The 72,089-nt window shown below is 45.9% G+C and overlaps 1 protein-coding gene across 1 annotated transcript; it reads right to left on the reverse strand.

The window, feature by feature from the left end:
• Positions 1-3,845: 3,845 nt before the first annotated feature.
• Positions 3,846-58,700, reverse strand: LOC134410801 (transmembrane protein 132D-like). The gene is made up of 3 exons (XM_063144327.1): positions 57,937-58,700; positions 8,131-8,277; positions 3,846-3,957 (listed from the first exon to the last, which is right to left on the reverse strand). Exons 1-3 carry the CDS (start codon positions 58,698-58,700, stop codon positions 3,846-3,848), a joined length of 1,023 nt encoding a protein of 340 aa, XP_063000397.1.
• Positions 58,701-72,089: the final 13,389 nt, after the last annotated feature.

Consider the following 72,089-nt stretch of genomic DNA (forward strand, 5'->3'; position numbering starts at 1 on the left):
TGGATGCTAAATAATTTAAAGGCAATGGTCGGAAATGAGAAATACACACTGCTAACGAAGCCAGCGATAAAAATAAATGATGCTAAGGGTAAATCAAAGCAACGCCAAGCGGTACATTTCCTCGGGGTCAAACTCCTCGCTGAGACTCAGAGCCCGGATTTCATTGGGGTGTAGAGTAAGCCTCTATAAGCCTCTACAAATGACCAGAGATCTGGACTTGCACGAAATGGCATTCCCATATCGCATTCTCCATCACTGCCACATATATTAACCCTTGCTCCTGTTGTAGGCGTGAATAATAATAATAATAATAATAATAATAATTTTATTTCTTACCCGCCTCTCCATTTTGATCAAGGTGGAGAACAACAGTAAATATAAAACGCATAAAACTGAGTTAAAACATAATATACGTTGTTTAAACATCCTAAAAACATCCTAAAAACATTCTAAAAACATCTTAAAATTCCACTGGATAGGCCTGCCGGAAGAGATCAGTCTTTTATAGCTTTCTTGAATGCTAATAGACTGCTAAGTTGCAAGGAAGACTGGAGCAGGCAGAGACCATCCGGAGCCTACTTCAGTTGGAGACCACCCCCCAAGGATAACATCTTCACCCTGTGGGGAAGAAGAAGGAGCTGTTGATCTGACTCTCCATTGGGAGATGAGAGGGGGGAGCAGGGCCTTCCCACCAGCCTGAACAGTCTCCTGAATTTCTTTTTATTTTCTCCCTCTTCCCTCCCCATCCCCTTTTCCTTGTGTGACATGTCTTTTTTTAGAATGTAAGCCTGAGGGCACAGGCTGTCTTCTTCACTGATCAATTGTAAGCTGCTCAGAGAGCCTTTTTTGTTGACGTGCGGGATAAAAATACACTAAATAAATAAATAAGTTGACGAGTCTCCTCCGGCTTCAGTTCGTTTTAGATCAGGATTTACTCAGTTCGCACCTCCCGAGACTGAACATTTGCAGTTGAGCTTCATCCGTTTCCCAACTTGCAATGTGATTCGCGGATGCCCCAAAATGCATTCAACGCAACGCCTATGTTTGGGGGTTAGGGAATGCACATGAAAAAATGCCTTGAAAAAATGTGCACAAATGGGCCTTAATCAATGGGAGGAGAACACATATGTTACGAAGATGCGCACAACTGAAGCGTGCGTTCGGAAAACCATGAGTGGAAATACACGTCAGGTTTTGCTTAGGGTGACCATATTTTGGAAACCAAAAAGGAGGACAACATGGTCGGCCCCCAAGGGGGCATGTCTAGCACCAAGGGGGCGTGCCCGCCCAAACATAGCCTTGGTCACATGTCTGATTTTACAGCACACATTTAAGACAAATCTGTTCTACAAAATAATTTTAAAACCTCAATTTTAAAAAAATTCCTAAAAAATCAATGGATGAATGGATCCATTTCAAATTTGGTATGGCTAAAGCTCTACCTAAAACCTATCATGGTGCAAAGTTTCATCTCTTTATCTTTAAAAATGACAATTTTAAAAATAATAATTTTAAAACCTCAATTATTAAAAAATTCCTAAAAAATCAATGGATGAACAGATCTGTTTCAAATTTGGTATGGCTAAAGCTCTACCTAAAACCTATCATGGTGCAAAGTTTCATCTCTTTATCTTTAAAAATGATGATTTTAAAAATAATAATTTTAAAACCTCAATTATTAAAAAAAAATCCTAAAAAATCAATGGATGAACAGATCTCTTTCAAATTTGGTATGACTAAAGCTCTTCCTAAGAGCTACCATCGTGCCAAGTTTCATGTCTTTATCTTTAAAAATGACAGAGTTATAAGCATTTTTGTTAATTCCCATTAGAGCGGCTCTTTGGCTGGGGAAGATTGGAAAAATCCGGATTTCCCCCTCCCCCTCCCAGATTTGTCACCAAAAACCCAGACAAATCCAGGCAAATCCAGTCATATGGCCACCCTAGTTTTGCTGATTCACACATCACTACCCTATTGTATCCTATTGTGCACGCAACTCCCTGGACAGTGGTAAAGCCATCATTTACGTAAGGTCAGAGCTGTGAATGGTCCGTTGACGCCTCAAATTTTGTACGAATGGTGGCTTTACAGCATCAAAGATCTTTCCCACAGGAGAGCGAGCTGCCATTTTTATGCAAAAGGGGACAGTTGGCCATGTGGTGCTTGCTGTGTGTTTGGTGGGCTGTTCAATGGCTCATGCAGCACAGCAAGCAGGGGCGTGTGACCGGCAGGGATTTGGCGAGGACATGGCAATGTGGACAGAGGTTAGGGTGACCCTATGAAAAGGAGGACCGGGCTCCTGTATCTTTAACAGTTGCATAGAAAAGGGAATTTCAGCAGGTGTCATTTGTATATATGGAGAACCTGGTGAAATTCCCTCTTCACCACAACCGTTAAAGGTGCAGAAGCTATACTAGAGTGACCAGATTTAAAAGACGGCAGGGCACCTGAAGCTTTAACTGTTGTGATGCAGAGGGAATTTCACCTGATTCCCCATATATACAAATGACACCTGCTGAAATTTCCTTTTCAATACAACTGTTAAAGGTACAGGAGCCCTGACCTTCTTTTCATAGGGTCACCCTATTTAAAAAGCCCACTTAAAATTGCAGCATGGTTCATCAGGAAGGGAGGGGTTTCTCCTAAGACCTCGTCCCATCCATACCCCAGCAATCCCTTTTCCAGTACAGCTCCTTTTCTATGAGCGTAGGTTAATTTCCACCCTTGGAGCCCCCACCAGTGAGACGATGAGAAAAACAAAAACGTTCCTTTAAATCCGGGATGTTGTCCCGAACTGATAACAAGCAGGGCTTTGAAAACTTCAAATGCTACTTGACAGATGGGCTTAATTAGCTATTCCGATACGAAGTCATAATATTTGCAGTTAATATTCACTCTAAAACACCCTGCTGCCTCTGATAATATTTGAATGTTAATCCTGTTACGATAAGGGTTTCGGTCCCAGAACCTCTCCAAATAGAAAGAGTGATACATTTCAACGTTCCGAAAAAAGTGACGCTTCCCCGTCCTGTCTGTTTGTCACCGGCATGAGCATCTCTTTAATCCGTGAAATTACACCTGTCACAGTGAGTTAGCTTTATTAACACTGGCTCCCGGTCCACAGAAAACTATCAGAACACACATAAGCATGGAATCTCCAGTTAATTAACTTTGCCACCTTTGCATTCAAGCGATCACATTTCTTTCTTTTTTTTTTCATTTTTATTTGAAATGGAGCAAGTAATTAAACAATATGCAAAACCGGGGGGGCGGGTTTTCACTTGAAAACAAGTGAAGTGTCATAAAGATTTCAGTTGTAGAGCCACATTTATTTATGGACATTAGGGATGTGTGAGAAACTTGGTTTGGTTTGACCAGGATTTACCCAGTTCGCACCTTCCAGATCAAACACAAACTTGGATGCAATCTGTGGTTGAAGTCTGTACTAGGGCTGTGCTCTGCCTCAGACCAAGGCCCCGAACCTAAACCGAGGCGGGTTGATTTGGCCTGCCTCAGCTCGGTTCTGAGGCAGTTCTGGCGAAGCCCGAAGCCAATTCGGGCCACCTCAGCGCTTCGGAGCCAGCCCTCAGCGGGTCCCTTACCTGCTGCCGTCCACCATTGCTGCCTTCATTCTGGTGTCTTCTGATGCCACCGACGCAAATGACAGGAAGTAGGCCGTGCAATTTTAAAATACGTGGGGCCTCTGAGTGATTAGTACCTCTATGGCCACTGTAGCTTGTGGCCATAGAGGTACTAAACAGTTTAGCACCTCTATGGTTACAAACTACATTTGCCATAGAGGTTCTAATCACTCAGAGGCCCACGATATCTTAAAACCGTGTGGCCTACTTCCGGTCATATGTGTCGGTGGCAGCGGAAGCAAGGATGGTGGCGGCGGATGGTGGTGGCAGCAGGTAAATGGAAAAAGGGAGCCTTTTCTGGGTGCCAGCTGCACAGCTGGCAACCAGAAAAGTCCAAGTCACCTCGAAGGGCTTGAATCTCACTTCAGTGCCGAGGCGGGTCGGGCAACTCCCGAAGCACCCCAGAGCCAAACCGGGGCTGCTTCGGGGGCTCTGAACCAGCCTCCGAGGCAGATCAGGGGGTGGGTGCACAGTCCTAATGCCTATACGAAAAATGTATACTTTTTGAAAAATGCACTTTAATCAAGAAGAAATGAATGCATGTCCCCCCAAAGAGGCATGCAATTGCTGTGCACATTTCTTAGAATCATAGAATAGTAGAGTTGGAAGGGGCCTATAAGGCCATCAAGTCCAACCCCCTGCTTAATGCAGGGAAGATACACATGAAAATATGGACAGATCCCTCTCCATTACCCTGCTATATCTGATAAATAGCATGATATGTGAGTAGGGGTGTTGGAGGAACCCTAAACAACTTGGGACCAGGATACCTGAGACAGCGCTTTCTCCACCACCAACCTGAGCGGTCACTGAGGTCATTGGAGGACATGCTCTTGGTGGTTCTACATGGACATTTGGCCTGATTGGAGTCCACCAGGAGAAAAACCATTTTTTTGTGGTGGCCCCTTCTCTTTGGAACTCCCTGCCCCTGGAGATCAGGCAGGGGCCAACACTAGGCTGCTTCCAGCACCTCCTGAAAACAGCTCTTTTCCAGGAACCATTCCTCAACTGACCAACCCCTGCTTTTTATCGGTCCAGCCTGTTAAACGAACAATTTTAATTTTCTGTTTTTAACCGTTTTTCTTTTTACTGTTTTATTCCTATGTACACCAATCCGGAATCTATTTTAGATATAGACCGGTATATAAATACAGAAAACAAATGCTTATGAATAAATGAGTTCAGATTTTGGTGAATCCGACCCAGAGATGGTTTAATGGACTGGCTTTTTCTGAGCTGCACGGATTCAGAAGACTTTGGATTTTTTGGATTTTTTTTATTTTACTTTCCAGAATTTTACGGCTTTGGACCTCACTAAGAAAACACTCCTGGAGATGTGAATAGAAGCTTAGCAGTTGTGTTGTACCTTGTGTGCCAGGTTCAATTCTGCACATCACCAGCCAGAAGGGTATGTAGGAGCAAGGCTGAGAAAAGCTTAAGAAAGACAGTACTAGTTAGAGAAGGTCATACTGGGTTAACTGGCCCAGTGATCTGACTCAGTAGGGGGCAGGTTCCTAGGATCATCACCTGTCGAGGAGAAAGACTTCCATATCTAGCATGGCTTGTAATACAGAAAGGAAAGCTTCTGTAGATCATATTGACAGCCTGCTCACGTTTCCCCCTTGTTACAAGAGACAACACTGGGCTTAGCTCAGAAGCAACCGTGACATTTGGTCTGTGGGTCCTTTTCTGCAACATCCCAAGATGCTGTTCCTCCTCATCCAATCAAGCTGATGAGGTCAGAGGGGACTCTTTGTGCCTTTCTCGGAAACCACTTGGGCTTCTACCCTAGGGAGAGCCTCCCACACTTCAAGAAAGTGCTCCTGTCCTAGATTCAAAACTGAGGTCTACCCATAATTAGCCTAGGGTATCGCTGAGCAATATTGACAAGCTGTCAAAAGCATTCTGGGGGAATGCAAGTGACAGAACTGACTGGAAATGGGCTTCCATGAACAACAGCAACAACAAAACACATAGAGTATTTATGGCCTTCATTTGGCCACCATGCCAAATGAAGGCCACATGGTATGGATGGTGACCCACCAAGGGCTTGACAACCCTTCTGGTTGTAAATCTATTCTGGATTTCAGCCAGAATGAGCCAGAGCTCTAAAGGAGCTTTCCAGAGTCCTGAACCAATTTAAGGGGCAATGTTTCAGCACTTTGGACAGTTCCTTTGGTTGGTCCTGATGGAAACCCAGAAGGAGACTGAAATTGGAGCTACTAGCCCCAATGATTGCAACTACATGGGATTTCCAAGCATCTTAGGGAAGTATCCAACTCTCCTTCTCTTCCTGATATGTTGCTATGGTCAGGTCCCCGGCTCCCAAAATTAGCATGGATTCCAAGGGCCCTGGGGAAATTACATGTCCCAGGAGCCCTGGGATCCTACCATAGCCTTGTTAATTACAACCATCAATGAGGGTAGGATCTGTTTGGAGAACCTGAGCTTCCCAGCTCTTGATGGTCTGGAGGCTCTTGGCTACCACCCTGTCTCTTTTGTGCATGGGAACAAATTGGAAGTGTACCAGGAAGACAAGCAAGCCCATCTCTGTATGTCCAAGTGTCCGAGGAGCTTGGAGCAAAAGCACTGCAGGACACTCACTGACTCCCTTCTCTGTGTGCTGCTGGGCCCACATGTTGAGGGATAGGGTCAGTGTGATTCAGAAGACTGGCACTGCATCCCAGAATCCTCTTGGGTTTCAGGCACCACATGATCTTGGGAGAACCAATCCCATGGCAATATTTGCAATTAAGCACTATATCTACTGCATTCCCCTAGCGTGGACAGTTCCTCAACCTCCATGAATGAAGCTGAGATGGTATGGTCCCCATACAAGGACTGTCCCAACCCAGCACAAAAGCACAGACAAGACAGGAGTACACCTGCCAAACTAGGAATAAACTTGAGTATTCTCACAAACACTCCATTGTAATGAGAAACCAAAATAAAATCCATTTTAAGAACCTAAGAAGAGCCCTGCTGGATCAGACCAAGGGTCCATCTAGTCCAGCACTCTGTTCACACAGTGGCCAGCCAGCTGTTGACCAGGGACCAACAAGCAGGACAACAGCTCCCTCCCACCCATGTTCCCCAGCAACTGGTGCACACAGGCTTACTGCCTCAAATACTGGAGATAGCACACAACCATCAGGGCTAGTAGCCATGGATTGCCTTCTCCTCCAGGAATTTATCCAACCCCCTTTTAAAGCCATCCAAATTGGTGGCCATCGCTACATCCTGTGGTAGTGAGTTCCATAGTTTAACTATGCGCTGTATGAAGCAGCCCTTCCTTTTATTTGTCCTGGATCTCCCACCCATCAGTTTCATGGGATGACCCTGGGTTCTAGTATTTTGAGAGAGGGAGAAAAATGTCTCCCTATCTTAAAGGCTGATTGTTTTAGGGGTCAGCATCCTACATTAGCAATTACACTGCAGGGAATTTTTTTTTGTTTAAAAAAAGGGGGAAAGTTCTAAGTCTCTGAATGTGAATTAAAAATTCAAAAAAAAGAATGGCAGATCGAAGACTAGAAAGCATTTTTTTTAAAAAAAAAAATTCCCCATGGAAAATTCAGAATACAAACCAAGGATAGTAATTAGCAAGACATTAATCTTTAAGCCTCTCCAGTAATCTAAAGAGATGGGTTGGACAAAATTCAAAGCTTTCCCCCTCTCTTTCTTTCATTTTTCTCTTTACACACATTCTTCTTCCTCTTCCCACTTCCTTTAGGCGACTGAAACAGCGAAGGATAATAATCATAAGAAAACCTCTTTAATTGACAGCACATGGAACACAATAAGCAGAATATTATAACCCAACTCAAAACGATAGCATCAGAACCTCTCCCCACACCACCACTTTTCAACAGGCGCGTTCCGCGGCGTACATTTAGAAAACATAATATAAAAAAAGTTATTAAAGCAAAGGAAAGACCTGCTGTGAATAAAGAGGATAGGAGAGGAAAACCAAATTGTACCTTTGACATATAAAACTCAACACAGTGGATCTCAAACTTCCCAGCTTATCAAACCCCCTAATGTGTCAAGGCAATGCATTTCAGAGGGACATTTATCTTGGCTCACATTGGAGACAGGATTTTCAAAACGGACCACTTCGTTTTCAAACCCTCCCAGTTCCAAATTCCCCAACATTGCTAGTTGAAGACCAAATCCATGACCTTAGTCTTCTCCCTGACCTGGAGGCTTCCAGATGTGATGGACTTCAATTCCCATCTGCACGCTGGGAGTTGTAACCCCAAACAACGGAAGAGTGCTCAACGCTGCATTAGGCCATTAAGCACGTGAGCCATATGGACATCCCAAAATACATCACACACACAGCATTGTAAGGGAAAATCAATCCTGGTTACACAACCTTATTTTCAGAGAAACGTGTCACCATAGCTCACCATCCCAGGAGTAACTCATTGATTCTCTTGGACACAGTTTGGGGAAAAAAGTAATAGAAAGCAACTGCTAATGGACCTACCTTTTTCCCACGGGAGTTGATTTCCTTCGACAAAATATAACAGCCGGGGCATATTTCCCAATATAATCCACACTCTTTTGGACGTCCCATGTGTATGGATTGCTGGATCTTATGCTGAAAACATTCACCCCTTTCTTGACCTTGGCCCTGGGAGAAAGAAGAGGCTGTGTTAACAATTAGACAGAGATGGTCATAGAATCATAGCATCATAGAATAGTGGAGTTGGAAGGGGCCTATAAAGCCATTGAGTCCAATCCCCCGCTCAATGCAGGAATCCACCCTAAAGCATACTTGAGAGATTGTTGTCCAGCTGTGTCTTGAATGCCTCTAGTATGGGAGAGCCCACCATATCCCTAGGTAATTGGTTCCATTGTCGTACTGCTCTAACAGTCAGGAAGTTTTTCCTTATGTCCAGCCGGAATCTGGCTTCCTGAAAATTCAGCCCGTTATTCCATGTCCTGCACTCTGGGATGATTGAGAAGAGATCCTGGCCCTCCTCTCTGTGACAACCTTTTTAGTATTTGAAGAGTGCTCTCATGTCTCCCCTCAATCTTCTCTTCTCCAGGCTCAACATGCCCAGTTGTTTCAGTCTCTCTTCATAGCGCTTTGTTTCCAGACCCCTGATCATCCTGGTTGCCCTCCTCTGAACACGCTCCAGCTTGTCCGCATCCCTCTTGAATTGTGGAGCCCAGAATTAATCAATCATTATTGCGTAACTTGTTACTAGTCCTCCAGTGAGGCTATGGCTTCAAAGAGATAGTCTATGTCATGCAGAAAGGAGGTTATCATGAAAAGATGCACGTTATGAGAAGTTGGCACCCCTTCCACAAAAAAATGAAATCACCACACTAAAATAGCCCGAAGGCCAAATGCTAGAACCTCAGCATTTGGGACTGGCTGGATTTCCACAGCATCCCTGACTTGGCTTCCATTTGTAAGCTGAGCCACCGGTCTCTTCCCAAAATCTGGGAACTTTTTTTGGGAATGTGTGTGTGTGTCACGGTTTATAAGTGTAATTAAGTTATTTGCACCAATTTCAGCCATAATTTGCGCCAATTTTAGCTGAACAAACACTTGTGTAAAACAACTAGGCCTGTCCTCACCGCCCCTGCCCCAGGGATCAGAGGGGGGGGGGGAAGGAGGTGCTTCTCATGCCCCCAGAGACACTGAAGCCCACATGGGGTCTCCTCCTTCGCAAAGAAGGAAAGCCCATGGAGGCTACGGAGCTGGTGGGGCAGGAGTCCCATGCCATTCTCATCAACTGTCAAGCATTCCCCTTTGTGTAAATGTTGGCCATGAAAGCCCCATTTATGCAAATGGAGGAATCATTTAATTTGGAGATTCTGAATAAGGGTGAACAGCTTCTGAGCATTCATCTGGCCTTGTAGGTGCTCCAAGCTCCAGTTGGCGAATGCGCCACGGCGTCCGACTGGGTCTGGAGGGAATAGATGTGGGAGAGTCCGTCAGACCCCCAAACTCAGTCGGGCCCTCTCAACATCCCTCATTTTACTGTTTTTCTTAATCTTTAAATGCCATATTAATTTTATATTATGCTCAGTTCTGTAAACCATCCAGAGAACATATGCTGTTGGGCAGTCTTATTATAAACAGTTTTATATAATTAACCTTTTATTATAAATGTGTTTATTAATTTCCACTGTAAAATTTCAACAAACTGTATTATAACTATAAGTATGGTAAATAAAATAAATAAATATATAAAGGGGGGAAAGTAATTTAAGCTGGGGGAAGATGTGTTTATTCTCAATGCTCTGGATGAAACGGGTGACCTGATGAGGTGAATGGCAGAAGATGTGCTCCTTCTGGTCCAGGAAGATGATCCAGATTTCCAGGAGCAAAGACACAACTCAAATACCACTTCACACCAAGGGACCTTGATACAGGTCATTCTTTCCAATTGCATCCAGTACACAACCTTGTTTGCACTTGCATCCTGAATTAAGGATCATCCTTAATTAATCCAGGTAGGTCTGGATGCTGCAGATCTCAAAAGGGGGAGATCGCCATTCCCCCCCCCCAAATGTCTCCCATGAGTTGAGAGGGTTTTGATGGATTCCTCCTAGAAGGGACCATGCCCATGGTAGAGGATGCCTCTAGGCATTAAGGTTGATTGAGAAGGATGAGCCCCAGGGAACTACCTGTGCACTCGAAGATGGAGTTTGGGGTTCTGAATGGAACATGAGAGAATCGGACCAATGCCATCAATTTCAGACTAGAATAAAGCACCCAAAATAAGAGAGATCATACATTTGTACAATATGTGCAAGTTGCAGAATCCAACTTTTCTGGATGCAGAATTTGGATAGCACCTCTCTCTCTCTCTCTCTCTCTCTCTCTCTCTCTCAAAACAGGATACCAGGGAATTGAGGTGGAAAATGTTCTTGGATTTTTTTTCCTAGTGCTTTATTTTTCCACAGAAACTATTCCATTGTATAAATTCAACAGCCACGAGGAATGAATGTCAGTTACCAAAAAAAATATATTAGGAAAAGTTGACAGTGTCGAGGTTGTAATTAATGTCTTTCAGGTGATTAACCCTAGCAAGCATGTACACATATCTCATTGAAATAAATAAAGGTCTCAGTGTGAAATAGAACAGGTAGTGACAGTTAAACTAACGGTACCCATACAACCACAAGACCAGAGTGTTGAACTCGGTTGAAATAGACGAATGGATGTCAGCATATCATGCACAGTTCTTTGGGTCACTAAATGTAATTAGTTCATAAACAGTTTTTCAGTAGTTTTGGATTTATTTTAAATTTAAACAATGTAAGGGGATTACATGCTATCAACTTTAATTTTTCATAAGTATTCCCATAAAAAAAGTCTGCATAATCTAACATTTAAGGGCTCATCTACACCAAGCAGATATCCCACTATGAAAGTGGTATGAAAGTGGTATATAAAAAGCAGGAGCCACACTACTGCTTTATAGTGGTATTGAAGCGCACTGACAACTGTTGGGGCCACCACTTCCATAGTGCTATATCCTGCTTGGTGTAAATGTGTCCTGGGCCCCAACAGCTGTCAGTGCACTTCAGTACCACTATAAAGCAGTAGTGTAGATCCCGCAGTGCACTTCAATATCACTATACAGCAGTAGTGTGGCTCCTGTCTTTTATATACCGCTTTCATAGTGGAATATCCTGCTTGGTGTAGATGAGCCGTAAGTCACATTAAGTCACATTTACCCCCTCAAATATTTCAAGTCTTATACTTGATGTGTATTGGGACAATAATAATAATAATAATAATAATAATAATAATAATAATAATAATAATAATAATAATGGCTTTTGGGGTTTTTTTTTGCTTTGTTTAGTAAATACATCTAAAACAATCATGCTAAATTAGATCACTTTTTAAGGACATCAGAATTTTTTTCTGCTGCAAATGACCCTATCCAAATTAAAGAGATTTGCATAGGATTTATTTATGTATTTTGGCAAAAATTTTGTCAATTTTAAATTTTCCAGAAAACCCACATCACTGTGAGGGTACACAGAGCCCAGAATAAGTAGGAGGGATTTTGCCAGTGTCAAATCAAGAAACGATGTCATTACTACAAGAAAAGACACACTTGGCAATGATCCCGGAGAGAGTTGTGGACTTAAGTAGCGGGAAGGGAGCCAAAGTAGTGTAACAAAGGATGTAGGATTCCTTTCCCAACTAATTTGGATTATAAGACTTGCATATATTTGGTTCATTTCCCTAGCTGGCCTGTGGTTTGTAGCCTTTAGCGATTGTCAGCAGTTGTCTTGGGAAAAAGAAAGAAAGATGATACATAGAAGGAAAACCAATTTGTCACTGGGATTTTCGATGCCAAGAAGGAGCTTGATGGGTTTTTCAACACGACTTTCTCATTGATTTGAAACATTTTGGCTCCACCTTTCCATAATGCCATCTTCAAAATCAGAATAAAAGGCGTGTTGTCATTAAGCCATTCCAGATATGCATTAACGTGCAAAGCAGACCAAATAATGAATTGTTCTTTGCATTCAAATCAATTCCTGAATACATGAGCTTTACACCATTGCCTCGAGAACAGACAGGAGGTATTGACACCTCTTGAGGAAATCCATTTGACCAGAATTGGCCCTGATCCTTTCTGCAGATGACATCATCCAAATCGCGAATACGGAGAGTAGCCCTTGATAGCAATCACAACAGGTACCCATATTCATATTCTGATGTACTCTTTTTAGAGTTGTTTATCATTTCAAAACTGACCTGGAAACCAACTGGTTTAAGGGAAGTATATAAATGCATTAAATACATGAACTATCTCTCGTGTCACAATGAATATCAATAATGGCCTCATCTACACCAAGCAGGATATTCTACTATGAAGGAAAGGAACAGAACCTCTTGTGCAAGCACTTGAGTCATTGCTGACTCCTAGAGGGACGCCTGCTTTCGCTGACGTTTTCTTGGCAGACTTTGTAGCGGGTGGTTTGCCATTGCCTTCCCCAGTCATGGCTACCTTTCCCCCAGCTAGCTGGGTACTCATTTCACCGACCTCGGAAGGATGGAAGGCTGAGTCGACCAGAGCCGGCTGCCTGAGAACCAGCTTCCGCTGGGATTGAACTCAGGCCGTGGGGAGAGTTTCGGCTGCAGTAACTGCCGCTTACCGCTCTGCGCCACACGAGGCTACTATGAAAGTAGTATATTAAAGGCAGGAGCCACACTACTGCTTTATAGCAGTATTGAGGTGCACTGCAGGATCTACACTACTGCTTTATAGTGGCACTGAAGTGCACTAACAACTGTTGGGGCCCATGTCACATCTACACCAAGCAGGATATAACACTATGAAAGTGGTATATGGTATTATTTATTTATTTATTTATTTATTACATTTCTATACCGCCCAATAGCCGGAGCTCTCTGGGCGGTTCACAATTACATTTATTAATTACAATTATTCACAATTGTTCACAATTGCAATTATTAATTTATTACATTTCTATACCGCCCTATAGCCGAAGCTCTCTGGGTGGTTTACATAGAGTACTTATCAATAGTTGGGCCTTAAGATGAACGATAAGTATCAGGTTCCCATACAATAGAACAAGTTGCAGCCATCTCAGCAGGTAGAACTGGCAGTCCCAGCTATAGCCACAAATTCTAGATACAGCTGAGGCTCCTTCACCATTGCAAGGCTATAGATCTGTGTTTGAGGTATGTGTCATGGGCCCCAACACTTGTCAGTGCACTTAAATACAGCTACAAAGCAGTAGTGTGGCTCCTGCCTTTTATATAATGCTTTCATAGTGGAATATCCTGCTTGGTGTAGATGAGCCCAATGTCATAGAATAAAGGCAGGCCCAAGATATTTTGCTCCCTGAATCAAAGCAAAAGACAAAATGGGCCCCCCACACTCATTCGATGTACACAAGTTAACTGGACTGGCAGTTGAATCTTACTTCAATGCCGATGATGAGATAGCCTCCTCCACCATACCCAAGGCAGTAGACTAGTTTAACAGGCCCATGTGCAACGTATGTAGCACTGTCCTCCTATAGAAGGGCATGAATATCGGGCCCAGGAACAACAGAGGGCTGCCAATGCTGTCCTTCAGCATCTGCCGCCTGAGTCAATCTCCTAACACTGCCTCATGGTAGGGCCGGCCCTGCAAAGAATGTTCTTGGGGGTACATGTGTGTGAGTGGGGTGCAAAAAAAGGAGAAGTGAAATTTGATTCAAAAGGCATTACTTGACTCAAGAAGATTATTTTTATCAAACTGTAACCTGGTGGCTAGACCATTGCCATAGGGTTCCAGTTGTTTACAGTAAAAGCCCATGTGGTAAGAATTTGCCCATTCACGCACCCTCAAGGAGAAAGTTGTGGACACCACACCATGAGAAGATTCTCCTCACCATGTGGGCGGACGCTAGAGATGATCCACTCTCTACATAGTTTGGCTCCAACCCTAGTAAGTCTCCAACTCTGTAATTGGTCATCCCATTCCCCCACTGATATGGACCTTAATACCCATATCTATACGGAGTATAAGTCACACGTTAACGTAGCAATTCTAGCCAAAGGAATTCTGGCTAGATTGGGTTGCATGCAGTACAGATTCAATATTGTCAATTCCTTGCTTTAATGTTGGTTCACTCACGGTGGGAATGTGCCATGAATTTTGTTATTGCTGCATAAAGTCATGCCTGGGCATGCATATTTTGCTTGTAAGAATGCAGAATGGGTTGGAAGGAAGAGTCCAAATATTAGGAGAATGTTAATAGACTGGTGCAAGAAAGCAGATATGTCACAGAGTGGGATGATGGATCTGTCTATTTCTGGAGCATGTGATCAGTTTCTTTGAAAGTATTTTTCACTAAGTACTCAATTCTAAACATATTTTCTCTCAATGTATGTATTTCTAAAGACATTTTATCTCAAGACATCCATTTTGATACATATTTGGGAAGGGCTTTTGAGCCACAAACTAAGAACTTTAGAACAGCCATGCTGTATCAGATCAAGGGTCCATCTAGCCTCCCTGGGAAGGGAGTTCCAGAGCCTTGGAGCAGCCACCGAGAAGGCCCTCTCCCGCGTACCCATCAGCTGTGCCTGCGATGTTGGTGGGACAGAAAGAAAGGCCTCCCCTGAAGATCTCAGAGCTCATATGGCAGAATACGGTCTTTCAAGAAACTTGGACCCAAGCCATAGAGGTGATAACCAGCACCTTGACAGAATCCCACAATGAGTTTGCTTCTTTGAAGTCCTTTATCAATACATATGAGAGGGTGGGGGAGACATAAATGGACCGAAGAAATGGAAACTACAGCAAACAGCACACAACGTGGTGTGAAAAGGAATGTCAGAGGGTTCCTAATTGCCAGCTGTCAGAAGCAAGCCAGGATCTGAGCCCAGAGTTGGAGCCAAGTAATGCACCGAGCCAGACAAGTGCTGGGATGCCAGACTGGCATTCAGGGGGCAGAGCCAGCAATACTGAGCACACCATCAAATGCTCACCCCATCCCTTCCTCCAACTCCCCCAACAACGCCTCCCTGCTACCATCCAGTTCTGGGCTCTACAATTCAAGAAGGATGCAGACAGGCTGGAGCATGTTCAGAGGAGGGCAACCAGGATGATCAAGTGTCTGGAAACAAAGCCCTATGAAGAGAGACTGAAAGAACTGGGCATGTTTAGCCTGGAGTAGAGAAGATTGAGGGAAGACATGATAGCACTCTTCAAATACTTAAAAGGTTGTTGCACAGAGGAGGGCCAGGATCTCTTCTCGATCCTGCCGGAGTGCAGGACATGGAATAACGGGCTGAAGTTACAGGAAGCCAGATTCTGGCTGGACATCAGGAAAGGCTTCCTGACTGTTAGAGCAGTACGACAATGGAACCAGTGACCTAGGGAGGTTGTGGGCTCTCCCACATTAGAGGCCTTCAAGAGGCAGCTGGACAACCATCTGCAAGGTATGCTTTAGGGTGGATTCTTGCATTGAGCAGGGGGTTGGACTCAATGGCCTTATAGTCCCCTTCCAACTCTACTATTCTATGATTCCCCCAGAAAAGAACAACATTATCTCATATATATATGAATATGAGAAATGCTTTGTAAAGGGGAGCTGAGAAACTGAGCATGAGTCTGTGTGGTTGTTGGAAGAGGAAATCGGAGGCATACCAATGGCCTGAAGCATGACATTCCAGTCAGGTACAGATTTTCAGGTCTACCTAGTTCACATTTTCCCCAGGGCTTTTCTACACAATCTCACAAGTCCCTTCCGATTCATCAAGGGGTGGTGGTGGTGGACTTGCTGTGGGCCTGGCAGGAAGAGTGAGATAACCTTGCACGTATGCCAGCGGAGAAGCACCTCCGTGCTCCAGCAGTAAATCAGGCTCACAAAAAAATAGAAGAGAAGGGGGAGAGGTCAGAAATTATATTTGCATCAGCTCCCAGTCCTTGCAAATAGCTAAATCGAGTCACACGGTGGACTTGTGTAATTTGCAACTCCCCCATAAGAGAAACGAATGGAGGGACGGCGTTAAATCAAGGAGCGGTACATACCAGAAAGCAAAGTACAGTCTCTGGTAAATAAGGACCGCTCGGAGCTAACAGGATGAGTCAAAGATAAGCACAGTAAGAAAAAATACTTCTGCATTCCCCACCCACCCCATAGTAATTTTCCAATTTTCTTTTCTTGACCCGCTAAAGAGACGCTTCGGATCATGTATTTAAAGTGCACGTTGCTCCCTTTTAATTTAACCCTGTGTCTGTTTCCACATCTCCCCATGCTTCATTTTTCTCCCCTCTTTTTCTTCTTCTTGTCTTCCTTCCACTCCTTTGTAGTTTACAACCAGTTAGCACTTTCAGTCCCAGCCCCTGTCATTACTGCAGGCTGGTAATGGCTGTGAAATTGTTACTTAAGTGTTGTATAAAGTGGAACATCTGGCCGGCGAAGACGCGACAGCGCCACAACGCCGCGTACCGCTAAGGGCCACTGGGTGATGTCAACGGAGCCGGCACGTCTGGTTACAACCACCACAGGGATGCATTTTCATTTCATTTCATTTTTTATTTTTTTGTAAAAAAATAAAAAGAGCTCTACGGGAGGGAGAGGAAAAAGATCAAAGCTGGCTTTAAAAGGAAGGTGGATATTCTGAGCACAAAGGTTTAGAAAAGTGTAACTGCATTTGTTCAGATTGGCCCCTGGTTCTTTCATTTATTTATGTATGTATTTATTATTGCATTTATATCCCGCGATTTTTCCTGCAAGGAACCCAAGGCGGCATACATAATCCTCCTCCTCTCCACTTTATCCTCACAACAACCACCCTGGGAGATGGGTTGGGCTGAGAGTCTGTGACTGGCCCAAAGTCACCCAGTGGGTTTCCATGGCCGAGTGGGGACTTGAACCCAGATCTCCCGACTCCCAGTCCAACACTTTAGCCACTACACCACACTGGTTCTTCTTGCCTCTTCCCTTCTACCTTCAGAGTCAAACACACAAGCAAGCTGTACCGGTTGGAGTTGGCTACACTGCATGAATAAAGCCTACCTGTTTGATATGGTATCTTGACTCAAACCTTCCATAGCCCTGGCCAGGCACCACACCCAGGCCATTTCTTGAGCCCCTAGTGGATCATCACATGCGGCCGCTGGACTGAATTTGTGGCAACTCACTTGATCTGCGGATTCTCCAGGAATCTTGTGCATTTGTGGAGGTATTCAATTTCTGAGCAATTTATGGTCGAATTTGTGCAAATTTTGGTTGAATTTGCGCAAATATCGGTTGAATTCGCACAAACTGCTCGGAAAGTTGGACAAATTGCAGAACATTCACCCTCCTAAAAATGCACCAAAAACTTCCTGGAGTTCAGGGAACAGCCTTCAGCTTGGCCCACAAAAGCAAAGAGCGTCATACACACCATAGAACTCTGTCCAGTCCCCAAAAGAACCAGATTACCCACCTCTGGACATCCCTAGTGACAGGTCATATGAAAGATGACCCACCTCTACTGAAGATCCTGGATAAAGGATCCCCCCGCACTGAACTGTGCTGTGGTGCAGAAGGAGGCAGCTGAAGGAGAATTGATGACCACGTGCAAGAAGAAACGATATCTTCATCACATGGAGAGCATGTATGGACACTGGCCTCCCTGGGATTCTGTCTCTGAAACATTTCTTGAGGTTACACTAACAAGCTTTCTCAATTGAAAACCTAAACTGAAAACAGCTGAACGTCCCAACGTCCCTCATGGACCCAACATAATTTACAGAGAACGATCTAGCAAAACATACACCGTTTAAAGCTGTATAATATACTCACAAATTCTTATTAAGGTCTGTGTTTTCTTTCCTTTCTTTTTTTCCCTTCCAGCCCTGAGAGACGGAAGTTGGTTATCATTATGCATCACCATGAAAGCAGATTAAAATTAAATCAATCTGTTTATCTATGGGTTTGCAAGGCAGCTTTCTCTCCCCAAACCTAACATGTTCTCTGTCTAATTAACATTTCAGGAGGAAATGAACAGGGGTGGGGTGGAGAATCACCCAGGTACTTGAGCATTTTCACTCAGAGAGAGAGGTTTTTTGTTTTTGTTTTTTTTAAAAGAACACCACGAAGTCCCACAAGGCTTTCTAATTAAATTTAATTAGTAAAAGGGCACAAGCCTAATCCAAACTTCCGAAGATGAACTTTGCATGTCGGAGTTAAATAAAACAGATTTCTTGGGGATATTTGCTCCATGTGTTGGGCAGACACTGATGTATTTGTTTCTACAACAGGACCTCTCTGGGGCTTGAACCAAGAAACATATGGCCCATCAGGGTTACCAGATTTTTCATTTTTATCACCTCCAGACTCATGTTTGGAAGATCATTCTCGGGGCATTGACGCAGCATGAAATTGCAAGGTCACTGTTAGACTGGCACGCCAACACACTTCGTATTTATTTTTGTTTTCCCCATAAATGTCCAGATGTGCTAGACTCGCTGGTGTATGGCTGGCTGTGGTGACTATTTCACATTCAGCATCAAGCATTATAGGAATAAGCACATCAGAACTTAAGAAGAGCCATGCTGGATTGTCCAGTATTCTGTTCACACAGTAGCTGCCCTAAGGGGAAACCCTTAAAGCAGGACGTGAGCACAACAGGATCCTCCTTCATGTGTTCACCAGTAATCCTGCCTCTAGTACTGGAAGGTGCATAGAGCCATCAAGACTGGTAGCCATTGATAGCTGCCTCCTCCATAAACTTGTCTAATCCCTTGAGAAGCCATGCAAAATGGTGGCCATCAAATAACAACAACAACAATAAACCAAATATAGAAAAACTTCCAGATGGCCCAGTTTGCAGCCGACTGAATGCAGACAGCTGGTGGAAGACAGAATGGAGTCATAGAATCATAGAGTAGTAGAGCTGGAAGGGGCCTATAAGGCCATCAAGTCCAACCCGTGCTCAATGCAGGAATCCACCCTAAAGCATACGTGACAGTTGGTTGTCCAGCTGCCTCTTGAATGCCTCTAGTGCTGGAGAGCCCACAACCTCCCTAGGTTATTGGTTCCATTGTTGTACTTTCAGGAAGTTTTTCCTGATGTCCAGCTGGAATCCGGCTTCCTGTAAATTGAGCCCATTATTCCATGGTGTCTTGCACTCTGGGAGGATCGAGAAGAGATCCTGGCCCTCCCCTGTGTGACAACCTTTCAAGTCCTTGAAGAGTGCCATCATGCCTCCCCTTGGTCTTCCCTTCTCAAAGCAAAACATGCCCGGTCCAAGTGGGCAAACCAATAAAAGCTCCAGTCTGCAACTGGATTCCTCTAACAGACCCAATGAAGAGGAATGGCAGGAGTTGGAAGACAAAACATCAGATGGGCCACAGATTCCCCACTCCTGATCTATACTTTAAACAGGTCACCGACGGTTGATCGCTGGCTTGTTGTTGTTGCTTTTAAGTTGACATTGTTCCCAAATTGTGTCAGCCTATTTGCAAATGATTTCCAATAGGAATTTATCTCCGGGTCTGAATGCACCCTACAGCTGTGGCTTGCATGAAATGCTTGATGGGCCCTGCTTCTCATCCATGTTGCAGATCAACAAATAAACACCCCCTCAATAACAGTAGGAAGCTGTTCTACCTCCAGGCATCCCAATCACTCAATCTATTCACTGAGGCATAAGAGGGCACAATTAATATAATAATGAGGGAGGCTAAAATTACACACACACGCACACTGCCTCCCTTGCTCTAAAACTAGGGAATACATACACACACACACACACATGCACACCTTACATCTGCCCTCATTTATCAGGGACAGTCCTGATTTTCTAGTATCTTCCCTTTTACAGAGTACCCTGATCAAAACGTGGTTACCACGCTAACTCTGGGTAGATGGGTGCATCCTGTCTCCAATGTCCATGCCTGAGAAGTAGGGATGTAAAACCGTGCTCTCTCAAATTCTCCACCCCATTTCTGGGCAGAAAAACCACAACGTTGGACGAGACAGACTTTCAGTAAATTTCTCCAGGGGGAGTGGAAATTCTCCAATGGTTTCTTGGAGGGTGGGATGACCTTTAACAGTGGAGGTAGCATCTCTTCTTCCTGCCTCAATCAGAATGGAGAGGCAGGTAAGAAAATTATTATTATTATTATTATTATTATTATTATTATTATTAAGTTGTTGTGTATGTTTTATTTATCCCTCCCCCACATCCCTGGCTACTCATTTGACAACCTACATTATGCCCTGGTTCTAGCATTGTTATGGGGCATAATGAGGGCAAAATAGTAGCCTCCTTCCCTATAACATGCACACAAATGGTGGAGAAGATTCCATGAAAACCCTGCAAAGTGTGTGTGTGTGTGTGTGTGTGATACAGAGAGAGGACAATTATTATTATTATTATTATTATTATTATTAGTAGTAGTAGTAGTATCCTGCCTTTTGCCCAATGTGTTTAAAACATACATTTTTTGGGGGGGGGGAATAAACATTTAAAATACACAACACAATTATAAGACATTAACATAGATGGAGGGCTGGATTATTCTCCAAAGGCCTGCTGGAACAAACAAGTTCTAGCCTGCTTCCGAAAGCCCATCAAGGAGGGAGCCAGCCTAGCTTCCCCGGGAAGAGAGGTCCAGAGCACCGGAGCAGCCACCGAGAAGGCCCTCTCCCATGTTCCCACCAAGCGCGCCTGTGAAGAAGGTGGGACTGAAAGAAGGGCTTCTCCAGGAGATCTTAAAGCACGGGCAGGCTCATAAGGGAGAATACGGTCTTTCAATATCAGATATTTTCTCAGAACAAAAAATGTCTTCTGAAAATTTCTGCTGACTTCTAAATTGGCCCAAATCTCCAGGTGACCGTTCCCAATAGTAAAAAGGTTTCTACTGTTTTTGAAACCCTCTCAGTAATATAAGGTGAATCGTCTCTCAGGCAAAACATCTCTTAGATCCTTGGAAGACCATCCTGGGATAGTTCTGTCTCTTTAATTTAATTGTATTTCTGCCACTCCCTAGTCAAAACGTTTCCCAGAGTGGCTTATATACATTTAATTAAACAAGATGGTCCTGCCCATAGGATTATAATCCAAAAAAAGACATGGCACGCAATGAAAAGGCGATGCGGAGGGAAGAGGAAATGAACCCCAGTAATCTTTCAGCAGGGCTGGCGGAAGAGCCCTGCTCTCCCCTTCTCAGTTCAGCTTGCTGGGATGGCTGCTGGAAGGAGAGAGAGAAATGGGGTGGTATTACTTATTTTGTTTGTTGTTTGTTTGCATTTATGCACGTTGCCTTGGAGGCTTTGGCTAGAGTGACTCATTTGTTGAAGAAACAAATGGATACAATTAAATCCAGATGCCCAAAGCAGCCATCTGTGTTCTCTATCACCATTGGGCGGTCCGGCCCTTGCCCCTCTCCTGCCCGCAATCCTATGCAACACTTAGTTGGGAGTATGTCTCATGGAATGCAGTAAATATGCATTGAATCAAGGCAGTAAATATGCATAGAATGATACCGCCAGAGCAAAAGAATCCTGAAGCTGTTAGAGGAGAGGGCTGTGGAGAGCCAACACAAGCAGCGAGAGCCGTCCGTTTTGAAATTACACCACATCTCAGCAGTTGAGCCTTCCCAAATGAAAGCCATTTTGCAGGCACGGATATAGGTCAGCAGGTAATTCATTCCCGATAGAGCCTCCCAGAGCAAAGATTATTAACAGCAGCTCTTTCTCTCTTTCTCTCTCTCTCTCTCTCTCTCTCTCTCTCATTCACTGACTGCCTTTCCCCCCCTCCTAATCATCTCAAAATTCCAAGTAGCACACCAAAGTTCCCTTGCACCTACGAGTCGCTGAAAAGGAAAGAGCTCCGTGAGTTGTACTGCTCTCGTTCCAGCAGGCAATAGATAAATTCAGGCAATGGCTCAGCCAGGCCTGCTAGCAAGCAGACCACAAGTGCTAAGCCGGGGCTCCGGCCCAAGGCTAATGGCTGCTTCCCAATGGCATGTTAATTAAGGGTATTCCTGGGAGTTCACGGCAGTGGTTGGATTCACGGATGCTTGTCAGAGCGGCGGGGAGCATCCTGCACACCAAAACCCACAGGCTTCATAAAGATGAGTCAACCTCTTCCATCCCATAGGTCAATGTCAAGTCTGGAGAACATCACAGGGCCCGTCTTCTACTGATGCAGAGCAGCCAAAAGGAAAGAGCCAAAAATAACAGGGGATCCCAGGCTCAGGGGAACCGCAGTTTTTACAGAAGTACTAAAAGAAATTAGGGAAGGAAACACAAATGGCCCAGGGAGGACTGAGAGACATCAGTGGCCACGGGATGCTACAGAGGTTTCATTCTCAGGACCAAATTGCATTTCAGAGAAACTCCCACAGGGTGCATTCCAAGGATGGGGAAGCTAAAGGCAAAATACGTAAAGCCAACAATATTCAAATTTTTGGGATGGGGGGGGACTGCATTGCACTTGGTGGTTGATGAAAAAGGGGTCTGGTCATCTGCGATTGTGATCCAGCTACCTTTAACTTCACATCTACTTCTGTCCCCTCCAGCCCTCTGTTGCTGCCTTGAAACTTGACCTATTATTATTATTATTATTATTATTATTATTATTATTATTATTATTATTGTTGCATTTACATCCCACCTTTTTTCCCTCCAATGAACCCAAGGCGGTGTACATCCTCCTCCTCCTCCTCCTCTCCATTTTATCCTCACAACAACAACCCTGTGAGGTAGGTTGGGCTGAGAGTTTGTGACTGGCCCAAAGTCACCCAGTGTCGTATTCTTGCCTGTTCCCTCTGGCATTCACACGTGCTGGCAAGCTTACACGAGACACTCACATCAGTGAGACTTCTTTTATTGAGGAAATCACACGGTAGGCAAGCTGAATGGTTACAGAGTCTCCAAACACACTTAAAGCTGAACAATGGTTAGGAAGCTTTAGGCTCTTTTTTTTCCTGAAATGATCCTTAAGGCAAACACTCAGAGGAGTTTGTGTGAATAGGTTATGCCAATAACAGCTTTGAGCTTCTCCAGATGCCGCATATGCTGGCTCCTCAAAGGGACATGGCCAATCTCCTAAAACAAAGTCCCAGGTAAGGTTGCTCTCAGCTACCAGAGCTGGGCAGAGAGATCCGTCATGCACTTGTCAGTCTCAGCCTACCACTACTGACCTGACCCCGTTACCATGACTTCAGGAAAGGTTAAACCTCAGACCCAGGACTCCCATCCTTCTGCTAACGACTGGGAACTCCTTGCCACCTGAGTCCGGTCACAAACACAGAATCCACAGTGTATGCAAGTCCAAGTCTATGAAAAGCCTCACTACTTTTCATGGCCCAGTTCTTAGATATCCAAAGTCCAAATAGCAAAGCGTCCATGTGCAGAGTGCTTTCAAAGTCCTAAGCAGAGATGGAATCCAAAGCAGGAAGGAGGTCAGGCGTTGCGTCGAGAGATAAAACCTAGCCCAGCTTTTTCAGCTTTGCACCAGCCTTTAAGGCCTATTCAAAGTCACTTGACAGACAGGTCCTCTGGCCTGTAAACCATGCCCACGTGCTAAGAGGGCAGGATGTTACAACCCACTTTGAAGAGTGTCCCCCACCTTTTCCAAAACACTCTGAAGTTCCCAGAGAACCAGCCGCTTCAAGGCCGAAGCAAAGGAGTGAACCTGCTACTCCCATGGGAGCTGCTTACAGAGATAAGCTTGCAGGGAACATCTGACATTCTCATTTCCTAATAAATCTAACCACTAGGTATAAAGCCTATATCTGATACCCAGTGGGTTTCCATGGCCAAGTGGGGACTAGAACCCAGACCTCCTGACTCCCAGTCCAACACCTTAGCCACTACACCACACTGGCTCTTATAGCTGGCTTGGATGCTGTACTTGCCTCTGGCCCTCTGGCCCTCATCGCCCTGGTGTGGTTCCTGACCTCCAGCTCATCTATAGCCCACATCTATTGCACTTCTGATCTGCCTGCTGCAGATGTGCCATCTCAGAGCCGGGCCAAGGTCTGGCAAGGAGAAATTTCTCAATTTGCACAAATTCCCCCCATAGACTGAATCAGCCTCAGTTTAGCCTAGGGAGGAAAGTTGCTCAAATTTGGGGAAATGGGAGCAAGTTTCACATGTGATCGCAACTTGATTTGTGCAGTTTTCCCATTTGTGCAGCGTGAGCGGCGATCCGAAATGCGAGAAGGAATCGGCGCGAGTCCACCTGCAAATCCTAGCGATCTTGAATATCACTTGTTCTCCCATCCGTACTTCCAATTGGCTACGGAGTAACCAGGAACAAACAGGAAGGACACAGAAAATCCAAGCTGGGGGTGCTCAATTGCAAACCCCCCACCCCCAATTGTGGCAGGTCCCCTCTGACTTCACAGGGAAGAGTCCGTCAATAAAACTTACATGATTCCCCGACCGAAGAATGGCTTCAAACTCTCCTTCTTTAGCTCATAAGAACTGCAAGCCTCCGTTTCAGGGTTCCCTGTGCTCCTATTAGACACAGTAAACTTTCTTTTTTACAGCACAGCAGTTGGGCATGGGAAATCCATATGTTTGTAGTAGGAAAGAAATTAATAGCTTACCTAGGGATTAAGCACCTGTTCTTGCGCAGGGGATGCCTGGTGCCTGCTCAATGGGCACAGTTGGTCGTATATCTCATTAATCAATTAACCCTGAGAAGAGGGGTGAGAAGATTGGAAGGGGGTTGGAGCAGGGGGCTTGTTGACCTCCCAATCAGAAGAGCATCATTTGTTTGCTCTTGACACATTCCTGCTCCTGCAGAGTTCTTCTACATCCCATGGCTCAGAGACCCAAAGGAAAACCAGCAGGGCAGAACACCAGCCCCCTGCGGCAAGGTTGGGCTGAAGGTCGGGACCCTTGACCCACTTGCACGTCTAACAGGAGGACCGGCCCTGCGACGATGCATCTCACACATACAAAGAGGGCACTGGGTTTTCCTCATGGGTGTACAGCACATGGGCAACGTGGCTAAGGAAACCGGGGGGGGGGGGGAGTGATGTTGCTGTAAGGTTCAAGGAAGCTCAACCTGGGAAATTGGGGGGGGGGGTTAGTCCTCCTTTTCCAGAGACCCTGAAAGGCAAGGGCAAGCAGAATAGACAAGAATGGGTGAGATGGATAAATACTCCAACATACTCCTGGTTTAAGGCTAGGGTGACCATATAGAAAGGAGGACAGGGCTCCTGCATCTTTAACAATTGTATTGAAAGTGGAATTCCAGCAGGTGTCATTTGTAGGCATGCAGCACCTGGTGAAATCCCCACTTCATCACCACCACCAGGGGAAGAGCCTTCCGCGTGGTGGCTTTCCTCCTGTGGAATTCCCGGCCTCTGGAGGTCAGGCAGGCTCCAACCTTGTGCTCCTTTCAGCACCTCCTGAAAACATCTTTATTCCAAGAAGCCTTTCCTTAATATGCAGCCTTGAATCTCTGATTTTGCTTCTTTTAAATTTTGTTTTAACTGTTTTATTCTGTTTTTATTTTCATTTTATCTTGTACACCGCTCCGAAATTTTTCAATGGGGAGCGGTATATAAATATTGTAAATAAATAAATAACAAATAAATAATAGCACTCAGTAAATTGGTCCAATTTTGCTTGCAAACAAGCTAAATTTGTCCCTTTTAGTCCTCCGTAGCCACTCCAGAGCACCATTTTGTTCCCTTCTTTTTAACAGGGGAAAGAAATCGTTCTGGGGTGTGTTAGGGACAGGATCCTATAGCAAGGAATTTGGAATAGGGATGTGCATCCTGTAAATCCCCATATACTACTACCAGTAAGGAAAGGAAAGGAACCTCTCGTGCAAGCACTGAGTCTTTACTGACTCTTGGAGGGACGCCAGCTTTCGCTGACGTTTTCTTGGCAGGCCTTATAGCGGGGTGGTTTGCCGTTGCCTTCCCCGGTTGTTATTACCTTTCCCCCAGCTAGCTGGGTACTCATTTTACCAACCTCGGGAGGATGGAAGGCTGAGTCGACCCGAGCCGGCTGCCCTAAACCAGCTTCCGCTGGGATCGAACTCAGGCCGTGGGGAGAGTTTCAGCTGCAGAAACTGCTACTTTACCGCTCTGCGCCACACGAGGCTCTACTACTACCAGTACTACACTACTAATAGTACTGTTTATTATTACTGTTAAGTACTGCTGGAAAATATAAATTAGACCCACGTACAGCCTAGCATTTTGCGGCTAGACTGCTTAATCTGTTGTGGATAGAAGAAAACATCAGCTTTTTTTTTTTTTTTTTGCAGGGAGAAGAACTAATCTATCACTTTGCTTCAATGTTAGAATTCCCAGCCATAACGTGTGCCTCGCATTCCGAACATATTGCCGTTTAAAAGCTAGTCCGTATGCTCCTTCTTGGTTGCAAGAGATGTCTGTATTACCAAGAAGGAAATACAGATATTTATTCAAGCCAACGTCCCTCTTGGCTGGAACATTGTTTGCTGATAAGAGCTTGATGTCTAGCAGAGAGGGTGATCTTTCGGACACATTGATTTTCTTGTCTTTTTTTGGTCTTAAACCAAAGCAACCTTCTAAAAATACATGTCGGAACGTAAATATCTTAGAAGTCACCGTTGTGAGATCAGTCAATATTTTCGGATTCCCTAGTTTGCTTACAAGAGGTTTCTGAAGTTCATGGTTGGTTGGTTTTTAAGAGTGAAATTTAGCTGTATTATTCTGCCGTCATTTCTTTCGCTATTTGTATAAAGCCATAATGCATGCTGATTTACATAGAGCAGGGATTCCTGGATTCTTGCATTGAGCAGGGGGTTGGACTCGATGGCCTTATAGGCCCCTTCCAACTCTACTATTCTATGCTTCTGTGACAAAAAGACAGCCTGCTGCCTCAAGGAGCTTACAATCAAACGTGCCTGCTCTGACTTGCATCCGGGTCTCGGACAAAGGTCTTTCCATCAATGGCTACCTGTTCCTTCTCAACGGAAACAGAACCTTGAATCTCTTATATGCAAAGCAGAAAATCAGAAGGGAAAGGAAAGGAACCTCTCGTGCAAGCACTGAGTCATTACTGACTCTTGGAGGGACGCCAGCTTTCGCTGATGTTTTCTTGGCAGGCCTTATAGCGGGGTGGTTTGCTGTTGCCTTCCCCGGCCGTGATTACCTTTCCCCCAGCTAACTGGGTACTCATTTTACCGACCTCGGGAGGATGGAAGGCTGAGTCGACCCGAGCCGGCTGCCTGAAACCAGCTTCCGCTGGGATCAAACTCAGGCCGTGGGGAGAGTTTCGGCTGCAGAAACTGCTGCTTTACCACTCTGCGCCACACGAGGCTCTAGATTAGCATCTGAACTGGGCCCAAATTGTCAACTGCCCAGGAAAATGGAACCAAGAATGGAACCAAGAGTTTCGGCTGCAGAAATTACCATTCTGTGCCACACAAGGCTCTAAATCAGAAGTCAGCAAATAATTCCAGGGAATTAATCCCCTTTCCTGTTGTCTCCCAGATCTCCTCAGCTATCTGTTGGATGTTCTAGAAAGGAATTTGTGCAGTTTGCATCATCGGCAGGGCCATCTTGGATTTGTGCCATGTGCTATGGATGCCCATTGTGCATGTGCAATGTGATCCAAAATGACACACACACCCCATCAAGGGAGGTGCTTCTATTTCAGATCAGCCCAGCTGAAATTCAAGTTGACAAAACCAATACATGCATTGGCAGCTAAGGGCTGTCATGGGCACGCACCTCAGTCTGGGAGCCCGATGGACTCCCCCGTGTCCACCCTCACCCAGATCCAGCTCGCCAGGCCATGGCACATTTGTGGGCCCACTCTTCAAGAACCCGCATGGCCTAATGAGCGCCTGGCAGCCATCTGCCCTCATCTGGAGCTTCCATTGCTGCACACAATGGAGGCTCCGGAAACAGCATGACTTCTAACCAGGGCCAGCACTACCATTAAGGCCAACTAGGCAGTCGCCTAGGACGCAGACATCAGAGGGGCGCAGACTGCCCCCTCTCCCCACTCCTGAGGTCAAAGGTTTTTTGGGGGTGGGGTCTTGGCTTGCGTGCACCCCCGCGTGGCCAGCCTTTCCCTGCAGCTGCAATCAGAGGCCCTAGAGAGGAGCTCCTTGTTTCCACTGTCCGCAGGGGGAGGGGGGTTGCTTGCTGCAAAAGTCTTGGAGACGATGTGGAGGAGACGGAAGTGGAGCAGGCCAGGGGATGGCCAAAGGCTCTGTGGGACAGGGAGGTGGATGAGGAGGATGCAGAGACAGGCAGCCCCCGCAGAGCAGCAGCAGCAGCCCTGGCACACCGCCTTCCCCATTGGGGGCTGCAGCTGCTGGAGACCGAGTGGGGACTGAGCCCAGAGCTCACCTTGCCTAAGGCACAAAATCGTCTGGCACCAGCCCTGCTTCTAACTTGTGTAAATGGCTACCACAAAGGCTGCATTTATGCAAGATGAAAGGCGTGAATTGTTGCATTCACATCTTTAACCTTGCGTAAATGGATCTTTTACGGCCAGAATGCCATGTAGGAAAAACGTAATTTCTGGAGCCTCCATTGTGCACAACAATGGAGGCTCCGGACCTGGGGCAGATGGGTTTGCAGCCTCATCTGGCTCTCAACGAGCTGCCAGGAAGCTCACCAGCACTGTAAGTCAGGGCGGTTGGCAGCTTGGTGAGTGTCCGCCCGAGCTGGATGTGAGTGAGTCCATCGATCCCTATCAGCAACATTTTGGATTGTGCCACATGGGTCACTTGCGAAACATTCTGATCAGCTCAAGGTGTGACAAGGCTTTCACAACCTGGTGTCCATCAGTGGCATACGGCCACATGGAGGTTGACTAGGAATCATGGGAGTTGCAGTCTGATGCATCTGCAGGGTGTTATGCAGGGAAGGCTGCTTTGACACCAGCCATGTCAGGAAGAGGTGTGATCTGGGGAAGAGATTGGCCATTGACCAACACGTCCTCCGCAGCAATGTTCCATAACTAGGCATGTTTAGCCTGGAGAAGAGGAGATTGAGGGGAGACATGATAGCACTCTTCAAATACTTGAAAGGTGGCCACACAGAGGAGGGCCAGGATCTCTTCTCCATCATCCCAGACTGCAGGATATGGAACAATGGGCTCAAGTTACAGGAAGCCAGATTCCGGCTGGACATCAGGAAAAACTTCCTGACTGTTAGAGCAGTACGACAATGGAATCAGTTACCTAGGGAGATTGTGGGCTCTCCCACACTAGAGGCATTCAGAAGGCAACTGGACAACCATCTGTCAGGTATGCTTTAGGGTGGATTCCTGCATTGAGTGGGGGGTTGGATTCGATGGCCTTATAGGCCCCTTCCAACTCTACTATTCTATGATCTATGATTCTAAGAGCAAGTCACAGAAGCTAAGACAGACCTGCTCTGATCTATCAGCGGAAGGAGGCACTCTCAGCTGCGCTCCAATGCAAACCCCTTCTTTTGTCAAAGTCCACCATCTCTCAGGTCACCAGTTCAAGATTCAACTGAGTCCTGGCCATGCCTCCGCTCAGTGGTAAGGCAGAAGACAGAACAATGTATACACATCCTCTTCCTTAAACAAATAAATAAATAAATTAGACATTTTCCATGAGAGGGCACAGTGAAGGTTAATTTGAAGAACTTTCCCTTGAAGAGGTTCACTCTTCCTGACAGACTGATGTGCATACATATTCATGCATCCTCTGGAAAGCCAGAAAGATGGTCGGCTCGTTAAGAACTTCTGTCTGCACCTCGCTCCCAAGGAACAAAGCCAAAGGCAAGAATGTTCCGGAAAGAGATGTGTCGAAGAGCCCCGAGTTCAAAGACGATTCTCTGAGCATCGGAGCTGGTGTGGAATAAGTCTCGAGTTGTGTTGGAAAAAAAAAAGTGACTGAATTATCTAATGTCAGATATTTGTCGGTTCCTTGAGCGGGGTATCAGGTGTGGTGCTGTGCTGAAAATTTCTCCCTCATATTTTTGGGATGTTCTCATTCAGTTTGATGGAAACAGAATTGCTTTCCAAAAGAAATTCAGAGGATAAGAAATCTAGGAGAAATTGTGAGTTGAAGAAATATAGAAGGCACCACACTGAAGAAGCATATTTCATGCTCTCCCTCCCTGAGAGACATAGATGTAAAGGATGTAAGACAATGCTTTAGGTAATGCTTTGGAATTTTGTTTTTGCCTGACCTGGTGGTCAGGCTCCTTGTCCACCTAATCAGGTTTTGTTTATTATGACTGGAAGAAACTTGCACAAATCAAGCAGTGATAGAATGGGAGATTTGCTGAAGTTCCTCACATTTGTGCCAATCTCCTCATTTAGGCAACTTTCCTCCAATGGCTAAATCTGGGCTGATTCAGTGGACATTTGTTCAACTCAAACCAGGAATTGGGAACGAGGCCAACACAAGCATGTGACTATTTATGAAAATTTTGAGCAGGGCGTGCTCATGTGCTTGGCAAGCAAAAACGAAATTCTCATACATCTCTAAGCCCTCCAGGAACTCTAGAGGAGAGGAGTTCTTTCCCATCACTTGTTCCTCCTTAGTCTTTCGAAAAACTGGAGATGCCAGGGACTCAACCTGGAACCATGTCCGTGCAAAGTATGCGCTCCAACACTGAGCTATGATCCTTCTCCTAAGACAGGGATGGAGAATCTGTGGTCCTCCGGATTAAGCATGATGGAAGTTGGCATCCAACATCTGGAGGTCCACATTTTCCACATCCCTGCCTTTTGAGAATTGTTGGGAACCCACAACCTAGGGAGTTGCTTCACACCATCTCTGATAATCCATCCACCATAGTGTTGCCTATTCTGATTGGTGCAGGCTTTCCAGGGACTCTAGTGGGAGCTTTTTCCATCCATCTTCTACCTGATCCTTAGCTTTGGGGGACTGAAACTGCAACTTTCTGCATGTAAAACTGTTGATCTCCCACTGAGGTACAGTCAGGTGATACTTCAATCTGCTTCAAGCAGACTTTCCCAACCTGCTGCCCTCCCGATGTTTTGTACTATACAACCCACATCACCCCAGCCATTGTCCATGCTGGCTGGGGCTGATAGGCATTGCAGTGTGAAGCACTTGGAAAGCATCGAGTGAGGCTTTGGAAAAACAGCGGCAAGTCTTGTACATAGCTGAACTTTCGTAGCTGCCAGTGGCAAACTCCGGCCACATCTCTGACACAACGGAGAAGATGTCAGAAGCCAGCTGCCCTGTTCATTTTGTAAGAATCCAGCTGAGTGACAGAAAGAAATGGAACTGGGGAAGGAGTAGAGAGAAGAGTGTTCCTCTGTTATGAATAAACAGATTCTTTCAAAAACAAATGCTACTTCTGTGGTGGTGTAAAAATATATGCATAGTTATCAGTATGAAAACAGCCTCGTGTGGCACAGAGCGGTAAAGCAGCAGTTTCTGCAGCTGAAACTCTCCCCACGGCCTGAGTTCGATCCCAGCGGAAGCTGGTTTCAGGCAACCGGCTCGGGTCGACTCAGCCTTCCATCCTCCCGAGGTCAGTAAAATGAGTACCCAGTTAGCTGGGGAAAAGGTAATAACGGCCGGGGAAGGCAATGGCAAACCACCCCGCTATAAGGCCTGCCAAGAAAACGTCAGCGAAAGCTGGCGTCCCTCCAAGAGTCAGTAATGACTCAGTTGTTGCACGAGAGGTGCCTTTCCTTCCTCCTATCAATATGAAACATACACATACACACAAGACAATTACTGGTAGCAAACAGGGCCCACAATGCAGTAATCTATGGAATATTTATTTATTTATTTATTTATTTATTACATTTCTATACCGCCCAATAGCCGGAGCTCTCTGGGCGGTTCACAATAGTATATACTATATATATATATATATATATATATATATATATATATATATATATACTCTCTCCCTCTCTCTCTCTCTGTCTCTCTCTCACACACACACACACACACACAAATGGGCCTATTTTTGCATGGCAATTTTGACATGCTGGATAAGAGCTTGGGGGTCATCTCTTTCAAGACTGTTCTGATGATTTAATGGTAGTCACTTTCTTACATCAGTGGGAGGTCCATCCACTGGTTGATTGTTTCACCCCCTCTTGAGAAAAAAGGTGGGCACTTCCATTATTAAATTGATTTGGTTAACTCTCAAATTACTTGTTGCCATACAGATGGCTTTAAAAGAGAGTTGGATAAATTCCTGGAGGAGAAGGCTATCCATGGCTACTAGTCCTGATGGCTATGTGATACTCCCAGTATCAGAGGCAGTAAGCCTATATACACCAGTTGCTGGGGAACATGGGTGGAAGGGTGCTGTTGCACCCATGTCATGCTTGTGGGTTCCTGGTTGAGATCTGGTTAGCCACTGTGTGAACAGAGTGCTGGACTAGATGGACCCTTGGTCTGATTCATCAGGGCTCCTCTGATGTTGTTATGTTCCTGCTGGGCACGTGTATCTAGGACTGATGCCTAGAACCTGAGATTTCCTATATATCAACCTTCCCCATTGGGACGGGGAAGCTTTTGGAGTATAAGCCTCAGTATACCCAGCCGTCATGGCCAATGTTCAGGTATTATGGGAGTTGTAGTTTGCTCAGGGATTGTGGCAGGCTGTTTTAGCTGTTCGACCAGCAGCTTCCAATCCTTCCCCAAACAGTCTGTCCCATGCTGAATTAAATACCAACAAGAATAACAAGTAAACGATTCTGAACATCTATCCAGACATTTCTCTTTTTAAGTGCACTTTGGAAGCATTATCTAATTTAGCCTTTGACAGCCTCCTGATCCTTCAATGGGTGTAAGTGCTCCAAGATGGTCAATACAAGTTGTGCAGTTGCCGCTGTTCAAAAAATAAGGACGTGGAAAGTGGGCAGCACAAAACCTGCCTTTCCATTGTTTGAACACCTCAAATAACAAGCACGTACCGCACTTCTGATTGCCGGGCCGTTCCTCCGAAGCACATACTTGTGCCCGGTGAAAAATGTAAGAGTAATAATAATATTCATTCATCCACGGCTCACATGTCAATGCCACTCTCCTTTAAAACACGCACATTGGCTTGGCAGGGGGAAAAATTAGCTTGCTTTCATAGCCACAAAGGCTTCCTTGGGGAACACAATGGGATCCTCTCAGTCAAGCGCTGGGGATTATCCAGCAGGGACAATGCCTTTAATGACAGTCGTCAAAGAGATTCCCCTCTTCACGGAACCTGCAGTGCCATTTTTCACAGAAGTCCGGGGAGGATTATAAATACCTTGAGTTTAAAAGAATGCGGAGTGAAAAGAAAGATCCGTGCGTGACCCGGGTTCCGTCGCGACCGGCCCTGTGAATACATTCCACGACGTGCTCTAGAAGAAGGCCTGTCTGTGCGCGTTGTTTTCAGACTTTTTGAACCCTGTAGGAAGGTGTGGGTTGGCAGTTTGTCTTTTTTAGAAATAAATAAACAAAAGCATTAAATAGGAGGCACGGTTCGGGCTTATTCTGAAAAGCACGTGTCTATTTTCTCAGTCAGCTACCTAAAGAACAGCTGGACATCCCATCCTATTGTTGCATAAATTATGCCTAATCCAAGTGTATCCAAGTCCAATATCGAAACACTTGCGAAAGATCACAGGCAAAGCGTTGGGCACCAAACGTTTATTCTCGAGAATAGGTGATGACCTGGCGCTCATGCTGCAAAGGCAGGGTCACAACGCTCTGAGGCAGGACAATAGCTTATATACTTCTATGCAGTGGTCAGAAAAGGGAATTGCAGCTGAAATTGCCATGTGCTCTGCGTCTGTAGCCCCTCCCCTACTGGTGACGTGGCTAGGGGGCAGTCCTAAGGACTTGGCTGAGTTTAACTGGTCAGTGTCATTTTGAAACTGACCTATGGTGTTAAAGTGCACTTAAGCGATGTTTACTTGAAGTTAGGTGGTGCTGGAGCTGTGGGGGGAGGAACATCTGGACACCGCCATTACGTGTGAAATACCTGCTCTCAGATGTCCTTTGCCCTGCATACCTGCACTTAACCTTTCCCCTATATGGTGATGTCTGGCCAGTTAGCCGGTGAGTGGATTTGATGGGATTAACTCAATCGGTGTCCTTTGGGGCTGACAAGGCTAGGGGTTAATGTGTGCCTACGTGCTGCTTATATGGGGGGTAAATGGAGTTTTTACTTAGGGGTATCTGGCTACTCCCTTCCCTGCCTTGTTGTGCCCACTTGCCTTTTCCAGGTGTCCCTGGGTGGGCTCCTGGTGGGGTGTCCTAGAGGGGGTGTGGGGGTGTGAACGGATGGGTGCTTGCATGTACGCGGGTGCGGGTATACACGTGTGTGTGAATGCATGTCTGGATGTTTCTGCGTGTCAGGGGAAATGGACACCCTTGTTTTTTACATCACTATTGGGCATTTATTTATTTATTTATTTATTTATTACATTTTTATACCACCCAACAGCCAAAGCTCTCTGGGCGGTTCACAAAAATTAAAACCATAATAAAACAACCAACAGGTTAAAAGCACAAATACAAAATACAGTATAAAAAAGCACAACCAGGATAAAACCACGCAGCAGAAATTGATATAAGATTAAAATACAGAATTAGAACTGTAAAATTTAAATGTAAGTTAAAATGAAGTGTTAAAAATACTGAGAGAATAAAAAGGTCTTCAGCTGGCGACGAAAGGAGTACAGTGTAGGCGCCAGGCGGACCTCTCTGGGGAGCTCATTCCACAGCCGGGGTGCCACAGCGGAGAAGGCCCTCCTCCTAGTAGCATGGGATGGGCATCCCATATTTACACACACACACACACACAACCCACCCACCCTGGTTGTGTGCAATTTCCCTCCCCATCCTAAAGAAACAAAATGCTTCTCACGAGCCTTGATTACCGACAGTAAGAACTTTAAACAAAAATATGTCACAATCCTTGCTATTTTGTCTCTACCCCCCCCCCTTTGCCTTCCATCCTGACCACCCCTGGAATGCAGCCAGCATGGCCAATCAACCAGGATTATGGGAGCTAATCACCTGTAGGGCGCCAGGTTGCCGATCCCTGCTATTGGGGTGCTGCTGCAGGAGTCCGTTTTTGTATCACCTGGTGGGATATGATGACTTGACCGCTGAGCTCCTTTCAATGGTCATATGACTTTCTTAGAAACTATAGGTCCAGTTGCTACTATTTCCTGGTATCCATTTACTGACTTAGCCAATGCAATGCAATGCAATGAGGAAGTTGCCTCCTCTGGAGTCAGACCAGCTTTAGCTCAGTATTATGTCTAGAAGGGCTTGGTCCTGGCTCTTCGGGGATCTCATGCTGGCCAAAGGGTGGATACAAAGGAGTTGGCCCCAAAGAGTTACAACTTGCAGAAGACTTGTTTAAAGGTACAACGGCTGCCCAGGTTACGCCGGGAGAGGGGTGGAGAAACACAGACCTAGGGGCCAAATCTGGACCCCTGTAGTTCCACAGAGGACCACAACCCCTTCCCAAGCTCCACCTCCTTTCCCCAACCACCCATTCTAATAGCTAGAAGTGCTTAATTACTAAGGCTTAATTACTGGCAGTAGCAGTCTTTAAGCAAGAAATAAGCTAGTTGTTTTAATAGTTCGGGACCACCACTTTTGCCTTTAGCTCTGCCCACTCCTAGAACCCAGCCCCCGAGAGCTTCTCTGAAATGGAATTCAGGGCTGAAAGAGATTTGAGAGCCCTGCCATCATGCCTAAGGTGACCCTATGGAAAGGAGGACAGAGCTCCTGTATCTTTTTTATAGTTGTATAGAGAAGGGACTTCCAGCAGGTGTCATTTGTATGCATGCAGCACCTAGTGACATCCCCTCTTCATCGCAACAGTTAAAGCTGCAGGAGCCTTGCCCTCTTGACCAGATGCAAAAGAAGGCAGGGCTCCTGCAGCTTTAACTGTTGTGTTGTAAAGGGGGTTTCATAGGGTGACCCTATGAAAAGGAGGACAGGGATCCTGTATCTTTAACAGTTGTATTGAAAAGGGAATTTCAGCAGGTGTCATTTGTATATATGGAGAACCTGGTGAAATGTCCTCTTCCTCACAACAGTTAAAGCTGCAGGAGATATACTAGAGTGACCAGATTTAAAAGAGGGCAGGGCACCTGCAGCTTTAACTGTTGTGATGAAGTGGAAATTTCCCCATATATACAAATGACACCTGCAGAAATTCCCTTTTCAATACAACTGTTAAAGATACAGGAGCCCTGTCCTCCTTTTCATATGGTCACCCTAGGTTTCACCAGGTGCTGCATGCATACAAATGACACCCGCTGAAAGTCCCTTTTCTATAGAACTGTTAAAAGATACAGGAGACCATTCCTCCTTTCCATAGGGTCACCCTCATCATGCCAGAACCAGCTCTGCACTTGCAAAGGCAGCAGTGAACGCAGGGCAAATGACCTTGCCCATTCAGCAAGAACGCGGCTGGCATCCGAAGGGTATTTGCTCCAATTCAGTGCACTGAAATATGTATGAAGCCTCCACCGTGTTCAAAGAGGAATCTGAAAAGGTAGGGTGCTTTTTAAAAAATAAATTTAAAAAGCTAAATGATTAATTCAAGCTCAAGAGCACTTGCGGCATCGCTAATCAATCTCGGCAGGAGACACGTTCCATCGCCATGTCGGTCCCCCCCCCCCCTTTCCAAGAATCTACATCATTAAACAAAGTCGTTGAAACAGAGATCAAACTCCTGAAACTAGTTTTGCCCCTGTCCCAAAAATAAACCCCAACTTAGCAGTTTCCTGTGTGGAACAGAGATGTGTCATTTATTTTCAAACCCAGGGAGATAGATGTTGAGCCCCCACCGTTTGCCCTCCCTAGATAGCACCCAAAGTTCGACTCATTCATCTAAATAAAAGAATAGCAAACTACACTCTAATCCACAGACACCCAGCTATCCTTCTCATTCTCAATTCAGCCCCTGTCACCGGCCTCAGGAGGATGCTGCTCCGGCACTTTCCCCATGTACGAGAGCGTTTTGAGACATCAGCTGAATATTACAAGCTGTTTTAAGGCCTTGGTATTTAATAGAAATAATAGCTACCGGGTGTTTGATTTTGCACTCGGGAGGATGCAAACTTTAAAATGAAGAAGAAGAAATCATTAATTCTAAAGCTGATTGGATGAAATCCTACCACACAAATCCCACAAAGTAATACTAATCATATTTAGAGATTACTTTAGATATAATGATGATGATCACCAATGTGCACAGCGCTTTGCAGAATAACATACATAAGCAGGAGAGATAGGGGCGGGGGGATCTTTGCCTTGCAAGACTTACAGTAGAGGGCGGGAAAGTTGTAGTTCTCCAGATGGCATTGGACTACAACTCCAATGATCCTTGGCCATTTAGCCTAGCTGGCAGGGACTGGTGGGACAGTGTCACCTCTGGCTTAGAGTTACAATGTCAACAGACAATAGAGGGTTTAGGTAGGGAAGACAGAGACCTGTGTAATGGGATGAATATATGCATAAAGAGCCAATGTAGGCAGTGGACAAGCTGAACCCAGTAACTCTAGCAGCCGTTGTCTTCTTCTAGTTGACTGCGTTTCTAAATTATTGCCATTCTACTTTGTCCCATTTATTTATTTATTCATTCATTCGTTCATAATAGAACTCACCAGCACTGAGCATGAAGCCTGCTCTTATTTCCAGGGGCCTGCCCTGGGCTCCATTAGTTACTGGGATGCTTGAGGGTCACCAAACTGGGCACTGGCTTTTATACGTATTGACAGCATCTTCAGACCTGTGCCAATATTTCCCATACTCCCTGCCAAATGTTACCTTTCTGGTGCCAAGTTATTACCACCTTCCCAACTTGTGACACCAGTTGCAGCATGCAGCATCCAGTTGGTTTCCAAGGAGGAGGAGGAGGAGGAGGAGGAGGAGGAGGAGGAGGAGGAGGAGAAGAAGAAGAAGAAGAAGAAGAAGAAGAAGAAGAAGAAGAAGAAGAAGAAGAAGAAGAAGAAGAAGAAGAAGAAGAAGAAGAAGAAGAAGAAGAAGAAGAAGAAGAACTACAACAACGGAAGTTGTCACTTTATCAGCCTTTTCTTGGCATATTCCTTCATACAGAGAGATAAAAAACAACTACTGAAACCAAACAAAGATCCATCAGCTTCTCACAACACGACAACTTTAGACTTGCAAAAAGGAGAACCTAGTGGTGTTGACAAGAACGAGATGGGGGTGGGAGAGAAGCCCAGTGTTACAAGGAGCGGAATACACACTGTCAAATGTCTTTTCTCAGTTCTTCCAATCCTTCTCTGACTCCAAGCCAACGTCTCCCCCAAAGAGCGGCGGAGATGCAGCCGTCATCTGCCAAGTTCTGCAATGGCCACTTGCCAGATTTTAATTTCCACCAATCAAACGTAGAACATAGCCCTCCAAAGACTCGATCATTGTGTCTCACACAAAGGCTACTTGGGGTCCTTCTAACCCAGCCTCTGGTTTAGATGCCAACTGTGCCCAAAGTGGAACCCCCAACAGTTTGGAAAGCTTGTTTCCCTTTCATCTGATGAATTATTGACTTGTTGGGTAGAAGGTTTATAAACAAACACACACACACACACACACACACACACACACACACAGTTAAGATAACATGAGCAGAATAAGAGCCCACTGATCCAAGCCATAATCACTAGCTTGCAATACTTACGAAGTTGTCCTGGCCATTTTCCAGTGGCTGAAAACCAGAGGAACATTGGGATACGGCCTTTTACCATCTTCGGTTGGTTCGCCAACTACGGCCTCTCCTGGACAGGGATCGCTTGGCCACGGTGGTACAGGCATTGGTAACCTCAAGCCTGGATTACTGCAACACGCTCTATATGGGGCTGCCCTTGAAGCTGCTCCGGAAGGTGGAGCTAGTGCAGAATGCTGCAGCTCGGCTGTTGTCTGGAGCTGCCCCTTTCCGGCATGTAACTCCTCTGCTGAGGGAACTGCACTGGCTGCCTATTCGCTACCGGGCCAGGTTGAAGGTTCTTGTTCTTGTGTACAAAGCCCTAAACAACTTGGGACCAGGATCCCTGAGAGAGCGCCTTCTCCCTTACCAACCTGCCCGGTCACTGAGGTCATCCGAGGGCCTGATCCTGGTGGTTCCACATAGATCCATCCTCCGATTGGAATCCACCAGGGGAAGAGCCTTCAGCGTGGTGGCCCCCCTCCTGTGGAACTCCCTGCCTCTGGAGGTCAGGCAGGCGCCAACCTTGTACTCCTTTCGGCGCCTCCTGAAAACATCTTTATTCCAAGAAGCCTTTCTTTAACATGCAGCCTTGGATTTCTGATTTTTGCTTCTTTTTAAATTTTGTTTTAACTGTTTTATTCTGTTTTTATTTTCATTTTACCTTGTACACCGCTCCGAAATTTTCCAATGGGGAGCGGTATATAAATATTCTAAATAAATAAATAATAAATAATACCTTGGAATCACAGACATGTCAAACCTACCATTCCCCCCCCCCCACAAATACTGATATGTTCACCTTCCTGAACCCAGCTATCGTACATTTAGTATTGCACCCCAGTTCTTGGACATTATGCTAGCCTATCATCCTCGGTTCCACCATTTAAAGAACAAATAGGCCAGACTAGCTATTGCCAAGTGTGCCCATCTGTGACTCATCCATTCCCCCCCCCCACTGAAAAGTCCAAGCAGACCTGCCCAACTCTTGCACAAGAGGTGACAGGTTATTAGACAGGTTTCCTCCATGCAAAACACAGATGGAGTGGGTGAGGAATTATGAAAAGTATCAATTGGAAAACCATTTAAAGTATAGATGGGCATGGATGAAGGAGGGAGGGAGGGAGAGAGAGAGTGTGTGTGTGACAGAAAGAGAGAGATAAAAAAGGGCTGACACCCCCCATTTTTGGGATCTGTTTCTACTCACCACTGGCATGTGGTCTCCAACACATTAACCCCTAGATTATAAGCATCAAATTTATTTCAGTCTGAGGACTGAAGAAGCTCTTTGAGACTGCAGTCTAGGGGTGGGTGACAGGCTTGGGGCTGAAATAGCAAAAATCCTAGCATATCGTCGCTTACAGCTCTTCCTGCAAGTAGCTTGGCCTTGGGAGGGCCATTTCAACCTTTTAGACAGCGATTGGAGAATCGTACAATAGTCAGGAAACCATGAAACGTCTGGCAGTCAGAAGAAAGAAGTGTGTTTTACTGGGGACTCCCGGAGGGATGAATTGGGATCCCAGGCAGGCTGGATTTGGCCTGTGGATCCAAGGTTCAACACCCTACCTTGGGAATTGAGGTCTCTGACAGACAGAAGAAAGGTTTACCTCTCCTACCTGAAAGGAACTCCCATCTCTAGGGACAGTAGATCTCTGAAAAGTAAATAATGAGGCTGATCAATTGAAAATAGGCATCGTTGCCTTCATATCCTTCTTCTGGCTAGCTGCTTCTTGAAAGCCAGGGCTGGAGTAGATGTACTTCAGGGCTGATCAAGCAGGACAATCCCCGTATTCAGAAATCCAGCCTCTGTCTCACGGCCCTGTCTATGCTGCAGGCTTGCTAAACTCCTGGGAAATCGTCATGGGAAAGCAGACGGAACATTGTCCCCCACAATGTACAGAAATGAGTCCTTCTATTTCCAACGTCCATGCGGTGAGTGCCGATGTGTATGTCGCAAAAAACGGCAGCAGCCGTGCACAAGAGAAAGGTAGCAGCAGGCTTGAGGGAACCCCGGGATTTGGAGAAGTACAAAAACAAACATGCATACATACATACATACATACAAACAGTGGTCCAATAAGAATGAGTGTACTCCGGGTGCATAAAGTGCTCTCTGTTGGGAAGGGGAAGGGGAAATGGAGAGAGGAATGGGACGGAATTTTTGCAGTGCTGGACAACAGCACTCCGTGTTGCATCATTTTGTGGCTGGGTTCCTGAAATGCCGTCCTTCTAAATACATCACTTATTTTCACAGCTTCCCAGAGCCTGGGCTAGGGCATGCTCAAAGAGGAAATGAACGAAACAGGCTGCATTTAGAACTGCCACCTTATCCTGTTGGGTTATGATTTTTATTTCGGTAATAGGCTGCATCAGGGAAGGGATGATGGATGAGGGTCCCCATGTCACTCATAAATAAGAGAGTATTCTGATGGAAATTGGACGGGTTATTGATTTCCTCCTGCCACAAGGATTTAGGGAAAGCTAATAATTCTCATATATATATATATATATATATATATATATATATATATATATATATATAATTTCTTACCCGCCTCTCCAATTGGATCAAGGCAGGGAACAACAGCAAGCATAAAATACATAAAATACTGATTAAAAACATAGCATACACTGTTAAAAACATCCTAAAAACATCCTAAAAGCATATTAAAAGCATCCTGAAATTCTACTGGATAGGCCTGCCGGAAGAGATCAGTCTTGATAGCTTTCTTGAATGCTAAAAGACTGTCAAGCTGTTGAGTCTCCTCCGGCAGGCCGTTCCACAGTCTGGGAGCCGCAGAAGAGAAGGTCCTCTGGGTAATGGTTGTCAGCCTAGTCTTTGCTGAATGAAGTCCTATATCACAGATACCAAGAAGAATGGTGGATCAGTTTCACTGCTTCTCTCTCTCTCTCTCTCTCACACACACACACACACATGCACACACACCTGTTTTGATTTTGGTTTTAGCAGCAAGCACGGGGAAAAAATCCATGTTTTCTGCTGCCCTTCCTGCCACCGTTTCACATTTCTTTCAGATTCAACGATGCCATGTGCTCAGGGAATCTTTTGCAGTGAGGTGAGCTCAAGCATGTAGATCAAGAGAATTGAACTGAAGGTCCCTGGGCCAAGTTTAAAGTTCACAGGCCAAGGGGGAGGCTGGGCCCAGAATTCAGTGGCTGAGGTAAGAAGAGGAAGAATCAGTGGGATTGGTGAGGCCAAGGAACCCAAAGGAAAGCTGGCAAGGCCAAGAAAAGCAGCAGAAACAGACTGCCCTACTCAGGGCCAGCCCTACCATGAGGCAGAGTGAGGCAGTCGCCTCAGGCAGCAGAGGATGGGAGGTGGCAGCAATGGGTTGGGGATAGAGCTATGGGCAACACAGCCAGTTTTGCCCCCTTGAGCTAGCCTGCTATCTTCAGGTGTGGGGAAGGAGGTGATCTCATTGCCAGGGATGAAGAAAGACTCATCAGCCAGCCCACGGCTTTCATACATAGCACAGGACAGGGTGCCATCTTGTCCTTTGCCTCAGGCAGCAGTTTGTCTTGGGGCCACCCCTGGCCCTACTCCACTGGGGAATCTGTCATGCGGTCTAGGCAATGGCTCAGGCTAGGAGGCATGTTGGGAAGCAGCCAACTCTGGGTAGTGCTGTGTCAGAACCATGGCCTGTGCTGCAGGTCCCAGCCAGGGACATTGGTGGAGTCTGTGGTTGGGTCCTACGGTTGACCAGCAAGAGTGAGGTGGCTCACTGAGGGAGTGGGTGCCTGCACGCTTGCCTGCCTTGCTACACCCCGAGTTGGACTGGCATCCAGTAGGCCAAGCTGGCAATTCCTCACCAGGCTTCAAGACCCAACCAGATGCGCACACACCATCCATAGTCAGAACTCTAGAGCCAGCAGCCTCCACCGGGGGGCAGAAGATGCTGCCCCATTGCCAGGGCAGAAGAAAGGTTCAACTCCCAGCACAACTGGCTTTTGGACATGGAATGGGATGTCCCCAAAATTATTTGGGCCAGCCCGGTGGAAGAGGACACATTCCACTCTGAAAGAGGCAACGTTTTCACTGGCTTAGCAGGATGATTACCAACATCAAGCTATGAATCTCCCCCAGCAGCTGCTGCCAGGAACATCTGGTGGGGCGCAGAGATTTTCGACGAGTTGACAAAGAACCCAATCCTAATTAGTTCTAAATATTACAAAGGGGCGCGGTCGCTGATTGGGAGGAAGCTACATTCAGGAAAATTCCCCTTGCTGAGTGTTAACTTTAGACCTGCCCGCTGGTTAGGGAAATGAGATCAGAGCGCTTTAAAAGAGATCTTTTTTGTTGTTGTTGACAGAAATGCATTCAATCTTTCTTTTGTGTAGGGAGCTCTTCACATAGAACTGCATTTACCTAAATCACAGCTCTTTTTTAAAATAAATAAATAAATACACTACTAACATTGCCTGAGATGTGTGGGTGGAAAAACTCATCATGCCGTGAGTATCTTTGCACGTGCTAAAGGCCGCATGGCAAAAAAATAAATAAATTAAAAAATATTTGGTTTGCTAATTTTTGCATCCGCTGCCTGGTGGTGCAGTTATGTCACTGTGCGGATCGATTATTATTATTATTATTATTATTATTATTATTATTTATTTATATAGCACCATCATTGTACATGGTGCTGTACAGAGTAAAACAGAAAATCGCAAGACCCTGCCGCATAGGCTTACAATCTAATAAAATCATAATAAAACAATAAGGAGGGGAAGAGAATGCACGAAACAGGCATGACAAGGTGTAGATGGCCCCCATAGCTTTCATATGCCAATCCGTGGTGCGGACATTCATTTGTGAGAGTAACTCAGTCAAAGCAACACTTGTGGATTTTCAAGCTTGGAAAAAAAAGGTGTAGCATTTTCCCAAACCGCCCCACCTTGCTACAGATCACAGGAAGGTCCTTATTCCTCTCTACTTGGCACTAGTTTAGATTCTGGGCACCACATTTCCAGAAGGATGTTGACAGGTTGGAACAGATTCAGAGGAGGGCAGCAAAGATGCTACAAGGGGTTGAGGGCAGGCCCTACAAAGACAAGCTGAAGGAACTTGGGATGTTCAGTCTGGAGAAAAGAAGACTGAGGGGAGACAGGTTAGCAGGGTTCAGGTACATAAAAGGATACCACAGGGAGGATCGTCAAGAACTATTTTCCATGGCCACAGAAATTAGGGCCCAAAATAATGGGTATAAGTTGCAGCTACCTAGATTCCAATTAAATATAAGGGAAAATCATGATGGTAAGATGTGTACAACAGTGGAACAGTCTATCTACGGCGGTTGTGGGTTCTCCTTCCCTAGACGCTGGTCAGCCTCCTCTCATGGTTTGATTGGTTTTCCTGCACACTGCAGTGGGTTGGACTAAATGATCCTTGTGTACCCTTCCAAATCAACAATTCTATGATTCTATAAGGTAACACCCCCCACTTCCAGCAGCACCTCTTTAAACTAACCAGCACTTATGGGCACCCAAATGAAGGATCGTCTCATCCCATATGTACCTGCCCAGAAGTGAACCAAGAGAAGGGCCTTTTCTGCTGTGGCACCTCAGCTGTGGAATGAACATCCCATAGAGGCTCACCTGGCACCTACATTGTGCTCTTTCCAGGGCCAGGTGAAGACCTTTTTATTTTCCCAGGCACTTTAGTCTTTTAGCTCTGTTATTTTAATTCCATTATTGTGTTTTAAACCTCTGCATTACTGCTAGCTTTTATTATGGTTTGTACTTTCATAGTGTAGTTTTAAGCTTTTGCATTTTTATATTGCATTTCATGATGTATTTTGTGACTTTAATTATTGCCAACCATCTGAAGAGCTTCCGCTATTGGGCGGTATAGAAATGTAATAAATAATCAAATCAAATCAAATAAATAGAGGCATCAAACGAACCGAAGCACACTTTTTAAATCAGGGCTAAAGCAATGTTCCGGTCGAGTATTGCACAGGACTACAGCAATCTATTTCAGCAACCCAAAGAACACCCTCTAAAAACGGGGGCGGTAATAAATCCAATCAATGAGCGCCTAGCGTCTCCAGCCAAACACAATTCAATTTTGTTAAGGTTGAAGCTGAGAAATTTTAAGCTAAAAGTCCAGATCATGGCTAACCTGTGAACCCTCTCCGTTACCAGAAATCTCCTCGAACCCAAAAACGGCTCCAGCTTCCGTCAAAAATGCTCAGAAGCTTTAATTAGAATTTCGCTTGAGATGAAATTTCAGCTGCGACTTTAACATGGAGAGAGGCTTTTCTTTCCCAGTGTTAACTCATGTTGGATAACATTATAAAATCTGTACACATCACAGGCCTCACTCTTCATGCTGTTGGGGAACATGGGTGGGACAGTGCTGTTGCGCCATGCCCTGCTTGTGGATCCCTCGTCTACAGCTGGTTGGCCACTGTAAGAACAGAGTACTGGACTTGATGGACCCTTTGTCTGATCCAACAGCGCTCTTATGTTCTTATGCCCTAAATTAGGGATGTGCTCCGCTTCTAATCGGACCGGCGAATTAGAAGCGGAGCGGGGGGCTTCGCCTGCCCTTAAGGCGGAGGCGAAGAGGATTGGGGGGCCGGCGGAGCGTGGCGAAGAGGATCGAGGTGAAGGCGGATCCTTCGCCTCGATCCGGAGCTCTGCTGGAAAGGTAAGTGGGGTTTACCGGGCCCTGCCGCTGTCGCTGTCGCCCATGCGGCGACAGCGGCAGGGCCCGGTAAACCCCCGCTCCTCTCCCTTACCTGCCTCTGTCCGCGGTCCGTTGGCTTCTTCAATTGAGCCCATGGTTCAACCAGGAAGTCTGGGCCACACTTGCGGCCCAGACTTCCTGGTTGAACCGCGGGCTCAATTGAAGAAGCCGACGGACTGCAGACGGAGGCAGGTAAGGCCCCCCTCCCCCTTGGTCCCTTACCGGGCTCTGCCGCCGTCGCCACATGGGCGGCGACGGCGGCAGGGCCCGGTAACCCCCCCGCCCTCCTCTCCCGGCCTTACCTGGCGCCACTCCCCTCCATTGTGGAGCTCCGATTCGGAGCCGGAGCTCCGCAGCGAAGAGGAGCGGAGTATGGGCGGAGCGGCGCGGAGCGAGCCGATCTGAAATTTTCTGATCGGCCCGCAGGGCGGAGCGGGGGGTCCGTGCACACCCCTACCCTAAATATTCTCTAATGTTAGGGTGACCATATGGAAAGGAGGACAGGGCTCCTGTATCTTTAACAGTTGCATAGAAAAGGGAATTTCAGCAGGTGCCATTTGTATATATGGAGAACCTGGTGAAATTCCCTCTTCATCACAATAGTTAAAGCTGCAGGAGCCCTGCCCTCTTTTAAATCTGGTCACAGTATAGCTGCAGTATAGCTCCTGCAGCTTTAACTGTTGTGATGAAGAAGGAATTTCACCAGGTTCTCCATATATACAAATAACATCTGCTGAAATTCCCTTTTCTATGCAACTGTTAAAGATATAGGAGCCCTGTCCTCCTTTCCATATGGTCACCCTATCTAATGTTGACATTCACTGAAAAAGTAAGCTGTTCAACAAAGCCAGACAGACTACCCAAAAATATATGCCTGCCTCCAGAAATATTTGCATTTTTAGGTGTTGCTCATGCCCCTTATTGCTGCTCCATGGCGCCATTCTTTTCTTCTTCTTTCTCCTTTTGTCCACACACACTGCTCAGCTTTCTTTTCGTACAACTCGCTGCGTAATCCAGTCGGCTGTGGCAACCAACAGAATTTTGCTTGTGCCTCCATGATGCATGTGGTCAAGACATACCAGGACACAAAATCACATGGGTCCCCACAACCAATGGGTTTCAATCAGGTGTGAAGAACTTCTGGCCCAGGGCTCAAATTTGACCCACCCTGGAGTCCAAATCTGGCCCTCCAAGGTTCCTCAGATGGTCAGGCCAACTTCCTCTGGCACCATCTCTTTTCCTGAGATGGTGGGCCTGCCTCCTTGAATTTGGCCTCACCCGCCACCAGAAGGTGGTCCCATGAGCTTCTATGAAATGGATTTCGGCCCTCAACATGGCCAAAGGATAGGAACATAAAGGAAGAAGAAGAAAAATCGCACTGAGTGATACAAACTAGTTTGCGACAAGTGCAGAAAATGGCTGGTGCTTTCATTTGGTTTTGGTTTACACCTGTGGGAAAAGAACTCAAAGTGAAGCCATTTCAACTCACTCCTGCCTCGTTCAGCTCCGTGTTCCCTCTTTCCCAGTGGAAGCCCTCCTGAAAATATTGCTACTTGAGCCACATTGTTTAATTGTACCGGGAGCTCATTAGCACTGGAAGGGTCTTTAATTCAAAAGCCTGGATTTATATGGGGGGAATTTCCTTCGTGCCCACTCCTTCTGCTCCTCTCTTAATTTCTTTGTTGAAGCCAAATCACTCTCACGGGGTAGTTGAATCACTGCGGCATCCATTTGTAAATATTAAACCGCCATTTCTGAGGATTCTTAAAATGAGCTAAATCAATCAATCCGGAATATAGAACCATTTGTAAGGTTTTGTGTATGTTTAAGGTTGTGTGCGCATACGTATAGTAGCAGAGGTAGTTTCCCTATGATACTGGGGGGGGGGGGGGGATAGGGGAATGACCTTCTGTTAAGTATCACAATCGTATTATGATGAGAATAGTGCTGGAATGACACTCTCTTTACCATTTGAAGAAAGTTGCACAAATCTGGGGAAACGTACTCAGTTTGGGGGAACTTGTGCAAATCTCCCATTTGATTGCTGCTTGATTTGGGCATGTTTCCCATCCAGACAGAGGTTGCAGCAATAGTGAAAGGGAATCTGGGCCCAAGACAAGTGATGAGACAATGTAAAGAAAATCCTGGCTATCTCAGATATCGTATGTCCGCCCATCCCTAAGGGAAACATCATATCATTTAAAGATCTTAAGGCAGAGTACACAATATTGGGAAAGATCAGTTGCCCCAATTCAGGTCCCTCCTGAGGTTTAAGAATCATAGAATAGTAGAGTTGGAAGGGGCCTATAAGGCCATCGAGTCCAACCCCCATCTCAATGCAGGAATCCACCTAAAAGCATCCCTGACAGATAGTTGTCCAGCTGCCTCTTGAAGGCCTCTAGTGTGGGAGAGCCCACAACCTCCCTAGGTAACTGGTTCCATTGTCGTACCACTCTAACAGTCAGGCTGCTTTTCCTGATGTCCAGCTGGAATCTGGCTTCCTGTAACTTGAGCCCGTTATTCCGTGTCTTGCACTCTGGGAGGATCGAGAAGAGATCCTGGCCCTCCTCTGTGTGACAACCTTTTAAGTATTTGAAGAGTGCTATCATGTCTCCCCTCAACCTTCTCTTCTCCAGGCTGAACATGCCCAGTTCTTTCAGTCTCTCCTCATAGGGCTTTGTTTCCAGACTACAACTCCCATCATCCCTGACTCTTACTCATGCTCACTGGGACTGAGATGGCGGTTGTAGGGAAAAACAACTGGAGTGGCTCAGTTTAAGGAAGGCTGAGCTAGATTGGCTGATGGACAATGGGGCAGGTGAGAAGAGAAAAATCTCAGAATCTTCTCTGAGAAGCGTTTTCTGAGAAATTCCCACTGAGCTCCAGCCTGGTCCCCATGACAGGTGTGTGGGATGATAATATAGAGACACAAGACTGAAGATGTAGGTAGCTACACGGTGGCTAATTATGCTGTGTTTCTCAACAGGTGACAGAACTGACATGTTCACAGAATTATCCATTTCACCCATCTTGCATTCAGCACCGCCCACCACTGGAGAATGCAGACCCCAAGCACTCCAAAACGTTGTTTTACGAATAATGTTAATATCATGTTTCATTCTTCTTTTTACTTTTGGTTCATTTAATCCTTTGCTGTTGTTCACTCCTCCAGAATTTGTCTAGATGTGCAGCAGTATAGAAATGTTATAAATAAATAAATTGGGAGAAAATACAAGGAAAACGATTGAAGAAAACCACATTTTATATTATCCTTAAAAAGCAACCAGGGTGTGTGTAGGTTGTGGTTCCATGAGAACCCTAGGTATACCAAATTTGGTCTGGAAGGGAATGGTCCCACAGCCCTGCTTTACAGATTGATGTCCTCAGGACCGCAATAGATCCGTTGCTGTGAACAGCAGGTTCAGATGTAAGCTTGACTGACAGTTGCTGTTCATGAAAGTGTGTGAGTCATGGTTGTAGGAATCTCCAAAGCCAGTATGGTGTTGGAATAAGGACTCCTGCCATTGAGGTACTCTGTGTAACTCCTTGTGCCTCTCCGGGATTAAATAAGGTATGCCAGTGAAGAGAAATGCAAGAACATTGGCTTCATTTGCATAGATCACGTCACTGCGTTCAAGCTTTTTTGTAATGTAGAGTATAAATTTCCAAGGACAATATATCTTAGAATCATAGAACAGTAGAGTTCGAAGGGGCCTATAAGGCCGTCAAGTCCAACCCCCTGCTCAGTGCAGAAATCCATGTTAAAGCATCCTTCACAGCTGCACCTTGAATGCCTCTAGTGTGGGAGAGCCCACCACCTCCCTAGGTAACTGGTTCCATTGTCGTACCGCTCTAACAGTCAGGACGTTTTCCCTGATGTCCAGCTGGAATCTGGCTTCCTGTAACTTCAGCCCGTTATTCCGTGTCCTGCACTCTGGGAGGATCGAGAAGAGATCCTGGCCCTCCTCTGTGTGACAACCTTTTAAGTATTTGAAGAGTGTTATCATGTCTCCCCTCAATCTTCTCTTCTCCAGGCTAAACATGCCACGCACAATTCTGGGGACCCAACGCAGATCTGCCCTAGGGGCAGATAGTTCCCGACCCTTAGCATAGAATCAGCTTCCTCCTAACACAACGGGCCGTACCTGTCTGCTTTCCACCAGCTGTTGGCTCAACTTCTTTTTTATTTTCTGTTTTTATCAGCCAGTTGGGGATTTAAGTACATCACAGTGACATCTCCCACTATTAGGTAAAAGTGTGATGGATGACTGAAGCAGCACCTGCAAACAAGCCTTCTCGCGAGTTGTCAACGCCAATCACACTTGCCATCTGTCTTCTGTTTATCTGGCGCGGGCCTGACAGCCCTCTCTCATATTGTTTCATTTTCTTATCACTGAAGAACCCTTAATGTGTTCTCTATAGATGCCCAAAAAGGTATTGGAATGCCAAAGTAGATGAGGCGGAGGAAGGGAGAGGTAATGCAGCAAACCTACGAATTCCAAAATTGGAACTCATTTTTTTAAGCCATCGCCTACACATCTTCTTATCCCAAAAAAAGCAGTCTTCGGGGGGGGGGGGAATGAAAGAGAGAGAGAGAGAGAGAGATTTGCCAAGCTCCAGTTTTCTACCTTAATGAAAACTTGATAGCAAAGATTTGGTTCATCCCATATTCATAGAATCATAGAATAGCAGAGTTGGAAGGGGCCTACAAGGCCATTGAGTCCAACCCCCTGCTCAATGCAGGAATCCACCCGAAAGCATCCCTGACAGAGAGTTGTCCAGCTGCCTCTTGAAGGCCTCTAGTGTGGGAGAGCCCACAACCTCCCTAGGTAACTGGTTCCATTGTCGTACTGCTCTAACAGTCAGGAAGTTTTTCCTGATGTCCAGCTGGAATCTGGTTTCCTGTAACTTCAGCCCGTTATTCCGTGTCCTGCACTCTGGGAGGATCGAAAAGAGATCCTGGCCCTCCTCTGTGTGACAACCTTTTAAGTATTTGAAGAGTGCTATCATGTCTCCCCTCAATCTTCTCTTCTCTAGGTTAAACATGCCCAGCTCTTTCAGTCTCTCTTCATAGGGCTTTGTTTCCAGACCCCTGATCATCCTGGTTGCCCTCCTCTGAACACGCTCCAGCTTGTCTGCGTCCTTCTTGAATTGTGGAGCCCAGAACTGGATGCAATACTCAAATGAGGCCTAACCAGGGCTGAATAGAGAGGAACCAGTACCTCACATGATCTGGAAGCTATACTTCTATTAATGCAGCCCAAAATAGCATTGGCCTTTCTTGCAGCCATATCGCACTGTTGGCTCATATTCAGCTTGCGATCTACAACAATTCCAAGATCCTTCCACCCAGCTCTCTGCCGTTTTCCTAATACCAAGCATGTCCACTTCATAGAAAAAGGAACAATCATTCTGGACCAAGAGGAAGGCTCATTTAGGCGCTTCAACCATCACAACAAAGAGGACCAAGATACACCTTATTTTACAGCTATTGGTGGAGCTGCACTGAATGAACCCCTTCCCACAGTCTTTGTCCCGACCTCGTTTTGAACACAAATGGACAGGATTCCCACCATCTCCCCTTCTTCCTTGCTTCAAAAGAAGAAGGAAGGCACTACCCCGTGGCTGTTGAAAATGACTGTGGAGGTGACCTTGGAGGTCCTGTGCCAATAAAACGTCAAGAGGGGTTTTAAGGAAAACCAAGCCTTCAATAAGACATTGTGAAAATAAGCTGAGAGGTTCCATACATTCTGAAGTATGTCGCCCCGAAGGCTACTGATCTCAAAAGGAGGAGCTGTAAGTTAAATAAAGACATTTATAAAGCCTTGGACCGTAGGCTTGTTGACCAAATCTAGACCATTCTGGCCTCCCAGGGTTTCCCCCTAGACAGCTCCACCCCTTTCCATGGCCTGCCCCATCCCACAACTGCTGATCATTTGGTGATTTCTCCGATTTTCACATGTTTTTCCCCATTCTACAAGGTGGAAAAGCCTCTCCTAAGAGTTACTAACAGTGTAAGCTAAAACATGCCAGCATTTGGGGTACTGTTGATATTTTAGCTCCACCTTCTTTGCCCCATCTAGCATTGCAATGTGCCGTCCAAGAACATCTCCAAAATTGGTTTTAGCTCAGCGGCAGAAAACAATTTGACACCCCTGATATAAAACATACCATGGTTGGAGATTGCACAGCAAAGATGCCGAAAACACAGAATCCCCCCTTCCACACCTTCAGAACCCCTTTCGTTTCCAACCCAAGCTCCCTTCTTCTTTCTTCAAGCATTCCGCCCACCAACCAACAGCCAGAGTTCAGCCTGTCCAGCCGAAGAACATTCAGTCTTCATCTATCACCTGTTCTTTCCCATTATTCAGAATGCAAGGTAGTCATGCTAATTTATTAAGTTAAACAGGGACAGCAATTAAATATCGGGTGAAAGAGTGATCTGTCAAAAAATGCCTTGGCTACTTTCCTGCAATTTCCAGATTCCCCCTCTAACATCTCTACTGATCACCTGCCAAGAGCCTAGCAATTATTTCATCGCATGACATTCCTTTACAGTACGTCTGGGATCTCAGCACTGGAAAAGTAATTGGAAACCAAGAGAGAGAGAGAGAGAAAGAGAAAGAGAGAGAGAGAGAAAGAGAAAGAGAGAGAAAGCCTCAAACAGTAATTGGGGCCACAGTCCACACTGCAGGCTCTTCAGAGACTTTTCAGGACCACAGAGATTGGAGGAGGTACACATTGAAGAGACTCCTGCAGGCCTGCAAGCTCTTCAGTCACCCAGTGTGAGCAGAAGCCATACCCAGATGACCTCAAATAGAAGGTTTTGTGGCCTTCAAGGGAGTTTATTACTTTTCTCTCCTCCCTTTCACATCGATACGTGCGAGAAATGACAAACACAAGCATGTGTGTGGGTAAGGTGTGTGTGTATATGAACTAGTGGATTCAGAGGATGTATTTTCAAGGCTGGGCTGATGGTACTGTGGTGCAAGGAGGCATAAATAGAACTTCATAGGCATGGTGGTAGTCCTGTTTGTCCCTACACTGTCACAGACTGGGAATACTCCTCCGTAGGGATAGAAGAAACAGCCTGTTTCCAACCCTTGACACTTCTGAATATATCCATCCTGTTTCCATGCTAATCTGCCATTTTTCTTTTTATTTCAAAAGAAACCCTTTCAGAATGTGTATCTCCAGGTGTAATTCCTCTCAAAACATGCCACTTCAAATGTCTGCGGAAATGTTTGTGAACCAAGAATTGAGTTGCGACATTCAGAAAAGATGAAATGCAGTGAATAACTACATTCTAATTCCATACAACCAACTCCAGACTTCCATCTGCTCGCACCAATCAGTGCTGACTGTCCACATTCCCTCCTCAGTCAGCTGTGTTTTGGGTTGGCCTCACTCCAGGGAGGACCCCTCGGGAAACCCTGATGCATCCCCAGACCCAAGGACTCAACCCTCCGATCAACTTCAGTCTCCAAGAATAACTGTCAACCACATAGGACCTTAACGCTAATAGGAAGGAGCATGGGACAGTACCAAGGTTGCAGTCAGTACAAAGAGGGAGGTGGAGTTCCTTAGGGTCTGAGCTGAGCGGTCAACTTAAGCCTTAAGTTGCTGATAGTCCCTTACTAGAACAACAGCTCCTTCTATGAGGATCTGCCCCAGCCTAGCAGCTCCTGCACAGCGCTGTCCAAGGTACTTATCACTGCCAACTGAACATGACCCTTGCCTTGCCAATCATAGCTTCTGTCTCCCAGAGCCTACACGACTGCTCCTTCCGGGGTCAAATCCTACACTGGATGCCCTGTTTGGACCACTATCCTGGCTGCAGACATTAGCTGAGCTTGCTATTACTACATATGATAAAAACGACTTCACAAAGAACCGTGCCCTTAAAATATAATAGATCCATCCATCCATAAATCAAAACCAGTTGCTGGGGAACATGGGCATGAGGGTGCTGTTGCACCATGTCCTGATTGTTCATCCCTGGCCGATGGCTGGTCGGCCACTGTGTGAACAGAGTGCTGGACTAGATGGACCCTCGGTCTGATCCAGCAGGGCTCTTGTTATGTTCTTAAAACCAAAAAGGAGCAAGTGGGCAAATTTCCAGTCGGCACAACAAACTTTTCTATTATTGGAATCAACTACCAAATCTGTAATGAGTTGTTAGAAAAACAAAGGCCTTGGTGGACCAGGAAAAGAAAAGGAAAGTCTGTATTTGAGAGATGGGGGGCAGGAGAAGGAAATTACATAGCTCAGCATTCTTAGGGAATGGTAGTGGGGAAAGAGAAAAGATTCATATTGAAGAGTGGGAGCTAATAGCTCCTGTTTCACTGGAAAACAGTGGTGTTTGGAGGCGGAAAAGGGCACCTGGGGGGCTGTATGGAATGCCTGTCATAGTTCTGCTAACTGTTCCCAACACTGAAGCCTGAAATTTGCTTTGTCTAACATGATGGAGACTCTCGGAGAAGGAAGGGCTGCCTTCTCCACCTTTCAAGAGGTCTTTTCAGCTGCTGTCACCGAGGCGCTACACACACACACACACACAGGGATGGCACAGCAAACTGGGGAAATTTGCTCCAATTCAGATTCGACCACACATGTATATTCACAGAATTCCTCATATTCGGAATGAAAAGAAGCTGAGATATAAAAATAAAAATGGATTATGGGAGAAACCAAAACAGGCAGGTTTAACCATCCAGGCCCAGGGGTTCCAAATGCATAGCTCTTAAATGTGGGTTGGAATCTCTGGGCGTTCAGCCATCTTTTTGGTAGCGAATTAAGGTTGCCACCTTTTTCTTTTCTTTTCTGACAGGCTCCTCATCTTTTAACAGCTAAATAGCAAGGGGGTGCATTGTGGTCCTCTCCGTGCTGGAATGAAAAGGCTCAAACCACATCTGGCTCTGTTGCACGCTCGCCAACCTCCAGCTGCCAATGCCCGCCCCTGCTCACAGCACCGTGCAAGCTGCTTCACGGCTCAGCAAACCCCCAATGAGGCTGCAAGCCTGTCCACCCCAGTACGTAGCCTCCATTGTTGGGCACAACGGAGGCTCCAGAAATTGCATTTCTTGCATAAATGGCAGCCGGAAAGGCCCCATTTATGCAAGATTAAAGGCGTGAATGCTCCCTTCACACCTTTAATCTTGCATAAATGGGGGCTTTACGGCTGCCATTTTAGCAACATGGGAAATATGCCATTTTCAGAGCCTCCGTTGTGCCTGACAATGGAGGCTCTGGATCAGGGCAGGTGGCTGCTGGGTATATAAGTGCAATAAATAAATTATTTATTTATTTATTTATTGCACTTATATACTGCTCCCATAGCCAAGGCTCTCTGGGCGGTTTACAGAAATTCTAAAATTAAGATTAAAACGAGTATACAAAATTTAAAATGATAAAACACAAAACATACACACATAAAGCATTAAAAACCGTGAAAAAACTAAAACATGTGGGTAATTAAGATGTGCCGCCATATGCCTGGGCAAAGAGGAAAGTCTTAACCTGGCGCCGGAAAGATAGCAGCGTTGGCGCCAGTCGAACCTCGTCAGGGAGATCATTGGCCACCACCAAAAAGGCCCTGTCCCTCATTGCCACACTCCGAGCCTCTCTCGGAGTAGGCACCCGGAGGAGGACCTTAGATGTTGAACGTAGTGACCAGGTATATTCACGTCGGGAGAGGCATTCCGTCAGGTATTGTGGTCCCAAGGCTTTGTAGGCTAGGGACCACAAGGCTTTATAGGTCAAAACCAGCACCTTGAATTGGGCTCAGAAACATACAGGCAGCCAGTGCAAGCGGACCAGAGCAGGTGTTATATGGTCGAACCTTCTGGTTCCCGAAATCAATCTGGCCGTTGCATTTTGCCTGGGGTACCCATCAGGCCGTGGGGCACTTGAAGAGCAGGCTCACGGATGTGCCAAAGCCAGCCAGCTGTGTCCAGGGTCTGCACGTGGGAGACCCAGTTGGGCGCCTGTGACATCCCTACTGTGAATAGCTCTGCCTTCTGAATTTGGCTGGAGCAGATGTGCGAGAGTTGTGTCTCGGTTCATCTCCTCATAGGAGTTCACCCAAATTCACAAAGTTCTTCATATCTGGGAGAAGCAGAGCTTGAGATTTTGGAAAACATGAATGCGAGAGAAAACAAAAGGGGCACCTTCGCTCACCCCGACAGACAACTCACTCAACCCCTCAGCAGAAAGGCCGTTCAGGCCTTAGTAGCCTCCAGCTTCCTTCTCTGGTTGAGGACGACGAGTGGAAGGAAGAGCTGAATGACGTGAATGACAGAAGTAGAGGCAGACTCCGACACAAATCTGTTGTACGTGGGTAGAACGTCTGATCCAGCAAGAAAAAGGAGGTGCCTTGCACGCTCAGAGGTGGTAGAGGATGGTTTTTGCCAAAGACTCAAGCTGCCAAAGTCATGCTGGAGAACCACGGGGGACCAGGCACTTAAGGGAGTGCTCAGCCCATACTCATGAGGAAGCACCTCTCCCTTTCTCACCTGGCCCATACTCATGAGGAAGCTCTTCTCCCTTTCTCACCTGGCCCTTACTCATGGGGAAGCATGTTGGATGATATAGCCCTTTGAAACAATACCAAAGGGATCTTTTTATTTTCTTAAAAATAAAGAAGTAAAGAGAGAAAATTCATCGAGAGCCTACTTCTTCTCCACACACTGGCACAGCAAGCTCTTTCTCCAGCCATGTAGAAAATAAAAAGTAAGGCTGAACTCTTTCATCCTACTTTTCTTCTTCTTCTTCTTCTTCCGGTAAAGGCAATCAACTCTGTACCAAGGAAACAAGCAATACACCACAAAATGTGCTCACCCCACTCTTCCTGTCACCAGATTGCAGACGTCTGTCAAGAGGCAGCAGGCCTCCGCGACCATGCCGACAATTCAAGGCCAAGGGCTGCTGGCAAAAAGGCTTTCAACCATTGCTTTTGCTCCAGTGGGCCGGAAATCCGGACATGAACAGATGGAATGCATCGGCTGCTGAGGTCAGGAGGTGAACAGCAACATCCAGGCAAAGCAATCGCACGCTCAACTGTGCTCTTGATGGGACGCTCACCTCGGACAGCAAGACAGGCAGGGGAAAGGCCCACCTACTCCAGAAACGCGTTGCAAGGAGAGTTTGTCGCCTTTCGTCTGGGTCTCAAATATCACCCTAGTTACTCTCTCGCAGAGAACTCAGATGGACCCAGCATTAACTGTGCCGACTTCAGCTCAGTAGGGATCAAACCAAAGGAACATCTAAGCTCTGGGAGGCTAATCCTAGATCCCTCATCTAGCCTTTGGAGGCTTGGGCTCATCCGGTGGGCCCTGTCCCCTCTGATCCCTAAGTCCTGCCCCATTCCCAAGCCCTGCCCCCTGGCCTGGAGGCTACCGAGGGACTTGGGGGGGGGCAGGGAAAGGAATCCCCTTGCTATTTCTGATCTGTGATAGACGATAACCAGGGGATTCTTATTTCTGCTACTCTCCCTCCCAATGGTAGGGGTATTGGAGGAATCCATCTGGGGGGCAGGGGTGGGGTAGAGTTCACCAAGCTTTCCTCAGCTCAGCCTGCCCCCAGACTTCAGCTTGTTTCTCAAGAAACATTTATATGGAGAGGTTTCAGAAAGGAGGGAAAGGGTGGTGGTAGGACATTCTTTCCCTTTCCCGCTCTCCAGAAACCTCACCTGTCTTGAGAGCCAGCGTGGCGTAGCGGCTAAAGTGTTGGACTGGGAGTCGGGAGATCCGGGTTCTAGTCCCTACTCAGCCATGGAAAGCCACTGGGTGACTTTGGGCCAGTCACAGACTCTCAGACCAACCTACCTCTCAGGGTTGTTGTTGTTGTTTTTGTTTTTGTGAGGATAACATGGAGAGGAGGATTATGTAGGCCGCCTTGGGTTCCTTGGAGGAAAAAGGCGGGATATAAACGCAATAAATAAATAAATAAATAAATAATATACCAACCTGGCACCTTGACCTACAAAGTCTGTGCTCTGCCCCTGAGCTATGCCCCTCCCCCTAAAAGCCATTATATGACATTGCATGACACCTATCCCATACAGTTCAAAACACAGTGCTACTGCATGTCAAGTCAAGAATGATATTCCATTGCATGCCTCTAATTGAAATACTCTTCTATGTCTAGGAAACGCTGTAGGCACAAAGCACTGAACTAAAATCGAAACATTGAAATTTAGGCCATTTCTACACCTGCCTTTTCCCCCTAGATCATTCCTGTGCATCCAAATGACACACAGGGGATCCCGGGAGCAGGCAGACATGATCCCTCCATTTTCCTGGGATAACCCTTAGTTGCAGAAAGGGCCTAAGTCTCCTTGGTTTCATCAGATACAAATTCTGCTCGAATATCCAAGCAGCAACAATGGAGCACCGAAAGACTGAATATTCACAGAGAAGATACACATCTGAGTTGTACACAGAAGCCCTTGCCTTACCTCAATGTGAACTGGTCCACAGTTGAGTTTTTAGCGATAGAGACAATGAAGGTCAGGACGTCTCCTTGCTTGACGGTCTTTGGTATATACTGGATAGCAATGTTACTATCCAACCGCATTTCACTTAAGGAAGGAGTGCCTCGCGTCTGGTAAAGGAAAACACTCCCAATCCTCTGCAAGGGTGGCCCTGATTCATCAATATCGTTCCGTCCAGGTCTGATCCCATTGTTTTTCCTTACGTCCTCCTTGGCACAACCCCCTTTCTCATCGCCATGTTGGATAGCATAGTAAAGTTCCACTGGACTCCCTTCTGACTGATTCTGTTGTTTCTTGCGGCCCGCAACCACTGTTGGTGGGTTAAACCAGCTGGGAAGAAGTCCCAACTCAGCCACGCATAATCCCAGATCTCCCTTCAGCCTACAGCTACCTCGGACTTCCCTCGTCTCTCGAAAAGCAAACACCCTTAAGCAAGGTAGACTTTCAGTCACACTGTAATCATCCCAGTCTCTCCCGACAATATAAAAGAGAACCTGGACTTTGGGCCTACTTGGGTAGATTTTGGTGTTCATGATGTAGGCCTTCAGCTTCCAGTTAAAAGAGAACTTGGCGGCAGTGGATCCAAATGGATTTGAAGGGGACAGCAGGTCCTGGGGGACCACTTGTTCAACCGAGAAAGGTCCATAGGTTCCGTTTAGAATGGGTGGCCTCTTCGATTTGTAGACTAAGAAGGACTCTACTCGGGATTGCAGACTCGAGTTCCTCATGATGTCCTGGTTGGCTTCTTTAAGAAAGAAAGAAACGTCTGCGTTGCGGATGTGGTAACTCACCGGCAGGTACGTCGGAAGCAAGGAGAATTTCTGGATGCTCTCCAAAATCCCCCGGCTCTCTGAGACTGGGAAAAGGAAAGGAGAGTTTAGCTAACATCTCAATTTTGGGGTGGGTGGGGTGAAACATAAGAAGAGCCCTGGTGGTGTAGACCAAAGTTCCCTCTAGCCTATCATCCCCATTACCCACAATGTCCAATCCCTTCCCACCAGCATCACCGGGACAAAGATGGGCAGAAACGTTGGAGGATTTGACTTCTTCTCTGGTTTGGGTGAAAATACATAGTGGAGAAAGGCGTGCAATATCGTCTTGTTCAACTTATATCAGAGGTGAACGTTGCCTGTCAATGAGATTCCAATCCCCAAACCAGAATGTATGAAATTTGGCAACATCGCTATGCACCTGGTGTGATTGGCTGATTCCATCATTCCCAGGGGATTAGAATGATCTGAGCTCTTAGGTGGCATGCCCAAAACAGTGGCTCACCCAGAGTGAGGGATTCCTCTGGAGGGAGGTAACACTTCCTCGGACACAAATTTAAATATATGTACTTCTGTGCATGCGGAGGAGTAAAGCTTGGTCCCTGTTTCAATTCATAAAAAAAGAAGTGTGTTTCCATGATCAGCCATCTGAGAGACATGGATGTGCAGGAATTTGGAGGAAGGAGCGGGGAAAACGCCATAAAGCCAGCCTTTTAAAGTTAATGCCGCCTCCCCGCGTTCAGTGCTGCCAGCAGAGTTTATGACATCCCTTTGTGCTCTGTTTATGTTTGTGTTTTAAAGGCTTGCATAATTAAAGCCCGAAAAGACTGCGGAAAGACCAACTCACTGATACAATCTTGGCAAAACACACAGGCGGGGGGAGGGGGGAGAAAGAGAGAGAGAGAGAGAGAGAGAGAGAGAGAGAGAGAGAGAGAGAGAGAGAGAGTAGACAGACAGACACAAACTAAATAGCATTGAAGCTTTGGAGTTGACAATGCAGCCCTCCAGACTGCTGATAGCACAGGGAGAACCCAAGGCTTGGACTGATGACTGATCTCATGTACGTCCATTTCCTATTTGCCATTGGCCCCCAACAAACGGCTCAGTCTCAGATTTACACAGAGCTCTTTACGTGGCCCACTCTTTAGGCTGAGTATAACAGAGTGATGCCCCCCCCCACTGTGGCCCACCAGATGTTATGGTCTGTAACTAGGGATATATGAGGAATTCATTTCAGTTTGCTTTGGGTGAGGATTTTACCCAGTTCAAACCTTCTGGACCGAACTCACACTCAGACGCAAACCGTGATCAAAGTCTATATATTCCCAAGCTTGGCATGTGATTCACAGACACTCCCCCCTCCTAAAAAGAGTATTCAACAGCATGCATATGTGTGTGTGTGCTTTTAAAAATGCACACATTTCAAAATGAGTACATTTCAATAATGTGAATAAATGAGCATTAATCAGAGGAGAACAATGTGTACATTTCAAAAATGAGTACGTGTCAAAATGGGTCCATTTCAACAATGGGTAGTTTTCAAAAGGAGTGCAATTTCAAAAATGCATACAATTGATGTGTACATTGGGGGGGCGGAGTATGCAGAGAAATATGCATGGTTTTAGAAAAATATGCATGGTTTTAATGCCAAAACCAAACAAAAATAACCACCGAAGCTCGCAATCTGATAGGGACTTCAGTCAGAAAGAACAAGATGGGATTCAAAGAACCTGAGTTTTCCTAATCCATACTAGGGCTGTGCACGGACACACACACCCCGAACCACTTCATGGCCTGATCTGGAACTTCCGGATTGGGCCCAAACCGCTTTGGGTTGATCCAACCCTCCCCCACTCCACTCCGCAGAGCAAGATCCAGAGGGGCGGATCGAGATTTTGGCCCCCTTCCCTACTTACTTGCCTCTGTGGCAGATGGAGGAGGCAGGTAAGTGGGGAAGGGGGGACAAAATGGGGGCCGAATAAGCACCCCTCCCCCTGCCCCCTTACCTGACTCCACCAATGTCGCCGCACGGACTGCGGCGGCGGCGGAGCGAGGTAAGCCCCCCTCCCCTCCACTTACCTGCCTCCATTGTGGTCTGGCACAGGCTTCAACTGAGGCCTAGGCCGCTTTGAGGCCTAGGCCTCAGTTGAAGCATGCGCCGGACCGTGATGGACACAGGTAAGCCCCCCTCCCCCCCTGCCCCCTTACCTGGCTCTGCCACCACCGTTGCCACACAGACTGCGGCGGTGCTGCCAGGTGAGCCCCCCTCCCCCCCACTTACCTGTGTTCGAAGCTCCGGACGGAGGCGAACCGCTTCGCCTCGATCCACAGCTCCTCCGACCCGATTAGGATCTGCCTTTGGCGGAGGCGAATCAGGCCGCTCCGCTCCCGCTTCTACGACCTGAAACGGAGCGGAGCACAGCCCTAATCCATACATATTTCCCCTACAACTCCTAATGGTCCTAACTAGCAGAGCCAAGGGTGAGAAAGTTTGTCCCCCCCCGCCCCAGCGTAACTAGATTCCAAATACTTTCCAGCATAGAGTAAAGGGCTTGACTAGATGGCCTCTATGTACCCTTTCCAAAATCGTTTATTGAAGTTGTAGTAGAGGACACTTCCTCCAGCTGTTAAGGTGGTGCAGCTTTCTGACCTTCAAATGACCTGATCGTTTAATCTGGAAGACACACGGCAGCCCATAAAACAATCAACTGGGAAGGAATGTCTTATGAGGCTAGGGTGGATTTGCAATGACAGCAGAATGAACGGCATGCAAATATTTCCAAGACAGGGAGTTAAAAAGCAAACAAACCCAAAACTAGGTAGTTTTAAATGGGGTGGGGAGAGAGAAAGAAATTTCCATGTATGAATTATGCGGGAGGAAGTGACTTAATTAGTAATGATAATCTCTTCCCTGATTTGTGGCACTGTTGCCCACACTTTTTGAGATATTTACAGTATAATTATCCGTTTTCTTCCTCGTTCTTTTCTTTTGCTAATATATAGGGTTGTACATTGGCTTTGGGTTCTACAGCAATGATTTTTAAGAGGCCATTTTTCTGGATTTCTTGATACACACAAAAACTACATGAGTAAGGGTCATTTTGTACCACCGGCAGGTGGGTGGACCCCTAAACACAAAAGTGGGGTAAACACTTTATAAAGCCCAACAAAAAGGTCACCTCTTTGTGTACTTTGGAGTGCCAGGGGTATAAACATTATGGCAACTGAGATGAACATACCCAGAAATATGTGTTCCCCATATCATAACTTTCCCCAACCTGGTGCCTTCTGACGAACCCTGGAGGGCTGGGCTAGGACCCCAGGAGGGCCCAATTTGGACCACGAGTCTAAAGTTCTGCACCTCTGGCTTAGACTTTCCTGACATTAAATCCATAGACATCCTAATACCCATAGGATATTATACCCCAACCTGGTGCCCTCCAGATGCTCAAAGTGGGCGGTACCATCCCCTTAGGGGCAGTGGGATTTAAATAGGGGGGATTAAGAGGCAAGGGGGTGGAGGTGCTAAGAAGTAAAGGGGAGGCAGGGGGCGCTTGAGGGGGCCTTTTCCGAGAAGCGCCTCTTCAAAAGGTCTTAAAACCCAGGGAAATTTTTATGGGAGAAGGTAGTTTGGTCCCAAGCCATATAGGGGAAGAAACCTCAAATGTATTAATACCATTTAAGAAGAGTCCTTTTATTGTTGATTGAAATGTTTCAAAAGTACCAAAACGCTAATGAAGAGACATACCCTGTTTGGTGTGCCCCGCCATGCCGGCTGCAAAACAGAGGTGTTCGCTCTCTTTTCCCTCCCTCCCTCGGCAAGCCTGTGGCGGGTGCTTCCCATTTAAAGGGGCCAAATGAGCTACAAAATGACATTGAGCTGAAGCCAAAGTTTAAGGAATCGTACCAGGAGTTTTGGTTACAGAAGGAAATTTCTAATCGCTATCCTGCACTTTGCAGAGTGGTTCAGAAGCACCCGGTTGCATTTCTAACATATTTGGTGGAATGTGGTTTTAGCGTGGTCTACCTACTTCTCTCCAAGCAAAGAAATCAACTCCAGATTACTAAACGTGGTGATTTAAGACTCATGTTAAGTGACTTTAAACCAGACATTGGGAAACTGGTATCTCTTCATCAAGCCCATCCATCACATGAAGAATTTACAGAATAGTGAGGTCCTCTACCCTAGTTACTAAATGTGGCATCTAATATTCTTGCTAAATGACAATCAGAATTTGAAAAGAGGGTATCACTGGTTCAAGTTCACCAATTATGTTTAATTGAATAAACTAAAAATATATATAATTGGATTTTGAATAAATAGTCAATTAATTGTTACTGTTTTGAATTTATTGTTATTATCTTCCTTAGCGGGTCGTAGAAAACCGCTATTCTGAATAATGATTTTTATAGGGTAGTGTAGGGGGCACTGGGCATGAGTTTGTGGAACCAAGGGGGCGGTTACCTGAAAAAGTTTGGGAACCACTGCTTTTAACAAACACAGTCAAAACAACAACCAGCCTTCCTGACTATTAGCCATGGCGGCTGGTGCAGATGCTGTTAAAGTCCAAAACATATGAAGGCCACTAAAGACGCAACCCTATTGTTTCTGCTCTCGATGCTCATAAGCCTCCAAACTTGGAGGTTTACAAGTATCCAGTGCAAAGTGGACGGAAAGGCGGAGGTGATTGCTGCCTCCCTGTCCTTCTGCTCTGTATATCCGCTAGACGGGCGTCTTCTTTTTTTGCCCAACTAGCTTGAACACGTCAGAAGGGGAGGGAAGATGGCTAGAGAGACCTCGGGATAGCTCATATCCCAGACTCCCCAGTCTCCTCCTCTCCCACAATCATTGTGGTTCTTTCTGTGCCAACTGCGAGGAGGATGGGGTTGGAGCACGGATTCCCCCCTCCTCCGATTTCAGAGCAGCGTCTCCGACCTTGGATCTGTGAATCCAAAGTATCCTCCCTCCACCGATACCGTCTAGGGGGCATAGGATTTCTCCCCAAGTTGGGTTTGGCAACCGAGTCAGAAAAAGTTTCCATTTGTTACAAGGACATCACTACTTCTCCATCCATTTCTTTTAAGCAGCTCCCCGCCCCACAATAAAGCAACACAGCCCCACCTGGCAAGAAAAGCCAGCTAGGACCCTGAGCACAGGATGCAAATTCCAACTCTCTTTAGGAGCCAAGCCCTTGAAAGCTATTCCAGAGAGTCTCTTTGCTGGTCATGTTTGCCCTGTAATGCTGGGGTCTCTCTTAATGAGCCATTTCCCCTGTTATTCCCCAACAGGGAACTGAAGGCTGCTGACATGATTTGCTATGGGGGAAGTGCTAATCCGCAATGCAACATTACCAAAAAAAAAAAAAAAAGCAAAGGGAAAAGAAAGACAGAAAACTGTGTAGGCGAAAACTGATGACCATCCAGTGGAGTTTTAAAAAGCAAATTCCACTGTTTTTCTAGAGGGACAAATATACACAGAAGAGACAGCCCTTGTCAAGTAAAAACCCATGCAGTAATTGGAACGGTACGTTTGCGTTCGGAGAATGATCCTTCTGCAAAGAAGAGTGTTTCTTGCATGCTCAGGATGGACCTTTCTCTTTCTGGGCTAATTGCATTTCCCTGCTGAGCTTCAAAGGCAGGTGGCCATCTTATAGGGATGGGTTACCAAGGCCATGTAAGGCATAAGAAGTCAGCTTTGGGAGCCAGAAACTGATGAGCAACGTTTTTATTCTATCATCATATATACCAGGGATGCCGAACCTACAGCCTGTAAGTGCAATCTGGGCTACGGAGGTTCTGCATCGGCCCCAGGGCACATCCTTGGGTGCCAACATAAGTCAGGGCTTGAAATTTTGAAAAAAACCCAGACTGTTTCTTTCAAAGTTCAATCAGTCCAGACCTGAAAATCTGACACTAATGCTCCGTTCCAGTTGGCTACATTAATGAAGTTTCTGTAAAGTTTGCTAAACGCTGCAACTGAGCTGTCAAAATACAGATTTCTGCTATCAACAGAGTCAAATACAGATGGATTTGGACACTTTCTGATACTGATAACTACTGCATGTCCAATGTCAGATGCTAACAACCGCATGGCAGATATGGTCAAATGCGAAGTGCTATTGCATGGCAACTCTCAGATCCTGCCAGCTGCTGCCTGAAACATCTTTGGAAGTGAAAGCTGATACTGAATAAAACATATTTTCCAACTATCACCCAGAATCATATTTGGGGTGGGGTGGGGGAAGTGCCATCAAAAACTGCAGAGGAAAATAGATGAGGATTTGGGAGCGGAGGAGTGTTTACTTCCGTTTTAGTAAGATGGTGGTCTCATTTGTTCACCTCGTTCGCTGCTTACGGATTCTAGTCTCATTCCCTGTTTTCCCTGACAGCCTGATGAAACACCGTTAAATACAAACAGGCATCAAGGATGGAACTTCCCAAAGGCAGGGAACAAAAAGTAGTGGAATTCCTGACTGTTTAGTAATTTAATTCAACTCTTCTACCAAGCAGAACCCCGCCGCTGATGTCTCCGCATCGAAGGTGGCATTTTATTACATTGTTTCAGATTTCGACGTAGCAGAATGCAAAAAAGAAGAAAAAAGGCTTCATCCTACCCACAAATTGTTTGAGGATGAGATTTAATTAGATGAAGATTGTGTATGTTTTGAGGTGGGAGAAGAAAGAAAGAAAGAAAGAAAGAAAGAAAGAAAGAAAGAAAGAAAGACTCATTTTCTCCTCCAGGGCATTGCTGTTTTCCCTTCCGTCTTTAAAAAGGTGTTCCCCTCCCAACGAGCCTATAAATGAGAGGTTCTTTTGGGAGTGGAGAGCAATGGATGCATAGAAGGAAGGGATATATAGATCACACACACACATGCACACAGGCCGCAAAGACAGCTGGGTAAGACAGCCTAGCACTTTCGCTGCGATGCCTCCAGTCGAACCGAAGGGAAAAAGGCTGTGTGCTGAATTTCAATCGAATCCTTCTGGAAGCTGACAGCAGCTTTCCAAAACAACCCCAAAGGCCAGAAACTTCAAACCATTCTTCCACATCATCCGGAGGAGAGACGTCGCCAGCAAACAGACAGACAAAATGGCCCCGTGATGTGATCGTGTCCACCAAGTGTCAGAGCGACATCTGGATTTGGACTGAGAGAAGTAATGAATGGGTTCCTGATGACAACGTGTGTGTGTGTGTGTGTGTGTGTGTACCAGGGTGGAGGTCCCTGGATCACATTGCAAGCTTGCATGGTCCTCAGCTGCAGATTGCGTCTGAGCCTATGTTTCTTCTGGAAGGAACGAAGAGGGTAAATCATGATCAAAAACAAGCTGAAACAAATTCCTCATACATGCCTAAGAAGTTGTGGGACTGCAACTCCCATCACCCCTCCCCATTAGCTACATTGGCTGGGGTTTATGGGAGTTGCAGTCCAACAATGTCTTGAGGACCACACATTCCCCATCGGTGTGTCAAATGGTACCCCATTTCAGGGACAAGTGATAGCATCCCATGCTGAAATTCAAGGGATGGAACTTCTGAGCTAAGTGGCTGTGGCACTTAGGACATGTGATTCTTCTTATTATTTTAAAAAGAATTCCCAGCCCCACTCACATTATAGTTCCCAGGATGATGATGATAATGATTTTATTTTTGGTAGGGTGGGATGAACTAGGGTGACCATATGAAAAGGAGGACAGGGCTCCTGTATCTTTAACAGTAGGGTGACCAACTGTCAGGATTTCCCCGGATTTGTCCTGGTTTTTGTTCTTTCCATGGTGTCAGGGGGGATTTTCTAGAATTTTCAGTAATGTCCTGGAATGACACACCTTCCTCTTTAAGGCTGCCATTAGCATGGCAGGAGGGAGTGACATGCTTTCTTGAGGTACATCTTTCCCCCACCCCGAGCTCCAATTGAGGTCTTAACGGGGAAAGGGGGTCATTCGTGGACATTATAGAAAAGGCCCCAATTGGAGTGGATGGTGGTGGTGCAGAATGAAATCCTTTCCCCTCCTCCACTCCAATCGGGTTCTTTAAGGTGGCGGGGGAATAACGTACTTTCTGCAGGACTCAGCGTTGATCTATATGAGGCTATTAGAGGGAGAGGGAAAGGAAGCAGCTGCTGAACTTTGCAACTAAGAATCTAGTGCCTGAATTTGCTTCTTTTTTTCCTCTTCCTTCCCAATCCCCTTTCCTTTTGTGTCACAGGTTGTTATTGTCTTTGTTTTTTTTTGTTTTTTTTGTTTCGATTGTAAGCCTGTGGGCAGGGGCTGTCTTAAAAATATTTTTGTAAGCCACCTTGAAAGCCTTCTTTTGGCTAAAGGGCAGGATAAAAGTGCTAAAATAAATAAATAACCATTAACCAACTTTGAAACTGATTTTATTTTCCCCATAGTTCTTCTTTTGCCAAGAGGTACATCAAGTCCCAGTGCTTGCTAGCAAGCAACGCCAGACCATTCAGCCGCCGACTCGCTAAATTACTTTGTCTTCAAGAATCCCTTCTTAGCTGTAACCTTTGCTTTAAAAAACAATGAGTGTTGCGTTTTATTTTATTTTATTTTAAACTCAGCAATGGAGTGTCAAGCGCCACGGTGGGCAACTTTATTAAAACTGTGTCAGACTAAGGGGAGGGCTGGATAGGAGTGAGTCAGAAAGAACCACGAATTGGTGTGGCATTTAAGCTTCTGCTCTTCTTCTTTTTTAATCATCTTTTTGCTGCATCTTTCTTCCAAAATTTTTTAAAAAAAGTCATTTGAGCTATTCAGCAACTCAATATTAGAGAACTTATTCTGGGTTTCCTAAAAAAAGTCCAGCGACCTAATGAAAACCACCATCAGACCCTCACGACAAGTCAAGGGTGTAGGACACCCGACTGACAATATTCTTCGAAGTGGGGGGGGGGGGAGAACACAAAACAGAGCTTCACGTGCTCAGATAACATCAAGAGGTCGCAGTTAAGTAGTTCTGTGAGATGGAAAGCATCTCTTAAAGATACAGGAGCCCTGTCCTCCTTTTCATATGGTCACCCTAGATGAACCCTAGATGTGATCAAAAGCCTCCAGACCTGGGCAGGACCTTGGAGCAGATAAGAAAATGCCACAACACTGCCTTTGAAGTAACTACCGTCATACAGCAATCGTTTTACAACTCGAAGGAAGGCGGCATAAGCCCCATCCACCTGGATCTAAGGGAGACCGGAGAATTTCATTCAGCTTGCCTCTTTAAGCAAACCACCCCTGTGTCACATGGGCAAGATTCCTGCCTATTCCTACACAGCAGTTCCTGGGATATATATTTGATTGCTGTTACGTTTTGCTAGTATTATCTTTCAGCAAGTGTACAGCACAGGCCATGCACGTCTGGCACTAAATGCAAACCAGGAGGCCAGAAACACAAAAGAACTAAAGAGGTGGAATGGAAGAGGGCAACAACTTGATTTGGACGAGGAGGTGCAAGGAACGCTGATCAAATTTGCAAATGACACAAAATTGGGTGGGATAGCTAATACCTTGGAAGACAGAAACAAACTTCAAAGTGATCTTGATAGGCTGGAGTGCTGGGCTGAAAACAACAGAATGCAATTTAATAGGGATAAATGCCAAGTTCTACATCTAGGAAATAGAAACCAAATGCACAGTGACAAGATGGGGGATACTTGGCTCAGCAATACTACAAACGAGAAGGATCTTGGAATTGTTGTAGATCACAAGCTGAATATGAGCCAACAGCGCGAAATGGCTGCAAGAAAGGCAAGTGCTATTTTGGGCTGCATTAATAGAAGTATAGCTTCCAAATCATGTGAGGTACTGGTTCCTCTCTATTCAGCCCTGGTTAGGCCTCATCTAGAGTATTGCGTCCAGCTCTAGGCACTACATTTCAAGAAGGACGCAGACAAGCTGGAGCATGTACAGAGGTTGTCTGCGTCCTTCTTGAAATGTGGTGCCTAGAGCAACCAGATTGATCAGAGGTCTGGAAACAAAGCCCTATGAAGAGAGACTGAAAGAACTGGGCATGTTTAGCCTGGAGAAAAGGAGATCGAGGGGAGACATGAGAGCACACTTCAAAGACTTAAAAGGTTGTCACACAGAGGAGGGCCAGGATCTCTTCTCGATCCTCCCAGAGTGCAGGACATGGAATAATGGGCTCAAGTTACAGGAAGTCAGATTCTGGCTGGACGTCAGGAAAAACTTCCTGACTGTTAGAGCAGTACAATTACCTAAGGAGGAACCAGTTACCTAGGGAGGTTGTGGGCTCTCCCACACCAGAGGCTTTCAAGAGGCAGCTGGACAACCATCTGTCAGGGATGCCTTAGTGTGGATTCCTGCATTGAGCAGGGGGTTGGACTCGATGGCCTTGTAGGCCCCTTCCAACTCTACTATTCTATGATTCTATGAATCTTCTGACTTTGCAAAACTGGCAAAACCATCATCATAATCTGTTCTCACTCGTGGTGGTTTTTCTAGACTACATGATGGCCTTTGCCAAGTCATGCTGTCTATTACGGATTCAGGAATTTCCTACTTAGCATGTTTTAAGTATGACATTGTTGTTGTTGTTGTTATTTAGCAGGGAGGGGGGTTATACGTTTCTTTGTAACAGATCCAGAGAACTGATTCTTGGGTCCAAGGCAGGATCTACACTACTGCTTTAAAGCGTTTTGACAACTGTTGGGGCCCAGGACACACTCCATATACTGCTGTCAAAAGTGTTATAACGTGCTTTAAAGCACTTTAAATCAGTAGATCCAGAGGCAGGGTGCTGAGGAGGGCAGAGAATCAGGGCACAATTACTGCATTTTGCAGACTCGGATATTGGAAACCTGACATAATACAAAACTTTACTGGTTGGGCCACCAGTCAGATACTGCTTAATTGACAATCACAATGTAGTTATGGCCGTAGGGATTTTTCCCCTTGCACAAGCTTAAAGGAACACAAGCTTTGATGTAATTGCAACAGACAGATATTACCCATTCACCCAATTCCTGGCCATTGTATCATCCTTCCTTTTCTTCCATTACTGGAAACATTTTTTTTTCACCCCAATAGTTTTGCCATGTGACCTAAATTATGGAGGACTTCTGTTTGAAGGCACCTCAGTTTGAAAGCCTGTCTAGTCCAACTCTGGTTTAAAGGGGCGAGCATCCAACGAAGCGGACGTGGGTGTGTATGCCCACCCCTGACCCCTGGTGTATAGGATTGCACAAGCTGGGGAGGGTGGAACTCAAGGCATGCTGGGAGCTGTAGGTCAAGGCATCTGGAGTTCCAAGTTGCGGAAGGCTTCTCTAGGAGAACTGATCAACTCATACATACACACACACACATACGCGTCCACAGCTGCCCTTTGCACCTAACCTAGGGTGACCATATTTTGGAAACCAAAAAGGAGGACAACATGGTCGCTATGTTAAAATTATTGAAATTTTTTTTTTGAAAACCTCAAACTTTAAAAAAAATTCCTAAAACTCAATGGTTGGACAGATCTGTTTCAAAATTGGCATAGCTAAAGTCCTTGTTAAGAACAATCATGGTGACAAGTTTCATCTCTTTATCTTTAAAAATAACATTTTTTTAAAAAAAATAAATCCTCAAATTTTAAAAAATTCCTAAAAATCAATGGATGAACAGATGTTTCAAATTTGGTATGGCTAAAGCTCTGCCTAAAAGCTATTATGGTGCCAACCTTCATCTCTTTATCTTTAAAAATGACGATTTTAAAAATAATAATTTTAAAACTTCAATTTTTAAAAAAATCCTAAAAAATCAATGGATAAACGGATCTCTTTCAAATTTGGCATGACTAAAGCCCTTCCTAAGAGCTACCGTCGTGCCAAGTTTCATGACTCTAGCATAAAAAATGATGGAGTTATAAGCATTTTTGTTAATTCCAATTAGAGCTGCTCTTTGGAGAAAAATCCGGATTTCCCCTCCCCCTCCCGGATTTGTCATCAAAAACCTGGGCAAATCTGGGCTAATCTGGTCATATGGTCACCCTAATCTAACCCTGACAGCAGACGTGACAGACTGCCTGGTATTATCACAGGTTTGCGCTCAAGTATAGATTTCTTGACATTTTACCCCCAACTCATTTGCAAGAGAGAAGCCGAGAAGGTAGGCCTGCTTATGCAGACCTGCCATGCCAATACATCAATTAAAATGCAGGCACACATGCGACCCCCCCCCTTGCACGCCCGCACACACACACACAAAACCTGAAGGGGGTGACCTTTGATGACAAATAGGCCCACGCCCCCATCGCCCTACCAACCCTCGAAAATCACTTGCCAAATGTCAGAGCACAGTGCGGACCCTGTAATTACAATCCTCCTGGAAGTGGTCACTCTTCGCATCCTAGCCAAATGTCAAGATTTGTTAAAAGGGGTCGTTGCAGATGCCGAGAGGCGGCGGCAAGGAGCTTACGGCAAAGGGTTTTGGGAAGGGTGTGTGTCTTGTTTTCATGTACCTGCCATGCTGTGAGAGTGAAAAACAAGATACAGAAAAAGCAACTCACAGCAGAAAGTGATCAAGAGGGGTTGGGAGATACCAGGTAATCAAGAACTGGTCCGACATGGCTGTTTTCAAACAATTTTATACTCCATTCCTCCAAAGCATTCAGGTTAGATCTGAGTCAATGGGGTGATTTGCAGTAGAACCACAGGGATTTCTGACTACCAGTAGCAACAGGGGTGTCATCAAGGGTATAGAATCATAGAATAGCAGAGTTGGAAGGGGCCTACAAGGCCATCGAGTCCAACCCCCATCTCAATGCAGGAATCCACCCTAAAGCATCCCTGACAGATGGTTATCCAGCTGCCTCTTGAAGGCCTCAAGTGTGGGAGAGCCCACAACCTCCCTAGGTAACTGGTTCCATTGTCGTACTGCCCTAACAGTTGGGAAGTTTTTCCTGATGTCCAGCCGGAACCTGGCTTCCTTTAACTTGAGCCCGTTATCCCGTGTCCTGCACTCAGGGAGGATCGAGAAGAGATCCTGGCCCTCCTCTGTGTGACAACTTTTTAAGTATTTGAAGAGTGCTATCATGTCTCCCCTCAATCTTCTCTTCTCCAAGCTAAACATGCCCAGTTCTTTCAGTCTCTCTTCACAGGGCTTTGTTTCCAGACCCCTGATTATCCTGGTTGCCCTCCTCTGAACACGCTTGTCTGCGTCCTTCTTGAATTGTGGAGCCCAGAACTGGACGCAAGAACTGGGTAGGTACGGATGGGCACGTGGTATGGACCCACACAACAACAGCGTCCCACTAACAATGTTAATTTGCTAGCAGTACAAGTTTAAGCCCAACATATGCTGCTATTTTTGGAGCCCTTTCCCCCAGCCATTATTAGAATGCAGGCCCTG

Source organism: Elgaria multicarinata, chromosome 18 (genome assembly GCF_023053635.1).
Source record: "Elgaria multicarinata webbii isolate HBS135686 ecotype San Diego chromosome 18, rElgMul1.1.pri, whole genome shotgun sequence".
NCBI lineage: Eukaryota > Metazoa > Chordata > Lepidosauria > Squamata > Anguidae > Elgaria > Elgaria multicarinata.

What these genes read in the sequence shown, in the direction of transcription:
- LOC134410801 (XM_063144327.1), bottom strand. Translation starts at nt 58,700, where the DNA reads ATGAGGAACTCGAGTCTGCAATCCCGAGTAGAGTCCTTCTTAGTCTAC. An exon ending in GTGGACCAGTTCACATTGAG is followed by an intron (nt 8,278 to 57,936) that starts GTAAGGCAAGGG and finishes TCTTTCTCCCAG; the next exon opens with GGCCAAGGTCAAGAAAGGGG. An exon ending in TCAACTCCCGTGGGAAAAAG is followed by an intron (nt 3,958 to 8,130) that starts GTAGGTCCATTA and finishes TCTGGTTGCCAG; the next exon opens with CTGTGCAGCTGGCACCCAGA.